The following is a 70,816-nucleotide window of genomic DNA, read 5'->3' as shown; positions in this document are numbered from 1 at the left end:
TGTGATTCCCAGAACCAGGCTGCTCCACAGCCTAACTCTCTTAATTTTAACAGCCCTGTCATCCTTGGATATGGCTGCAATGATCCAGCTTCTGAAAAAGGCACAGATTGCTGTAGCTGTCCACAAAACCAATCCATGCTCATTTACCACACTGAGAAAACACCAGGTTTATACCTGACTGGGCAGTTCCTTAAGCAACAAGAGACCTTCCCTCTATTTCAGAAGCTTCAGGTCACAAATGACCCCTCGACATCACCTTGGACTGAGGCACTGCTGTGGATTTCACCAGAGCTACAAAACACTTTTCCTCCCTAGCATCATTTCAAACCTATTTGCACTACTTCCAAGCTGTCACTTATTTCTCCCAGAGGTTTTACACATGAAAAGGGCCTCTCCCTTCCTACAGAAGGCATGATGATGCTGCACACAGCTCTGAGACCAACCCATCACTGACATCCAACACCACAGGAAAGGCTTCGCTTGTCCACCAAGCCTGGAAACCAGCATGGCCTCTGTAGGTCCTTTTCCTTAAGGCAGAGAGCCATTCTTCATGCCTTTCTGACTAAAATGAAAGGCTGGAGTGATGTCAGCAGGCATCCACGTCTATTTAGAAGTGATAAAGTGCAATTAAAAGGCACTGGGAGATGCTCATGCATAAGAATGCTTATGGAGCAGAGACAACCCTGCAGAAAGAAGCAGGAAAAGGCTCCTCAAAACACACATTTCAGTTTAGTTACTGCTGCATTAGTGTTTGGAAGCTCTGACAGACCTGACCAATGAAAACTGAAATTAACAGCCACTCTGTGGAGGTTTTTTAGCTTGGGGACAGAAGAGGAAAAGAAATAAATGGTGTGGTTAGGGTTGTCTTTTTTTCCTTTGTTTTAAACAAGCATACCACCTGCACCTTATACAACTTAACATTTCTGTTCTCAGTAAAACCATGATGTGATCTCAGCTTCTCAGAAACTGGTCAAAAAACATTTTCCCAAATAACCACAAAAATCCTTCTGGTAAATATTTGCATGTTTACATTAAAGAGTGTCCAAAAATTGTCCATTGCTGTTTCTTATTTCCATATCCAGTATAATGTAAAATTGGTTTTATTTTCCATCAATTAGTAATGCAAACAAAGATTAATTGAAAAAGAAATATGTTAAAAATACGAAGATGTCAAATATGAGATCGTCATCTGTCATTGCAACCAGAAAAAAAACAAGCAAAACCCCTAAAACTCTCTCATTTGGGCATTTCTGTTAGATGTATTGCTTTGACCTTCTGTGTTTTGAGGTCTCCCATGCTACTTTCAAGTTTCCAACACGGAACTTTACAGTGAATCCAGTTGTAAAAATTGAAAGAAAAGTGCTACATTTTCACCAGCAGTCTTTTACTCTGGCACAGAAATATGTCCATCATTGTTTTGAGGAAAGTCAGCACATACATCAGAGTCCATTTTCTAACAAGATTAAGGTATTTCCCTAATTCAATCCTTAAAATTTCCAACTTTCTCTAGAGCTGTACTGATATTTAGAGAAAGAGAAAAGAACTTACTAAAGTAAGTAAGTTGTCCACCATCGTCAGGTCACTAAAGACAAAGTTTTTTGGGGGTAAGGTCTGAGGCTTAAGAGTTGAAGTACAAGTTTGAGTACCTGGGTATCATTAGTAGCTGAGCTGGCTACTTGTGCCTACACTCTCCTAATCTTACATAAATAGATCTTGGCTTGTAATTCACATAGCTGCTCTCTGGAAAGTCAGGAGGATTGACTGCTGCTCTTCTTGCATGTGGAGGTGGGAACTTCGAGGCTCTAGCCTGCAACAGGAAGAAAAACATGTGCCATTGTATTACATTGTAGAATTTTGTGGGACTGTCATTCCTATAGATCCCAAACTAAAAGCAAAGAGCAGAAGAGACCTGGTAGGTAACATTACTGTTGCAAAAGAAATGTGAAGTGATTTCTCTGAGCTCTCTGAGCAAAAGGGTAGAGCACAGAGGGTGAAACATGAACTGGCAGACAGATGCAAGAACAGCCTTCACAAAGCCTCAACAGGACAGCCTCTGAAATTTTTTTCTTTAATATTGTTTTTTTCTTAATGTTGTCTTTTCAAAAACAAATTTTGAAAGTTGGTATCTACAGCAAAATAGATGAAAATGAACAATGATAGCTTCTCCAAAAACAAAACAGACAGACCACAAACAATCCAATTTAGGCGCCTAAAATCACTGGAAGCCTTTGATCTCTGCAACTCCCCCTCTCATCAATGAAATTGTCCTGAATGCCACACAAAAGCATATCAGGAAATGAATCATTTTAACTTCAGAGCACTCTGACTGGTTTGCAACCAACAGGGCACACGACCATTAATTAAATCAGGAGCAGAAAACAAAATAGGAAATAATTGGTCTTTCCACGTGCATTAAGTGAGGCAGAAGCCCTGTGGAAAATCAGCACATTTTCATTTTTGTTATATATATATCACAACACACTGGAATTAGAGAGTGAGTAAAAGTTGTGGTGGCAGATTTATCCCTGGTGTTTCCTGGCTTACAAGTATAAGAACTGCCACATAAAAATAAAAGTTTCATAAAGGCATGTCTAGTTCTATCCAATCTTTAATCAGGCAAGCTTCTTCCATTAAGAATACACATTCTTAAACATCTGAGTAAAGACTACTCTGTGAAGCAGAAATATGAAAATATTACATTTTGGGAGAAATAAAACTCAGCATTGTAAAGGTAACTTATAGACAGGAAATGCACCACACCCCTTCTATCCAGTGCTCAAACAATTGCTCAGATACTCTGATTGTAAATGAAGATAGGGCCATCCAAACAACAGACATTCTCACAGATGATGTGTTCCCCGTCCCCCCCCTCCAAGTGCTCACAGAGGTGTATGGGGGGTTTGTCAGAGCAGACACATTGCAAAGAAATTCCAAGTTTTAGTGAAGAAAACACCAAAACCTGCAAAGCACGCACACACAAAAAGCCCACTTACTGTAGAGTGTTCTGCTGGGCCCTGTGCCCGTTGTCGTAAGCAGTAAGCTGAAAGGAGGATGCCAGGAAGTTAGAGTGGTTTGATGGTGCAGCTATTATAGCTGGGGTTCTTCTCTAGCTGCCCCCAGCTCTTGAAAGACTTTCTTCAAAATACAGTTACTCTCATATGTTAATTTTTTTTTTTACACCCTGCTCTTTAATGCGTTCTTATTTTATTTTCCCCTGCATTGAAACTTTTGGTCATGCTGGGTGCCCTGGTTTCTACTGGAGTAGAGTTGATTTTCTTCTTAGTAGCTGTGTTTTGCATTTAGTATGAGAAATTAAACAAATCAGCTATCTAATATGCCCAATACACAATTATCTGAAAGATATCAAACTATTTGGCCTATTCTTACACTTGCTCAAGGGAAAAATTATCACTGCTCATGGAAACAAAGATAGTTTGTGTTTAGTCATTAGTTTATGAACTGTCATTATTAAATACAGAATTCTGTGCCAGTAAATGCAGAACAAACAAAATTATGCTAAAAACTCAAAGCCTGCCCTATTATCAGAGAGAAGAACCCTTTTCATCCTGAATGAATCTCTGACTGGTCTGTAATGCATTAATACTACAATACCTATGGCTGTTTCAAAACTCCAGACTTATTTTAAATTGCTACCCCTTACTTTATTATGACTCCTCCAAAAGGACAGTGCATATATGAACATTTTCCTCAACCCTTGCCTCCCACCTCAGTCTCAGCAATAAAGTGCATGTCCTTGTTACCTGCACTTGGCCAGCAATGGGATTGTAATATATTTCAGATTCAAAAGACTCACCTCTGCACTTGAAAATCAAGCATAAAGTCAGACCAGTGACAGCAATGGCACCTGCAGCTGCTCCTGCTATCCGGACGTGGAGAAGCATATGGGAGGTGTCTGAGCAATGAGAAAAGAGAGCAGGTTACAGAGCTGGGTGTCAGTATCCATGAGTCTGTGACATAACTGCCTACCTTATCTGGAAGGGAAAGCTAATCCTCTGCTTCCACACAAAGCAGAGAGAAACAGATGAGATGTCTGGATGCCAACCAGCAACAAGAAGCTGCCTCACACTCCCAGTCATTTGTGTGCACAAACACATTTTCATTTTCAACTCATCTGCCTCTACATTCTCATTTTCTTCAAGTACTCCTAGCCCTGAACAACTGAGCAGCCACCCCTGCAAAATGCTCTTATTAATGAATGGTTTATGCTGATTTCTGTTCTTCATGCCTCTACTAGCAGAGATACTTTGGTGATATGAGCACATCTTTAGCTGCTCTTATAAATCCTTACTGCAATAGCCTTCCAACAGGTTCAGCACAGCCAGAGAAGCTGAATTTTGGCCTTTACTACCTTTGGAACACTTGCAAGCCACAGACAGACACTCCAAGGAAATTTTCTCCACGCTATCACTACAGTGGAAAAGCTGGACAAAATGTTGCGAGGAAGTTGCTTTTAAATTCTTTCTTGTTTCTTACTATCCTCCTCTGATTTAAGTGGCAAGAAATTACTTTCTCTCAAGTCTCTTTTGCCTGTAACAGTAATTGGTGAATGATCTCTCCCTGTCTTCACCTTGACCCACGAGCTGGCCATTGTATTTTTCTCCCTGTCTTGTTGAAGAGGAGGAAGCAATAGAGCAGCTTAGAGAGCACCTGGCAGCCAGCCAAGGTGAACCCACTGAAAGCAGAATAAGGAATTCTTGTAAAACAGAACAGGAATTGAAAGAAAAACACACTGCGAGCTTCTCCATAGAGTGCCACAAAGCATTTGGTTTCAAAATCATTAATTTGTCTCTCAGCACGCACTAGGACTTCACCTTTAACCACGCTACCCTAGCTCCAGAGCCCTGGCATTTGGTGAGAACAGCTGCACAAAACAGCAGAGAGGAGCCCAAGACATGATGAAAAGCAATCACCAAACAGCATTATTTACATCTCAGGTCCATGACCACAGTCTGGTTCATGGCTGCGTGGGTGACCAGGCAGGTGACAGAGGGAAATGAGCTGTTGGCCCAGCCAAAGTAGCTCACTCTGGTCACTGTTCCATTGGGGTGATGGAATTCCTCCTCAGAGCTGTGGTTGCTTGCAGGGATCCAGGAGATGTCAGCAGCTGGCTTTCCTGCAGATGCCTGGCACACAGCCACCCTGCTCTTGTCATGGGTCAGAGTCACTGTAGGAGGCACTGCAAAAGAAATTTTTAAGAGCCACAACCATTATTTCTATTCATAGGTTTTATTTCTATTCCATTTTTTAGTATAAAATCACCAGCTAAGAAACTGAAAAACAGGTGGTATTTTTTACATTGTATGACCAATTTGTAAGATTTTAAAATAATTTGAAATATCAGCACATCTTAAAGGAAAAACAATACATCAAAAAGTCCAAGGTGGACACCTCAAAAACTAGCTGGCAGCATCCAAAGTGCTGCTTCTTCCTGTTTGCCAAAAGGTGATGACAGATTAACAGGAGATGGGATGACAGAGAGGGGTGGATTCAACAAAGATTTACAACCTCACTGATGAAAAGGCAAATTGCTGAAGCATCAGGTAGAATATTTAGGAGTTTCAATATGTAGATTCAAAAATCTGATAACAGGGAAATAAAAGAGGAATTGGGCAAAACTGTTCTGCTTGAAGTCCAACAACTCATATTCTGCATTTGGCAAAACAGGGAAAGGCTCACACAACACCTAAACTTTTATCAGAAAGGCAGGATTCTGCAGGGAAGAACCAAAAATACTCCAAAACCCAAATCCAAAACAAATCAATGACCAAAAAATAGCAATTACAGAATTGAAAAATTAATTTTTTATGATTTTAATTATATTGAGATGGCTTAAGTAATATAGCAAGAACAAAAAAAAAAAACTTTCCCTTTTTGTTTTATGGAAACCTAGATATAATTTACCTGACTATATAAAAAAAAGATGATTTGATGTGTTCATTATGCTTCCTAATATTCTTTTGTTCCTGCCTATGTTGCAAATAGACTAATTTAATTTTTATTTTAGTGATGCAGTCTTACCTATCACAATCAGAGAAGAGAGAAAATGAAAATTCCCTTCGGCGCTGGCAAATTCACAGGTGTAAATTCCCTCATCCTCGAGGTCCACAGGGTAAATACGAAGTGCAGGGTCACTGCCAGGTGAATATTTCCATGTGATCCTCTCACTGCAGTTCAGGCTGCTTGTCTTATTGAGATCCATTCTATAGGACAAGCAATTTGTGCAATTCCTCTTCCATGTCACCAGCAAAGGCACCTCGGAGATGTTGGGGCAACTCAGCACAGCTTCACGGCCAATCTCCACACTCACCCAGTTTTGAGCTGTGTAAGATGAAAAAAAAGACATTAAAAAGGTGCTTCAGCCATTGTAAAAGCACAGGAAACCCTTGCCTTCATCACCCTTAAAAATATACTTCCTGACTGTACTGGCAGCTTTGGGGCACTTATTAGTATTCAACTTGCAGATTCACCTTCCTGAAGTTTGGAAGTGCAGCAGAGATGGTGCCTTTTTGCTGTGGACACTGATGCTGACAAGCTGCAAGTCCTCCACCTTTATTTTAGGCAATACATTTCTATCACTTTAATATAGGGTTTGAAAAATTGATGGGGAGGGCAAAATTCATTCTTAAGGGAAAGGAAACTACTTTCAAAAATGTATTGTGCTCCTGAATTAGATGCCTTGCTTCAAGTGCCAGTAAAACTCAGCATAGCTGTGGAACACACACCTGTGGCACCAACATCACTTGGACCAGAAGTTTAGTAAGAAACACGTGGATCCCTTTTATTCCAGAAATCATAGCTCTCCTGCCATTGTCCCAGCTGAACAGGTGTGTCTTGAGATGACCAGTTTTGGATTCCTATCAGATTTATCATTCTGTGCCACTCTGCAAGGCACTCAATTATTTTGCCAGCCAAGGTGACATTGCTCTTTCCATTCCCACAAAACAATAGGCAAAATTTGCTCTGCTGTACTACGAACTTTCAATGTCCTGGAAATACAGAGTACCAAACAGTGCTACATGCAGTTTTGGATCTTTCTCACTTACCTTCAACCAGATTGATTGGCAAGAAAAGGAGCACAGCCAGAACTGCCCATTTCTGAGCCATCTTTAGTAGAAGGAATCAGCACTGCAGAAAAGGAAGGCAAAGAAAATGGCATGTAGTCAAAAATAGTTGTGCTCATCCCTTCAAAGAGAGCATGTAGTAAAACCCATTTCCTTTGAAAGCAGGAGTTCTAAACAAGACCCCATGTCAAGTGTCATTCTTATACTGAAGAAAGTAAGGAGAAACAAGGTTGAAAATTAAAAAAAATTAAAATTAAAATAAAGGAAAAAAAAAAAAAAACAACAACAACAACAACAAAAAAAATCCCAAGCAGATTTTTAAAATCCTGGATCTCTGCTACCACTCAGGATCTAGACTTCATCAACTGTTTGGCAAAGAAATTATAATTATTCCTAGCCTTTGGATGCTATTAATTTCTTGAAGAGTAACTCCCCTTTTGGAGCAGAACAACCAGAACAAGCAGAACAAAAAGAGCAACCCTCCTATTTGCAAGGGATCAAAATCATATGAGTTTGTTTCTTGCTTTCATAGGCAGGGTGAACTGAAGAGGCATCTAGTAACTCCTGCTGTTCTACAACTATCTAAAGCTTCTAACAAACCATGCCTTATAAATGCTGCCATTTCTATCTCTTCAATAATTTACTTTCTGAATCAGGTACCCACAGCTAGCGATGATTGGAAAATTTTGCTCCCACCCCATGGGAAATACTGACACGATGATGTTTTCATTCCCAACTCAAAGATTTCATTTCAAATGTGAAACAAACCACGAGAGGATGCCTGGTGCAGAGGAGAGAAGCCACAAGGCTGCCACATGTGTGGCATAGGAAGAACAAAAGCTGCCACAGGCACGAGCCAGATGCAAGAGATGGTGTTTTCCTTCACAGGGTGATGCAAGTGCATGTTCAAGTCACCGAATCACAGAATGGTTTGGGCTGGGAGGCACCTGAGGGATCTTCCAGTTCCAAACCCCTGCCATGGGCACTTCCACCAGAGCAGGTTGCTCAGAGCCCCATCCAACCTGGCCCTGAACACTTCCAGGGATGGGGCATCCACAGCTTTTCTGGGCAACCTGTTCCAGTGCGCGACCACCCTCAACAGAATTGTTTTCCTCACAGAATTGTTTTGCTCACAACTCTAACAAAGAATTGTCACGCATCTGGATGAAAATCTTTCGCTACCAAGTGGTAAAAAACACCAACACAACCACATTGATCTATATTCTGCTTCTAATGTGTAACAAGCAATAAACATCTCAAATTTCACTTTCATTCACATAAAATCTTTGCCATAAAGGAAATATTTTGTTTTGTTTCATTTTATTCAGCACTGTCAGAAGTTTTGGGATTTTTTTTTTCTTTGCAATTTGGATGCATTATGCATGCAGAAGTTTCTTTCAATCAAAACTGTTTCAATCTTTAAAAACTGATTTTTTTTTAACCAAAAAATATTAAAATATACATTTTGACCAGACTTATGTACTGAACTTGACCCAATTTGCAAAGAATTTCTCGGTCTCTTTCAAAAGGAAAGTAAAAGAAAAAATAACAAACCTTCCACAAATTCTATCAGCAAATTCAGTCTTCACCAATTTTGATGAGTCCATAAATATTCATAACAGAATATTTTCATATTGGAACTTGTCCCAGAGAAGTATCTTTTTTTTTTAAATGCATTGAAATCTCATATATGTGGTTTATTTGCTCAAAAGAACAGGCATTAATGATTAAAAATGGGACCTTACAGAAAGGAGAGAGTATATGACTCTCTTTAAATATTCATGGGTGAAACACAGAATTTAATCTCCAATTTTTAAAATTCACAGCCCTTGAACAGTTGTGCCTCTGAGCGAGAAGGAACTCTCAAAATCCATAAAGGCACAACCAAGCAGAGATGAATCAAACCCATTTAAAAGTAGCAAACGAACACTTGGTGGCTCGCCTTGTGTTATTGCCTTTGATGGATTTAAAATGCCTCAACAGCTGCATTAAAATAAATTAAATTTTTTACCTTAAAAATAAATTAAATTTTTTACTCGGCCTCGGAGGCGGTGGCTGGCACGAGACCGTGCGATACGTGTGCCACTCTTCCTGCTCGGATTCATCCCAAGGAGAGCTGAGGCTGGGGGAGATCCACTCCCTTCAGGGGCTCCAGAGGAGCCCCCCTCACCCCAGGGCCTGGGAGGGGAGCAGCAGCAGCTCCAGCGTGCCCTGGTCTTCCAATTCTCCTCCTGAAGGGAGACTTCAGCACTGGCAGCCGCTCCCACGGGGATCCCGGTCCTGAGGGCTGATTCCAAGGCAGCTCCTGCACACAGGGAACTGCAGGGATGTACCTGGAGCTCCCCTCCCTCTCTGTCCCTTCCAAGAGCCCAAATATAAGTGCAAAGTGGGAACTATCTCAGTTTAGGAGATTCCATCCCTGTGTTCAGCTCTATGGTTCATTAGTTTCTTTTTGTTGCTGCTTCTGAGACTTTCACATGCAGCTGATTTTTCGTACAGACAGATAAAGCTTCCAGCCCTCTCCCCCCTTGAAAGAGATGAGTCAAAAAAACCCTCTGCCCTGAAGAGGATGTGGCAGAGTTAAATTGAGAGAAACAAACTGCTTTGTGACATGGCAAACAAGTCACAACCTTAGCCGTCTGTTGTTACACATCACACACCAGCCACGAGCCTTGAGCTATGAAAGCATCAACCTAAAATCAGGCAAGTACATGCGATGTCCAACATGATTTAAATATTTGCTAACACAGCCTGAAAAGGGAAAAGGTCAGGTATCCATCAGTGCATCAGTTGTCACCACGAGTTTTTAAAGGATAACCATTCTGTCACAGAGCCATTCTCGTGTTTACCTCAGCAAAGTATGGTTTTGTTTTGAAGTGAAAGCACATTTTAAAGGGTATAAAAGACTCTGTCTTAGAAGGCACTCTGTTCTGTGTAAGATGTATGTCTTTGGGAAAGGAAGGGCTGGAAGGGATGGCAAGAAGAGAAAGCAGTGGCACACATCTGCATCAATTCTCTTTATAAGGGTAAAGTAACTGCTCTGCAAATGAAGGCTGTGTTATTTAAAATCCAAATCCACAATTTTGGCAGTCAGAGCAGCATCAGCATCTTCTCTGCAGTATTTGATGTTTCTACCTCATCACCAAGACCACACAGCACCCAACTCAAAAGCCTGCAGCTTTTCTGAAGTGAGAGAAGCTGGTAATGCTGTATTTTCAACATCCCCAGGGCAGCCTCTTCTGCTCCCGTTTCTCCCTACCAACGGTTCCTCTGCTGGGAATTCCTCAAGTCCCTCCACTGAAAATGAAACAACAAAACACAGCAAGACTTAGAATGCCCTGGGTGGAAGACAAAACATATCAAAAGGGGCAGCAGGTAGACACTCCCAAAGCTGAAATGGAAAGCTCTGGGGGGAGAGGAGAAGCTCTGCTCTTTTTCTGTTCTCAGCCATCTGTGGCTGGCCCCTGACAGTGCTGCTGGGTAATGGACCTCTGCCTTGACCTCAGAGCCTCCTGGTATTTTTATTATCTTATACACCCTGACCCTGAAAACTGCCCTCTGTATTCCTGCACTAGCACAGCAGAGCACTGTTAGCTCTGTCAGAACCTCCATGGATCAGAACCTCCATGGTGCATTTTCTTCTCACACTCTCTGTCTCACAGTTGCTGGCATCAGTTGAAACCAGAGATTATTTGAAATTTAGTCCCTCCAGTTTGTGAGCTAGTTTCATTCAGTTCCAAGCTACAAAGCTTTCTCTGCAAAATGGGAAATAGAGGGTGGATGGCTTTCTGAAAGAGAAAATTAGGCTAATAGAATCAGCTCTCAAAATAATCACAAGCAAGTTTCCAAACAACTGTAAAATTACAGTGTTTAGGTAAATATACATAAAGGTAAATAGTTTTGAAATTTCCTCCACAGCAAGACAGAGATTTGTGCCATCTATTGAATTCATCAAGATAGCAGTATTTTGAGTAATATCAGCATTACAAATTGTGGATTTTTCCCCAGGGGAAAAAAATTTGTCATACATAGTAGCTGTAATTCCAGAAAGCAGTTGGGCATCTCCCTTCTTCTAGGATATATTTACCTTTTTATCACTAGTTCATCTGGAAAATAGTTTAGTCCCATGAAGCTATAGCACAAGCCAAGGCATATTCCTCACACCTGCAGCTGCCTTGCAGGCAGTCCCTCAGGGAGTAATCCAGTGTTGGGAAGGGGCAATAGGAGCAAAGGATGAATGTGAACAACATTCTGGTAGCTCATTCTCTTCCTTCCAGAAAGAGAGAAGACATTTGCTTTACATTTTCCATTTTATGCAGGAAAATAAAAAAACAGTTCTTGTACCTAACACCTTGACTTTCCCAGGTACAAACCATCTGTGGCTCTCACCAATGTCAGCAAACAGATGGGGAAAAGCCCTGCTGGTAATGCAGCCTGTAAAACCTGACACTTCCTTGTTAAAATATCCAGAGGCAATTATATCACAATTTGCAGAGATCAGGGAAATGTATTTCTTTTTTAACTGTACCTGACTGCACTGGGCCAGCAGGGCCATGCTCAGCAGCTTCTACTCCTGGCCCTAGAGAATCCCCTTATCACTTGTAGGTCTTCAACCTCAGGAGCTTCTCTCTCAATCCCAGCACTGCAGCAGACAAATCTACCTGCCACACATATGTTCATCATCTTAACTGCTTTAACTCCTGCCCCTTGTGGGCCTGCTGCTTTTTGCTGCTGATTTCCCAGAAAAAAAAAAAAAAAAACAAAAAAAAACCAAAAAAAAACTGGGAATTAGCAACCCGCAAGTGTAATTGCTGCTTTCACGGCTGTGGATAGCCAGAGGAAAAGTCTTCCATACAAGTATTCAGATATGAACAGAGAGGAGATGGATTATACCTTGATGTTTGACTCCTTTAGTAAGCATCAGGATGTATCTCAGACTCCATATAGGAAGGTTTCCTCCCCATCTTTCAGACAGAAGTACTGGCCTCCCACAAATTCCATAATTCCAAACATGGAGTTTGGAATGATGGAATTTGCATGATGGAATTGCACCACACATCCGAACTGCACATAAAGAAGATACAAACCTCAAGTAATTCCTGCTTTAAAAAACCCAGAAATAGCAGAAGACCTGGTGTCCAGCAGAAATTAAACTCCAGGTAGTCCTTCCTCACCTGTCAGTCTGTCCTACCTGTATCATCACTAACCATGGTTTAGAAAGTGCTAAGCAGCGACTTACCCAGCCTCTCTCCTCCAGATCTTCACTGCTCCTTCCCCTTCACACTTCAGGAAACATCATTTTCTCTGAAATCTACAGCTTCCCCATTCCATGGACAGCTGGGAAGATGCTGCAAGAATCCCCAGGAACCCCCATCAGCTGGGAGACAGCCGCTCCAGCCTCAAGGAGCTGCATTCTCCCCCCTCACTGGAGTCATTGCTCAGAAGAAGATATGTATTTTACTTATTTATATAATTAAGGAAGGGAAAAAATTGTCCCCTGTGTTTATAGAGCAGCTGAATCAACACTTACAAATATGAAATACATACTGGTCTTATACGGCAAAGGAGGAATAGTTTTCTTTCATTTTCCTTTCTGTGGGTTTTTTTTTAAGTGAAATAAACTGGTTGTGTAACAAAACATACCTAAAATAGAAACCCACATCTATATTTGAAATAACTACACATCCCACCTCTCAAATACCAAGTAAAGTCATGACACCAGGATCAGGATGCCATTTATCACTGCCTACACTCTTTTGGTGTGGCAAAATATCCCCACAGGGGATGCTTGTCCTTTTTCCTTCCCCACCATATAGGTTTCTTTGCTGTCACAGACTCCCTTTCTCAGAAGCCAGGTAGCTCTGTGTCTCTGGTGCAGAAAAATTCTCCCTGGTGGTTTCTAGTGAAACTTCTCACCTCATTTCTCTTCTGGTTACCAGCACTGCTGGCAGATTTTAAGATCTGTTTGAGGCAGGATGATGCAGGAGAGTGGAGTAGCTGGGAGGAGTCCTACAACATGTCCTTATCCAGGTTTCTGCTAAGGAAACTTCCCCCCATATTTTGTAGTCCAGTGGTCTGCAGGTGAAAAACACAGAATAATTTCAGGTCATGTCCCACAGATTTTAATGCTGTCATGGGACTGTGGGTGGTGCTGATAAAAGATCTTCATTTTCCCATCTTCCCAGAGTGGTTTGAAGTACAGCCCAGAGGGGCAGCTCCTGATGACAGGGTGGCAGAGTTCCTCCAGGCTGGGAGAACATGCACATCATTGTCTCCTGATCGAGGGTCCAAAGAAGCATCAGACAGAGACTCAGAAAGCCTCTAGCTCTCCACCACAAGGACTCTGCTGAATGTAATTCATACCACACACCACAACCTTTTGGCCACCCCTGCCCTCAGGCCTGTACAGGCTATGTACATGCATAGGCTACAGCCATATGGCTGTGTCTGTGCCCAGCTAAGGGCTCACTTAAAATACATGAACAAACATGTCTTAATCTGCTAAAAGTGTCTGTGCTGTGGCTATGTCTATATGCATTTCTACACACATTAATATTTTTTAAAATCCTTATATAGAGGTACTTTATGCACGCACTTGGAGCTGCTGCACTCACAGCCCTCTGACACAGCAGGAAAAGTTAATTGGCTTTTTTGCAAAGTCTCCTCCACTAGAAACCTGAGTTTTGCGCATTGCTTCCACGTGGTTTGTTGTCAGAGCTAGTTTATGGCTTTTGTAATGAAAGTGTCTCTGGAAAAATGTGATTTTAAAAATGCATCCAAAGGGACAAACTAGAGGCAACTTGGAACTATACAGGCTTCCAACAAACCTCTTTGAAGAGGATGATCTTCCCCAAATAAAGTAATTCCTCATGTAAAGAAGAAGACCTGTGGACAACTGGTGGCATTTTACATAGGGGATACCTGCAGCTGAACAATGAAGGGAACAACCTCACTCAAAGTCCAGATTCAGTGAGTCCAGCACCTCTGCTCCATCAGGGTTATGTACCTGTGCTGCAAAACTCCTCCAAAGTAGTTTTAATGTAGTTAACAAGGGCATAAGGAACATATGGGGTGAGGGATCCTGGCTGAATGCATGCCTGGACAGCTGTCTTGAAAGTGCATTTTCACCAAAAAGAAATTTTGATCTGGAAGCTTTGGACTAACAGCCTGTATTTCTTTCCAGGCTCTAGAAACATGTACTGCACAATCTACTCAAAGTTGTCTTTTCCTTGTTTACACAGGGCATTTCTGAGATGGGTAAAGAACTGTCATTCTTTCCTGTGAAACAGAGAGATGGCATTGCCCTGGCATGGGACAAGAAACAGGCACTAGAGATTTCTGAGAAAAGAATTCTGATTTTCCTGAAAGAAAACCCATCTCTGGCTCCACCCTTGTCAAGGACAAGGAGAGGTCATACTGACTTGTGCAAGAGATTTCTATTTGGGAAAATTAGTGTTTTCTTACTACTGAAGGACATTGACAGAACACCTTCCCCACTCTCCTCGGGCTGCATTATGATTTAAATATGTTCATTAAGCCTTGGCCTTGATGAGCTGCATCTAGGCTGAGCTTATCAGAAACAATGTCTGCTCCCAGGAACCATTTCTTTTGGTTTTTAACAAACAGCTTTGAAAACTTATTTTTCTTGTCCAGATAACAATCTGAGTTTAGACCTAAGCCATTGGCCAAGTCCAGGCCTCAGTTTGGCCAGGCAGACATCTCTGAACATTGGGAGGGCTTTCCTTATTCCTTTCTATCCTTATCTTTCCCCATCTTTACCCTTTTGCCTCCCCAGCCTCAGTGTAGATCATTTGTGGTTGATTTTCGTTTGAGATTGATTGATTTTACATTTGAGCATTTTTGTCTGTGCTTTACCCATCTAGTAAGCAGTAGAGTGAGCCAACGCATTTTCTCATACTTTCACTTTAATATTAAACCTGCTTTTGCCAATTCCTTTGATTCTTTGAGCCACCTAAAACACCCTTTTTTGACCAAAAAATTAGCATTTCCTTGTTACTCACATCACAGAATTCCTAGTCTTGATTATGAGTCTTCCATGACAGAATGTGCCTGTATAACAGCTGATGTTCCTAATAGACAGCATGCACAGGTATTTGGAGCTGGGATTTCACTGGGTGTGTTTGTGTCTCCAGTTACCATGGATTTACACTGATGCTCCCTCCCTAAAGTAAATTGCCTCTCTCTGGTGTGTTATTACTCACAAACCTGCTGCAAGCACCTTGTTTTTATGACCTCTCAGCTCAAGGACTCATATTCAGAGTTGTTGCAAAGCAGGATATTTGGAAGCAGCTTCTATGCCTATACACAGCATGGAATACTGAATGCCAAGGAGTTAAAAATCCCCCTGAGCTCGAGAGAACTGCCTCTTTAAAATTCCTACTTCATCTTCCAGTGCCTTGCAAAAACGAGAAAAACCCTCCTTATTCTCTCCACAGCTATTCCTCGTAGCTGCCAGGAGGTGGAAACATAGCTTCACCAACCCAGGGAGAAGCTGATGTGCAGTTGTGCAGCATGCTGCCTGCTGAAGAATGGTGCTAAAAATATCTGCAGTCCAAACTGGCTCCCTGGAGCCCAAAACACAGCATCATGCAGTGCTCCCTGAGCCCCTCCACATCCCCTTTCCATCCTAACAAAGCATCTCTACTGCGTGCTATGGGTGCTCCTAAAGCCAGATGTGGCTTACACATTTATTTCAATATGAATCCAAAATCAGGCTGCCTGTGATTGAAAGGCTCTCGCAGCAGCAGCCATTGCAGCCCTTCAGAACTGATAAACAATCAGACCCCTTGCAAAGTGACAAGGAGATAAATTTTCACTTGGTTTGTGTGTCTGCTTTGACGCGCAAAAACATTACACCCATGTCCAAGTATGAAAAACACGGCAGAGATCAGCAGTGCTCACCAGAGAAGCCTTAGCCACCACAGGAACAGACACAGGTGTAACCTGTGTAACCTGTAACCATCTTTTCCTTGTCATTTGGTACCAAATTTTAAGGCCTGAGAGAGAAATCCTTTCACAAAATGCAAATACTTGGAAAAGGGGAGAGGGACACAGCAGTGTTAAAAGGCTGTACACAAAATAAGCTTTCAAAGTATCACAGAGTTGGGTAAAACATCACAACTTATTTTGGTTTCTGTTTGTACAAGAGGGAGTTTGGCACTCACTTCACTTCTGCTTCCTGTGCATTCCCCACCTTGAGCTCATCCCACTGAGAGTGTTCTCAGCTTTCTCAGAGAAGCTGAAGGGCACAGAGGATGGGCTAGAAATGAGCCAGAAGATATTTCAGAGCAGAGAAAAACACAGGAAATCCTTCTTTGTGCAGAGAGCAGTAGAAGAAAGGAGAAAACCTCCCTGCATGGGAAGCAGGTCCCAGAAAGTACAGCTGGAGAAACAAAATGGGGAAGGGGTGTCAATAAATATATAGACGATTCCAGAAATCCACCCAAGAAATTTGTGATTTTATAAAATCAATCATACACCTTATTTAAAGAAAAAAATATTAAAATATATGTATCTATCTTCTTACTTTTGGCACAGACAGTTATCCAGGATATCATGACCACAGCCCACAATCCACTCTCACAACTTTGGTCCATTCCAGGTAAACCTCTGTACTCTCTGTGGACTTGGCACTGCCACACCTGATATTATAATGACAAACATGCAAATAAAAGCCTGCAGAATTGCATGTTTCCTTGTCTAAAAATTGGTGTCAAAAAGATGACTGAAGGCATAATTCTCGTTTTATTTTTAGTCAAAACATTTTGGAGAAAACTTTAAGAAGGAGAAAGAAAGGTGAATAGAAATCCCTACATTTTCACAAAGCTGGGGAACAGCTTGGAAGGAATGTGAGCTGGTTTCTCAGCCCAACACACATCAGAATCAACCCAGAAAGCTCTGGGAGCTCACCACCTTGGCTGCTTAGGCCAAATGGATATTTCCTTCTGCTGGGGATGTGGAGCTGAAGTCACTGGGCACAAGTAGAGGACAGCACACCATGTAAGGTGTGATGACCAGGTAAGACACTTGAAGAAATGATTGCACAGGGGCACTGCCACTGTGTGTTTCAGCCTCCCCAGCCTTTCTGCACATTATTTTTTTGCTCTTCTAACCAATGAAGCAGGAGAATTAAAAAGGCACCTCAAAAAGAACAAGTAACTCCCAGCAGCGGCTGCCATACCTCAGGTCCCACTCCCCCTAAGCACCAATCCTCCCTGAGTTCTGCTCCCACAAAAATGAATTCCAGGGGTGATAAGGCACACACAAAGGTCTCAATTTAAGAAAACTCATAGATCTCAATTTTAAGTAACATCACTTTGCTGCCAGTGAATGCAGCTGTGGCTACGAACCCAGAACAGATGCTAGGTGAGCTGGGGTAGAGCTGCATCTAACCCAAGACTAACACACATTTTTCCCACCCTGCTTTTTTCACCCAAATTCTTTCAGCTCTGGTAACAGTGCTCAGAGTAGAAATCCCATGGGAAGCTGTTTCCATCAGCTCAGAGAAACGCACAGCCGAGCTAAAACAAATCCCTGACATTTTTCACGTGCCAGCCTTGCATTTAGCATGCACAGATGAAGAGACAGAGGAATCTGAAACTTATTGCACATGTCACAGTGTGGCAGCAATCAATTCCAGTTTCACACCCTAGGAGGAGAGGACACATCTTCATAATCACGGCTTTTATCAGGCAGGAATTTCTGCTTGTCACCTCCCAGCTCCCTGGACAAGCAAGCCCCTTACCTGTTACACTCACCATACCGAAGTGGCCCACAGCAGTTAGGAAAATACTCTTTACTCTGGCTCTGCACTGATAGCAGACACTGTCTGACTGCTTGACTGCCCATATTTCCAGAAGTTTTCAATGAGGACGTGACTTTTGCCATAGGTTCTGAGTTTTGGGAGAGGTGCAAGCTTTCTCTCTCCTTTCCAAACCCAGTCTCTCTGTCCTTATTGGCTCTTTTTTACCCACGAGCCTCAATTTGTGATTCTGCTGGTGCAGCTCCAATCCAGGTCCTTTCCTTCTTCCAGGTATTTTGTGGCAGATATAATGCATAAATGATTTCCAGGATGGTAAAAGGAGGGGCTGTCTTGTGCTTCAGATGTGCACACAGCACCCAGGATAACAGGCAACACAATGAAACTCTACTTTTTCCTTCACATAAAAGGACAGAAAACCTATTTCCTAACAAAATCTTGCAGCCAACAGAATATTCTCTATATGCTTTGCTGTTTTCATAAAAATGGAAAATGAGGAAAGCATCCTCTCTTCAAAAAATAAGCAATTGAAAGCATCAGGGGAGACGGATATTTGGGAGGGCTCTTTGTTCTTATTTCTTCAATTTGAAGGTTTTTTCTTTTATCAAATGTTGAGTTGTTCCATTGAAAGATAATCTAAAAATACTGATTGGCTCAAAATAGTTATCTTTTGGGATCAGGTTTCACCTCCCAGCTCTCTGGGCAAAATTGAGCACAGAGAAAACAAAAGACTGAAATACATCATGCCTCAACAGAAGCTTATTGCAATTGATGTTCTTTCTTTCCCAGAACCCAGGCAGTACCTCCTGGCCACACCAAGTAACTCCCAAATTGGACTGGAAAAAAAAGCCAAAAGCCAGCAAAACTCCTTTCTAATTATTTCTCCTCCTCAAGAGAGCACCTGTATCAAATTATCTGGCTAGCAGAGGTAAGAGTCAGACTCCCACCAATATAAATATATAGAATATGCTACTGTCATCTCTTTTTCAATGATGAAAAAAAGTTCTTATTACTGTAACTTAAAAAATTCTTAATTACTGTACTTTAAGTAGGAGAATTCTGATGTGAGCATCAGGAAAAAAACCCAGAGAAATTCAGAAAGAAAAAAAGAGCAATGCTTACCACAATAGCCTCCTGTTTCAGACCAGTGTTAAGAGGCAGGAGAGCTTCTTGCTTTATTTCAAAATATAGATTTTTCTTTTACCTGGAAAAACAAAGCTGTCTTTTAGAAACATCTTTAAGTGCCAGACCAGCAAGTGGAACTTGGTTACACTGCTGGAAAGGAGAAAACATGAGTGGTTTGCTTGGCCTCCATTTTCCAGATGGGTAGATGGCTTGAGAGGTTCTGTGATTCAACAGAAAACTTATAATCAAAAGAAAGTGTTTGTTTGCTTTGGGATTGATTTTTTTTTCCCCCTCTCACCTTAGCCATGGAAAGATTTCTGGTTGTTCCACATTGCCTGGTCCTTTTGAGCTGTGTGCTTGTGTCCTGTGTGCTGGTGTGAATTAAAACAGTTATTTTGGATATGCCCTGATCTTGTTGGCAGGGCAGGACAGCAAATGGGATTAAAAATTACAAACAAGCATTTATCTGCACTTTTCTATACTGCTATATCCTATAGCAGTATAGAAAAGTGCAGATAAATATAAAACTATACCAACTAGAAATTCCTGTGTAGGCTGTACTTGCAAAAATTTAAATGTCTGGTTGGTTTCTTGTTATTTTAACTATTCTGTGCATTTTTCACTTACCTTTCAGCTCTCTGTTGGTGCTCTGAAAGGGTCCACATTGCACTCTCCAGTGTGAACCTTTCAGTTATGGGTCAGCTACCCAGGACCAGGAGATTCTGCTGGCTTTTATTAATTAAGGCCAGCTTGGCTTAGACTTCCCTGACAGCCCAGTGATTTTCAGACTCTTAAAAGACTCAGAAGATGTTTCAATTTCAGACTGCAGGAAACAAGCATGAGCTCAGCTGCTCTTTTAACAGCTCCAGATGTGCCCAGAGCCCAGTGGTTCATGGAAGGGGAATAATGGGAGCTGCCAGCCATTGAAGCAATCAAACCCTTACTATAGAAGAAAAGCAGTTCAGTGTCTCAGACCTGCTCACTGAAAGTGTAAATACTCTGTGCAGGAAAACATTCACTTCCAGAGCTGCTTCCAAACTTCCTTAGGAAGATACAAAAGGTTGAGACCTCAGACACAAGCAGCATCACTTACAGGGCATGCACAGCTCTGAGAGCAAAGCAAGGTGGTTTTTCCTCTTCTCCTTCCACTTTCTGACATCTCATGGCAATGCCAAGCAATCCCTTCCCCTGCAGAGCCAGCAGTGCACTCTGCAATCCATTCAGCACTGGGTCTCTCAGTGCAGTGTAATCCCAGTTACTCAGCTCCTCAGAGAACCCTCTGGATTCACATTTACCAGCAAACAGCCCTGGGCATGTCTCTGAGGTTTTTCCCTCAAAAACTGAGTAGTGAACAACCTTTTCGTCTGAGAAAAGCCTTGGGAGGCTCGAAGCCAGCACTGTGAGCTGCACACACATTCTCAACCCCACTGGAGCTGAGTAGCACAGGTAGATAATGTGCTGAGGGCTTGAAAGAGGGAAAAATCTACTATTTCAACCACAGAAAAAGAGTAAATATCAAAATAGCAAAGTTTCTCTTGGGTAAATCTAAATATGTGCCCATTTGCTTTCAGGCAAATGAAACGTCCTCAGGCAGCCCAGCTTTGGTAAATCCATCAGATTCAATACAACAGTTAACAAATTTTATTGAAGAACTGCAAAGCAGTCAGGACTAGCAAAAAAATAAATTACAGGATCAGACAGTGTGTTCTGCACTGTCCTCCTGTATCCTGCATGTGTCCTGCTTTAGAAACCCACCTCCTCTTGAAAGAGGAGGGAAAAAATTGTTTGAGTTCTTCTCTGTGTTTATATTAAATCAAAAGATTAAACAATTATAAAATTTAGCTATTGAAATCCTGATTTTTTTTATCCTACTTTGTTTTTAAAAAATGCATCATCATGGGGAAAATGCATCCAAACAACTCAATGATGACAAAAGGCACTTTCTTACCCTCCTGCTTTACCTCAGTTTCAGACATAATTCTCTAGGTTTGCTTTTCTAGAGTACCACTTCATTATTACATATCTTGTACATTGGCTTCTAGAAATGACAAATGGGCTGTCAGTTTTACTTTCTGATATCAAGATAGAAAAATAAAATTTAAAAATTAAAAAATTAACATCAATACCCAAGAGTTCTCTATTGAATTAAAACAGGATACCATTTAGTGAAAAGATACACCACTTTTTTAACCAATATAATAAAATTAATTATGTCAATCAAATAAAAAGTATGCAAACCTTGAGAAATTAAGACTGCAGTGTTAACTAAATTAATTAAATATAGAATTTCACAGTGTTATAGTGGAACAACAGGGTAACACAGTCAAGTGATCAAGCCCTCAAACTAAAATAACAGATTATTGCCACTCACCAAAGAAACCCTAGGAGAGTTTAAAACAATGACAACATCCTTTATTTTCAATTACCTTACTTAATATAAATGCACTTTGAGTGTGCACTAGGTACTTTTTCCTTTTTTTTGCAGGAGGGTTCATACTCTATCATTCTTTTTTTCAAAGGAACACAGTGAGCTTTAAAAAAAATGCGTAATAGTTAAGTCGTGCAACAGCTTAAAATGCAACCATTGTTATGAGAAAATCTGACTCAGTGAGAAGTTGAGGTTTAAGTTTAGGAAATCATTAAAGAACTCTGCTGGGAATCTCTCATGTGCACAGGCAAATGAAAACCAAGGGATAACAGTGTAACTGCCCCCTGCAAAGCAAAAGAAAAAATTAAATTAAAAAATATTTTAATTTTTTTTTTAATTAAAAAAAAAAAAAGACAGGAGGATAAATTATTTACTGCTTACCTTCTTGGGATCTTGTCACTTGCTATAGGGACTCAAATCCTGAATTTACTGCCACACACCGGAGTTTCATTCAGGTTTACGCTGGCTTCCCCAGTGACCCAGATATGTGCAAATTCTTCCTCTGCAGCATGACATGCCAAGGAACCAGCTTCAGTGGTGTCTGTGGATAACAGGATCTTTTGTTTTTTCTTCTTTGGTCTTTGCTTCTTGAAAGGGCATGTGCCACTCACTGCAGCTCTCAATCCAGTTCAGCATTTCAGGATCATTTTTTAGGCCCAGATATCGTCATGTCAGGATGATCAGGGTGATTTTCAAGACTGGCAGAAGGCTGAGATGTAGGTGAGTATTTTCTAGAAAGTTGGTGTCGTCTTCCAGTTAAATCAAGGGCACAAATTCTGCTGTAACTAAAACCAGTTTTACAATCAAACCAACCTTATTTCCAGGTATGCATTTTGCTGAGATTATCCGTCCTTATATTTAGGCATGGCTTCCTGGTAGGATCTCTTGCTTATTTGGAGGGAATTTTAAAAGAATAAATATAAGCTCATACAAATTCTACTGCCTTTTAGACTATATTAAAATAATTTAATCTTATAATATTTTTTTAAATTTATTAATCTTGGGTTCAACTAGGGTCTAGATTTATATCCCTCCCAAAGCTTATAATAATGGTTTTCAATAGTTACACAGGAAAAAGGGCTGCATTCTGCATTTCTGCAGTGCCAAACATAGCAGTAGCCATTTCCTTTTTGTGATAACAGATAACAAGCCTTTCAAAGCCACAAAGTGACAAGAACTAATAAAGACCAGGCATTATCCACCCTCACGTTTCTATTAAAAGTTCTATAAGCATCACAAAAGCCTCATCAGAGCAGAACACAATAGTTCTCCCAACACAAAAGCCAATATACAGCAACCAAGAAGATGGAAACCTGCAGGAAGTTTGTATTTCTCATTGCCTTCAAGGCTACATTCAGATTTTTTTCCTATTATGTTCACTGATCTCAGATAGAAAGGTAAATGAATGCTAGTCCAATTTAAATCCTCTTTGCTGCAAGAGTGAGTGCACCCAATGAGAAATTTGATGCAGAAGTTGGGTCCTGATTAGCTGAGGCTGAAGCACCCAAGCACTCCAAATATCAGCTCAGCCTCATCTTAGGGTAGTGAAATTCCAGAACAGAGCCTTTACTGGCAAAGGGAAACTAAACACTGACTGCTACAGACGGGTTAATGCAGAAATTAGGAGCATTTCCTTGAAGGATTACAGACTTGGGGGTGGAATGGGACAAGACACAGGGAGCAGGAAGAGAAATGGAAGAAGGGAAGAGAAAGAGAAATCGATGCCTTAGGCCTGGATGCTTCCTGTCTCACTGAGCTGTATTTCTGGAGCAAGGGTAGATACTTTCTCTGGTAATTGTATAAGCACCTTTTCATTGTGCTCCTTGAGGAAAATAGGGAATTAGACATGGTTATTATCTCTACATTTCAAAAGCTTAAAAGAAAAGGAACACAGTCTGCTGTCAAATTCGGAAATCTGCCCTCCAAAGGGCAAGAAATGCACATGCAACAGAGAAGGTAAGTAACTTACACTTTTCTTTCATAGGTCAAGAGAAAAAAAAAAACAAAAAAACATTTCATAAGGGTACATACTGTAGTAAAAAGAAAAATCCATGAACTGGATGGGAAAAGCCAGACTTGTAAATCTATGACATTATTCTTTATGTGTCAGCATCCTGCATGTCCAAAGAGCACCAAATGATACAGCAAATGAAAGGCAAAACTGAAGAAACACACATCCAGAAAATGTCCAATGGGATGAGCTGGAATGAAAAGTCTTCTCAAGGTACCAGGGCCTGAAGGAAGAGGAGAATTCCAAAGGCATTTCCATTCAGGCAGCATTAATCTCACCAACATCGGCTCCAGTCAGCCAAGCAGTGCTGCACACAGCCCGATTGCTGCCTGTGAATATATCCATGTGTGTACTGCCATTTACTACAACAAATCCACCAAAAAAGTCCACTTAGCTTGCATAACTCCTCCTTTTAAACACCTTTGAATTTTTGCTGCAACAGAAATTTCTGAGTTTTTAACACTGATTTCAGTCTGACAGGAGGAAAAGGAGGAGCTCATAGTTAACTCAGTAGTAAATTCTGCACCTAAAAGCCCAAATTCATGATCAATACAGAACATTCTAAAAAGAAAGCATTGTTCAGAGTTTATATTCTCCAGCAGATTTTATATTCTCCAGCAAAAAGGGCACCAGGGAAGACAGTTCAATGTTTAAAGCACAAAGAGCAAAGCCTGGGCCGAGAGCACTGCCAATGCCCAAGTTCCTTGCTGACAGGTCCAGAGGACAGAAAACCTCTCTTTGCTGCAAACACAGGGACAGCAAATTAATTTTTTTTCTCTTCTACTTTTTAGGAATATGTTAAGCCCAAAATGCTCAAAGGAGTGTTATTCTGTCCTTCCTCTAGGATCCTGCAAACCAGTAGGATTGCAACATTTGCTTCCCCTCCTTTTTTCCCCTCTTTACCATGTCAGAGGCATGTGGTCACCAGAGGAGAGAGAATTAATTACACTTGGCTTTGTACAGGATGAGTGATGAGTGTTCATTTGGTAGCTCAAATGGACTTTGCTTCATGATCACAGAGGACTTCAGTGAACCAAATATTTCTATTACCAAATCACATGGTGCTTTATACAACAATTGCCAAACTAAAGTGGAAAAACCACCACAGGCAAAAGAAGGGGCAAAGGGAAAGGGCTGCAGTGAAAGGTTTTAAAAGGCTTAAATACAGCAGAAAATAAAGAATGCTTCCAAACATTTGACCCTGAATTTTCATTAACTGCTTTGTTCTGAATGCAAGAAAATGAATTGGCACTGCAAGGAGAGAAATGAGCCTGTGGTCAGCAAGTCTAGAGTAAGCAAAAGGTGGACAAGCACTATCCACAAAGGCTCATCACATCAATTTTTAAGGGAGGTACACATGCTCCCAGGCAAGAAAGTGAGTGACCATAACAATGAAGGAACATTTTTACACCAAAATAGCCACATAAACCTTTTGTCAACAGAACAATGCTGGCAGTGTTACAGATCATTTCAGCACAATTTTATTTTCAGGACCAAACATGTGAAGTACAGTCATTCAAGTTTAGGGCTAGACACCTTGTAAAATGGTGTTAATAACAAAAGGCACCTTTTAGTCAACTGAACTTTGTAAATTTACACTCATGTTAAAGACATTAAAGATATACTTCACCTGTGAATTTACTAATGTCAGAGACCCCAGCAAGTACCAAAATTGAGAACAAAGGTGCTTCCCTCCATTCCCCCAACACACTGAGGAAACAATGTGAACACTTACAACTACCAGAAAACACTTATTTCTGACCATTTTTACTAACACAGGTGAGTTTCACAGAAATTTTTTCTAACTAAACATCAGGAAAGATTTGGCAAAAAGAAATTACAGAAAGTATTTTGTAAATGTTATCCCACAGGATAATACCATGACACTAGAAACAAAGGTTCATGTATTACTAAACCAGGCTACAGTTGGAAAGGGATGTAATTTGGAGAGAGCAGACCCCTAAATCTAGTCCCTGTGCTAGTAGAACCACACCACCTAAGTCACTGTTGCCAACTCCTGCAATATAGGAATATTGTAAATTAAGAGAGTTTTTTCATATTTTACCACTTTTCACAGTGTTAAAAAGTAAGGTATCTTCTCCCTTTTTTTGTTTATTTATTTATTTTTCCTGAAACTGCTTCTTACCAACACTTACAACTTATACTGTTTACCTAAACCATCTTTACATCCAGCAGTCAGATTTACACATCCTCTATGATCACTATACCTTCTCCCTTGACGTATACACAGATATTATTCCCCCATTCCATGCCCTCCCTCCCCCAAATTTCCATAAGAACACTCAATTACTTTGGTCCTACCTGTCAAGGGGATCACTCAGGACAGGACCACGTTGGATTGTTGAGCAACAAGACCACTTGGGATGGGTCAGCATTGCACTCACATGGCTCCTGGTGAGGCTCATTCTCTGTTGGTTCAGATGATTCCTGCTGTACTCCTTCCTGTCCCATACAAGTCAAATAATGGATTCTTTTCTGCCAGGGATAAATCTCCCTGAGGTACACATTTCCACTTTCTCCTGCCCCAGGTGCACCTGGGTTTCTGAGCAAAGACCATCCCACAAATGCACTTTGCTTTTCCCAAGGCAGAGCAGCCCACAGTGCCCTTCCCAGTGCACCCACAGCGTGGCCAGCTTGCCATGCCTCACCATGTGGATATCACAGACACCTCCCTCCACCTGCTCCAGGGAGATTTTACCCACATGGTCACTTGATTGCAGTGCATGTTTCACATGTGTGTCATGGCCTCAACAGTCAGGGCTCACCCCTCAATCACAAACCCATTTTTTTCAATGCATCTGTCCCAGTTATCACCCTTATCCTGAATTCTTCCATCTTTTACATCCTATTTTCTCCCCATGTCCTGTAGGGGAAGGGGCTGAAAGTGGCTCAGTCAAGGTTAACTTGACACAGTCCTTTTTTCTTTTTTCATCCAACAATGGGTATACAGATTTTAACCAGTAACTTCCTAACCTGCAAGCAAATGCTGCTGGCCCTGGTCAGTCCAGCAGCACCCAAACCTGCTCCCTTTGAGGCATTTCTCAGAGCAAAGGTCAGGCTTGCCTCAGATGACCTGCCTGAGTGAGTTTTTGAGTATAATCTCAGTAGGACAAAATGCAAAGCTAATGAGAAATGCATGTGATTAGCACTTTTGCCCACAAGGACAAGACAGCCTATCAAGGTATCACACATTCAGTGAAACTTGGTTAAATAAATCATCTTTTAAATCAACCTTTGCCCAATCAAAGTCCAGCCTTACTTATACGTACAGCCACAGGAGGAGCAGCAAGAGACCTCAAGTGAAGGCTGCTCTACATTGATATACAGGTAAGAAATTCCTTTTTTCCTAATCCCTTGTCCCTTTGAAAACTCCTTTTTGCAAAACAAATAATTTTGCACAGATCAAAAGGTGTCGTATGAAGTGCTTTGTAACCTTCTCTCCACTTCTAAATATGAAGTTATTTTTCACATAGAAGCCTACTGTTTCTCCAGCTCGGTGTAGTACTGGTTTTGCATCCACTGATTCCCAGTGTTTGTCAGGAAAAGCTGCTTTGAATTGTACTTGCAATTGATACAGACTGATGTGTTCTAAACCATGTTCAAATAACAGCAAAGTTCATCCCTTTATGAGTTAATGCCTGTGCAATACACAGAGACCCAAAAATGCTCAAGGCACCTGGCCATGGAGCACAAGTGAATCAGGAACTGCAGGCTGCACATTCTTGCAAGCTGAAATTCCTGAATTCCCCAGCTCCAGTGGCATCTGTGCCAAACTCACCCCACACATCCACGGGGTGCTGGGTGCTGCCCAAGTAACACCAACAGGGCAGCATCAGCTCCCACAGCAAAGAGCCTGCACCATGGGCAGCCACAGCGTGGCTCTGCACTGAGCTGCTCTCTCAGAAGGATTTGACTGCAGGCAGAGCTCAAGAACTGACTTCTGTCAGGGAAAAAAAAAAAAAAAAAAAAAAAAAAAAAAAAAAAAAAAAAAAAAGTCTTTCCAGTAAAATAATAACCAATGTTGCTAATTACCTGGATTTTCCAACTGGAGGAATTTGTCTTCATTTGTGTCATTCCTCTGTCTTCATGGAGCTCTGGCAGGACAATGTCTTGGGAGATGTTTCCCGGTCCCACCTGTTATTTACCATCCATCTGTGCTATTCCTGCATGACAAGCTTCTCCCAAACCAGAGTTTCTTTACATCCCAGAGCATTTTAGGCAGGAAGGGACTTTTAGAAGTTGCCTGGTGCAATGCCCCATAGAAAACAGGGCCAACTTACACCAGGTTGTTCAGGGCCCAATCCAGGTATCTCCAGGGACAAAGATTTCACAGCCTCTAGGACTTCTAGTCCTTTCTGACTGCCCCCAAGAGGAGAAGCTGTCCTTATGGATGTGTGGTCGGAATTTCCCTTGCTGTGCTGCAGCCTGTGTCTGTTCCCTCTCATCCTCCCAATGTTAATTTCCAAGAAGAGTCTGGCTGTGTTCTCCACACAATCCAGTTGGGCAGTGGGAAAACATTAACAAAATAAGATTTTCCCTTTACTTTCTCTTCCCAACACTGAACAAACCCAGCTCTCTCAGCATGCTTAAATAAGTGGTTTGGAACCGAAATTCCCTCTGCAAACTAGCTCAAATATGGCAATTACTTGGGGAGATCAAAAATGGGGACAGTTACCACATAAGGTCCCCCAAGTGTCAAAGGGAACAATTCCTTCACTCCACTTATAATCCCTTTTCCCAATTTATTTTTTCCTCTGTAAGGCTTAATCCTGGTATTACACCCTTTCCACAATCCTTACTATATTTTCACAGGCAGATTTTTCTTATTTAAATTCTGCATTTGGCTTAACTTCATTTGAGATACAGGGACAAAAAAAAAAAAAAGCAAGGAGGGTCAGGGAAACGGGTTTGGTTTCTTCTTGATGGCCTTTTTAACCAAATTGAGCTTTGCACAGCTGGCTTTCCTGGGACCAAAAACCCCCAAAAAAAACAAAACAAACAAAAAAAAAACCCACAACCAAACAAAACCACAAACAAACAAAAAACAACCTCCACACCAAAAAAATCCACCCCAAGAATTTTGAAGCGAACCCTCTCGACATGTAATCAGAGGGAATATACCCCAGGTAAGCTTCCTCTTCATACTCACAGGTGTTCTCTCCATCCTGTCTGGCAGAGATGGCTTCTGCTCTGCAGCCCAGAGAGTGCACAGTGAGCAAGCAGCCCCAGCAGAAGTACGGGTTCTTCCTGCGGGTTGAGCAGGACACGGCAGGACACATCATCCGCAACGTGGAGCGCGGCAGCCCGGCCGACAGCGCCGGCCTGCAGGATGGAGACAGGGTGCTCCGGGTCAACGGCGCCTTCGTGGACAAGCAGGAGCATGCACAGGTACAAACCTGCTCACTCTGGGATCCACACCGTGCCCCAGGCCCACAGCTGCTGTGGGAAGCTGCTTCTGCCAGTTGTTGTCCCCCTGCATCATTCATTACCCACCACGGGCATGGGGTGTCTTTGGGATGCCTCCCTGTGGTGTTTGTGAGGGTCCCCAGGATGAGGAGAGAGGTGAGAATCTGACTCCAAGTTCTCAGAAGGCTGATATATTAAATTATCATATCATATTAAAGAATGCTATACTAAAACTATACTAAAGAAAGAGAAAGGATACATCAGCAGGCTTAACAAGATAATAATGAAAGTTCCTGCCTGACTCCTCAGAGTCCCACACAGCTAGCTGTGATTGGCCATGAAGGAAAAACAATTCACATGGAACCAATCAAACATTCACCCGTTGGTCAACAATATCCAAGCCACATTCCAAAGCAGCAAACACAGGAGCAGCAATCAGATCATTATTGTTTTCATTCCTCTCTGAAGCTTCTCAGCTTCCCAGGAGAAAATCCTGGGCAAAGAGGGTTTTTCAGAAAATATCATGGTGACATCTCCCCAGTGCATGAGCAGGGGGTGAGACGACAAAGGCAGTGACAGTGCAGCTTTTACTGGGGAAAGCTTTAAGCTCCATCACTCCAGTGCCTGCTTCCATTTCCCCTTGTCCATCACAGGTGGTGGAGATGGTCAGGAATAGCGGGAATTCCGTGGTGCTCCTCGTCCTGGATGATGCATCCTATGAAAAGGCACAAAAGGAGGGAGTGAACTTGGAAGGGCTGGGTCAAAAGGCATCCACAGGCCAACAGCAGGAGCAGCAGTGCCCACCATCCACGGCCACTGCAGCTCCACAGCCCCGGCTCTGCTACCTGGTGAAGGAGGAGACAGGCTACGGCTTCTCCCTGAAAAGCACAGAAGGTGAGAGCCTGCAGAGAACCAACTAGAGATCCATATAAATATAAATATTATAAAAATAAATATAGTTTATATCTATAAATATAGTTTATATCTATAACTATAAATATGTGTATATTTGGCTGCAGGGACAGAGGCAGCCACAGTTAACACATGGGGGCTGATGGGGAGACACAAACTGCTCTTGCTAACAGAAAGAAGTAGCAGGATGAGCTCAGATCCATCTCCAGAACATTTCTATACAGCATATACAGTGCAAGGTTTTCTGAGGACCATGCTTCTCATGGAGTGGAAAACAGATGGAAAAAAAAAAAAAGAGAGAGAAAAATAATAAGCTATTTTCTGCTTGTTACTTAAGCCCACTTAACAAAACCAAATTTACGGTCCCTGCTCCAACACTAGATACACACTCAATGTGCTATGTTAAGTCCTGTTCCATTCCTCAAAATCACCTCAGGAATTAGAACATGAAGTTCTAGACAGCTGTAATAAATACTTTCCCTGATTTCTCAGTTAATTCATTTAGAAAGAAAAGGATTTGAACCTTTTCCATATATGCCTTTTTTTCCAAGGCCAGTCAACGGAAGAGGGAGGTCTTCTGGAAAGCACCACCTCTAAAGAGCCCTCTAAAGGGTATTTTGGAACACAATATAATTGAAGGACCAAACATAGAAGGCTTCCAAACACAGGAAATTATTAAATGTATAAAATAACATAAAAGCAGCTTCTCTCTTCAAAATGATGGGGGGAGAGGAGGGTGGGGGGGAATAGGAATCAAATCCCTTTCAGCTATGTTAATCAGCCACTTTGCAATCCTGGTAGAGAAATTACCACCATTTTGAGCTGCAGATAGTGAACAAACATCTCCCTCCACCGCCAAAGGGATTTTCCAGGCCAGAGTAAGAGACAGAGGAGAGTCTGTGTGGAAGGTTTGTGGTGCTCCTGTATTCTGCATGCAAGCAGGGGCCAAGAATCTCTGAGGACATCAGTGCTGAGTTTCCTTAACTGCTACATTCAGGCCTGTTGCAGTGACTTACCCTGTGTAATGAGTTTTCATTTATTTTAGGACAGAAGGGGCTGTTCATAGTAGAGCTTTCATCACAAGGAGCAGCTGCAAAGGCTGGTGTCCAAAATAACGATCGCCTGATTGAAATCAATGGGAAAAATGTGGAAAATGACACCCACGAGGAAGTGGTGGAAAAGGTATTGATTTATCCTCTGTTCTGGCCTACTTTCACAGCAACCTATCAGGGTTACTGAGGAGGCCAGGCTGGCTGATTTAAGCACTTGACAGTAAATCTTGGGAGCTGCTGTTCATGTGGCATGTCAGCGTAGCCCTCTGTGCTGGCTCTGGTATCCAGCAGCCTCTTGAGCTGCCTCTCAATGAGCACTGCCATCAAGACAGGCCAAAGGATTCTCAATAACACAAGTACACCGCTGCCAGGAACCCTATTCAATAAATCCATTTCCTGGAAGTCCTGGAAATGCTGCTAATGGCAGGAGAGCAAGTCACCAAATGTGGTTTCCAGGGCAGGAAGAAGGAAGCCTCTGATGATACAGGGAAGATCCCATGATTTTACACAGTAGTCCCCTTTCTCCTGTGAAGAGAAACTCATGAAAGTCCAAAACTCATGAAATTTACTGTGCAAGTAATTTCACTAATTGGCTGCACAGAACAATGCTAATGAGGCTTCCAGCTTTCCGCTGCTGGCACTGCTGAAACACAGCTGGGGCTGAAGAGATTTCAGAGAGCCATGAGACTCCAGCATTCCAGCAGCATTCAGGGCACACTGCTAACTATGGAATCGTGCAACACCTGGGCTTCTCTGAGCTAAAGAACCAGCAGCACAGTGACACTGGTTAGGAGGAGTAAAAAGAGCACCCATTAGAGTAGAAAGGACTAAGAGAAAGGCTTGGAGAGGTTGGACAGGAAAAAAACTCACCTCAGAATCAGTAATATCAGTAATACAGGGAGACAGGAGAGGATTAAGAGTGACAGAAACTTGACTTGTGTCACTGTAATCTAAAATAGTGGTATAGATGGCACAGTAAGTCGATATTAGAGAGTTCCACACCTAGAATAGCCAAACAATATCTACTCAGGCTCCCTGGATTCTACCGTATGCCCTGTATGCCACCCCCATGGCCCTCCACAGCTAATTCCCTACAGGTCAGGAACACAGTATGAAATATGGAAAATTTCCCCATTCATTACATGCCCTTGATTTTGTCATGGTCTGGATTTCTGACTGTAAGGGGGGAAAAGAAAAATCAGTGTATAGCCTGGACTAACAGCACCCAGACTCTGCTGTGTACCAGTTACCAAATATCCCCAATTCCCACGTGCTGTTGAAGGGGTGACATCTGAGACCGTGCATGTGCTGTCACAGGTAAAGAAGTCTGAAAATCATGTTATGTTTCTACTTTCAAATGAAGAAACAGACCGCTATTTCACAAGCCAGAGGATGGCACTGAGCAAAGAGAGCGCCAGCCTAAGGTTGCTTCCCCTCAAACCACGACTTATTGAGATCCAGAAGGGAAAAAGCGGTTACGGATTTTATCTACGGCTGGAACAAAACACTGGTGGTAAGATCCAAGATAACACACAGGCCATGGCATTTGCTATACCATTTCTTCCTATATCATGTTTGCAGCCCTCATTCTCTTTGGCTTTTGCTGGCCATCTAAGAGAAATCCTCAGGGAAAACATCCTCAACCCAAAGTGCAATTCATTTACGTTTGCCACGCTTTTTTATGTCTTTAAAACTCACCCAGCTCTGCCTTCACAGCAATCTTTCTCCCCTTCTTATCTCAGACCACGTAATCAAAGATGTTAGTTCTGACAGCCCAGCAGCCATGGCAGGTCTGAAGGACAATGACATCCTAGTGGCTGTCAATGGCGAGCGAGTGGACGGGCTGGATCACGAAAGCGTGGTGGGAAAAATAAAGCAGTCTGAGCAAAGAACCTCCCTGCTGGTGGTGGATAAGGAAACTGACAGCATGTACAAACTGGTAAGAAAACACAAACCACTGCTAGGAATTGGTAATTTATCACAATGAAACAGCCAAAATCTGCTCAGACATTTTTTCAACTTGCAGGAAATGTCTAAGAAAAACCTGTATGCCAGCAACTCCACTTACACTGGTACAGCAAGTCACTTAACACCCAAATCTTTGGCCTCTTCCTGATTTTTATAGATGCTATTGCAAAAATTCTACATTCAAACACATCCCAAGAAAAGGTTTGCTGTTAAGACATCCAATTCAGAGCTACATGACTGTGTAACTATTTATAAATAACAGGTTTCCCTTCTCACATAGATCAACACTGTAGTTATCCAATCAGAAGAGGGAAGAATTCTTCACTGCAGCTAAAGTCTGAGTCATTAACAAAATTTCAAGCAAAATATGTTGAGCATGAGAGTCTGAAACAGATTTCACAACAGAAATTCTTATTTTAATGTAATTTTGTCACTTTTTTCAGGCTCAGATTTCCCCTTTCTCATACTACTACAAAGCACAGGCTTCAACCCTGGCTAAAATGGAGGAAAGAGTGGAGTTGCACACTGAGCAGAAAGTGAACCACAAGCCAAGGATCTGCAAGATGGTGAAAGGACCTAATGGATTTGGCTTCAGTTTAAATATGATCAAGAACAAACCTGGATTGTTCATCACTGAGGTACTAACGAAGAAGGAGCAAGGAGAAGCTCAAGCAGTGTGTTGGGCAGCTTCCTCCCCTCCATCCTGCAAACAAATGCAAGAAAAGCCACAAAAGTCTCTTTCCCAATGTCCTCTGAGTTAGAATTGTTTAAGTCAGACTAACATTGTTGGCCTAAGATAAAAAATGAGCACCAGGAAACATTCCTTCTTATTGTTAGACATCTACAGGGAAGGAGAGTTATGCTTTTGCATAATTTCTGCTTTCATTCATGAGTCTGGCACACTAAAATTAGTATTTTAGACAGAATTGGTTTCCACTGTAGAACAGCTTCATTACAGAAGAGATGCCTTTGCCCCAATTCTACCCACCTCGCCTGAAATCCACAGCTGGTAAAAACCAAACTCCTTCTGTCCCAAATTACACCTGTAATTTAAGCTTTCTTGAGAGGAGGGGTTCCACTCATTACTAAGGGACTTGTGAATGTTTGAAGTCATTGAACAGAGACCTCCAAATAGTTAGAAAACAGTTTTTCATGGTTCTACCATGCCACATTCCTATAATGTAAGTTGATCAAGAAACATCTTATAAATCTCAACCTGATGGGCTCCATGTTTATCATGTCTGGGCCCATCGCCCATCCCAAATCTCTCCATCCCCATGCCTATTTCAGCATGCTCTGTGGAAAACAGTAACTCACCTGCTCATGCACCTTTCCAAGCTTCCTGCCAGACCCTGCTTTGCACTCCCCTCTGCAGGTACAAAGCCAGGGAGCAGCTGGCAGAGCAGGCGTGGAAAACAACGATTTCCTGGTGGAAGTGAACGGAGTGAATGTGACCAAGGAATCCTATGACAAGGTGGTGGCAAGGATCCAGAGCACTGGGGACAGACTGACACTGCTGGTGTGCAGCAGAGATGCTTACAGGTACTTCCAAGGCCAAAACATTCCCATCACAGCCTCCATGGCAGAGTCAGACACTCCTGAGCCTCCTGCTCACACAGAAAACCATCCAGCAGAGCCAGAGAGGAACTCACCTGAGCCAAGGGAAAGGGTGAGTAATCCTGCATTAGGCAGATGCTGAGGGATCACACAGGGGATAGAAAAAACACTTTTTTTTTCAGGTAGTAAGTTTTCCAGACCTAGAATTGTTAACTTGAGCCTGAATTTTTGCAAGTTATTAAAAGGAACGCTGTTAATTATCACAACAAGTCTTCTTTTCCCACAAGTAATCCAGGTGAGTATCTTTAATGCAAGATTAAATCACACAAACAGCACATATACAAGAGATTTTATGGAACAAGATAATCCAAATACAGAAAACCCAATGATGGGGAACAGGACATACAATTGTGGAAGTGGACGGGAAAGTGCTTAAATAAAACAGAAACAGTGCTTAAACAGAAAACATAACGTTTGTGAAAACCACATGAAATCTTTCAAAATGGATCCCTTTGGAGAAGCAGCAGCAAGTGACAGGTTATGACATTTTCTAGGCAATGTGCTGATTTGAAGTTATTTTACACTAGAAAGAATCCAAAGCATGACTAAAGTCAGAAAAGTGAGGTGTGACTTCTTGAAACAGTTTAAACCCTCTCTGGTCAGCCTTAAATATTAAAATGTTTATTATCTGATCATGCAAGACAGACAGACCAGGTAAGACCAACAGTGCTTCCTATTTATTTTTCATGAGCCTTGCCTGCAAGTTTTTTCAAGAATGTCTTAGTACCCAAGATGCATTTTGCAGAAGTCAGCACTACTTTTGTGTTCAAATTGTGCAGATATGGGAATTCAACAATAAAAACCCTCTATTGAACAAAATTATCTGAAAATGTACTTAAACAAAAAAACCCTTCAACAATAAAAACGCTATTTGTTGGTTCATTCTGTCATCTAAACAAGTGTGTGATTAGTGCAGATGAAAACAGGAGTCTGCAACAGTGCAGACTATCAAACATGTTTACAAACTGAAAATAATCACAACATCTTTGTTACTCCTCTGCAGGCAGACTCATCCTCCTCCTCCTCCCAATCAGCAGCCTCCACAAGAGCTGACAGCGACAACAGTGATGACACAAAGTTGTGAAGAGACAAAACTATGCCAAGAACAACAAAAAAGAAACCTGCCAAATCTTTTCTTCAGTTCTTCTTTGCTATTCCACCTCTCAGAACTTGGCTGTTCCAAGGAGTACCAGAACCATGAAAGACTGCAAAGCCTGGCTGCAATCAACACTTCAGTGTAACCTGCACCCATTTAACACCCTGCAGTTGTGCTCCACTGGCACAATTTCTGCCTTGTGGAATGGGCACTCACTCACTTCTGAAAAGGCCTAAAGAACTGCAACTTTATAATTAATGTCCTGCAGCAGGAGCTGGAAATGTTTTATAGATTTGTAAGCATCTTAGGCTGTTATGGATAAGCTCTTAATAAAGAGCAATTGATTTCTGCCCATTTCCCAGGAAAAGGAGCTCTCCAAGGCCATCACCTCAATCTCTGTGGCATCTCTGCTTACAGCAGTACAGCTGCTCTGAAAGGGCATTATGATCCTTTTTCCTGCTAACATTGCAGAAACTTCCTACAAACATTAAGCTAACTTTGTAATTCACAACTCAAGATGTTTAATCACTATTTAGTCTCCTCTACATACAGTTGTGGATGTAATTCAGTCATGCACATTTGTCTAACCCCCAGTCACCACCATGTTGTCCTGAATGTGACACAAATGGTTCTGTAATGCTGCTGCTGTGCACTTTGCTTCCTTGCTGTACACCAAAGACAATACAAAAATAAATTGTTTAGAGTGGTTATTTTCTCCCCTCCAAACCTTACTCTTATCACCTACAATTTATGTTCCATAACAATTACAAAACAAAGCCTGAGAAAGTGGCAATGAGAACCTAAAAGTTTAAGTCACAAGAATAAAATTCCTAACATACAATGTAAACAAGGCATGGCAGTGGTCTTCAACTCAACACTGAACTCTACCAAAGAGGAACCCAAAACCTCAGTTCCACTTTTGCAGAGAGAGAAAAGAAAGCTGACACTCAGTAAGACAAAGCAAATCTCCAGTTCCTAAGGACAGTAGGTAATAGTGATACACACAGTATCATTTCTGCATACAGAAATGGAGTTCACTCCACTCCTGCTGGAACTGCAAATCCCAACCACCTTCTGGCTCAAATCCAGCCAAATCTTTGGGACTGACAAAAAACAACTGTGATACTCACATATTACAAAAGCTTATTTAATTCCACAGACTCAAACATTCAATTCCAGAACTGCTGTCCTCCAAATCCCAATTATAAGTTGATTTTCAAAACAAAAATCACATTTCTTGGTGCCTTCTGTGAAGATGATGTTCCAACAGCAGGAGGAGTTTCCTCAGCCAGCCTACCACACAAGCTCTGATGCCCCTGGACAGTGGTGTATCCAGCATTGCTTTTATTGCCTGGCAATTACCTGTTTCAAGTTTAACACACACACCCCCATCCCTTCCAGCTGTGGCACTGAACAAAACGAGCCACAGAGCTTGGTGATGACACGTGTGGAGGTTCAAGGAGCCAGAACACACAGAGCAGTCCTGTCTCTCCAAGTTGCGCAACCCACAGGAGCTGCAGCAGCGCAGCTGACGGGACAGAGAGCAGTGCATGGCTGCAGTTGTGCCTCAGAGGGCCATATGCTTTTCTGGGGCTTGTTTGTGTGCTAAATAGAGGAAGAGGATGCTGGAGAGGGCACTGACTAGGAATATCACATCGAACCAGCGGTGGTAGAAGTTGAACTGGAGCTCTCCCAGCACCTCCGTGATGATGGTGCGGTATTCGGGCGGCATGCTCATGCGGATCAGCAGCACTGAGGACACAAAGTACATCCCCTGCAAGCCAAAGCAGGCACAGCAGTCACTGCCTTGGGCTCTGGGGCTCACAGGGCAGCACACAGAGATGCTGCCATGTGTTTGAGCACACACATGAGGTGTGCATGCAGAAGTGCACATGGGTGTGCCCACTGTTCTCCATACTCACCATTATCTGTGCCAACAGCAGAACAATAACGTTGGAGGACTTGCTGCTGGAAATGGCATAGAAGAACTAGGGAAAAAACCCAAAAACATTGGAAATAAGCAGTCAGGTAAGTCTGATGTGCCTTAGGACAGAGTGAAAGGTACACATTGTTCAGTACCTTTTCATCTCAAAATACCCCATCAAAACCATACATTCTAGAGGGCTACCTGTAAACTACTCTCATAAACCTCAAATTTTCATAAACCCTAGTCTGCATCAATCTTCCCCAGCCAGCAGCACCTTGTGTTAAAAATCACAGAACAATACAGAGAAGTCTAAGCATGGGTACCAAAGGCCAGGTCAAGTCCTTTCAGTCCTACCAGCAGCTTAAATTAAGTAATGCAAATGCTTTTCATCACCATCTCATCAACCTTACTAATAAGCCTTTTGAGCCCTTGCTTACATTTAACATCTTATTTAACATCTAGATCCCCTGCTGACAGAGACTGGGGAAGTATCCTGCAAAAGGTATTCTTCCTACCTTCCTCTCTCTGTAAGAATTTATATTCAGATATTTAAACACAAATACATACTGAAATATGTATTTATACAGTACTTGTTCCATCAAAAGGTAAAGATCTGATAATGAATTTCTCTGTGTAAAACCACTTAAGAGTTCTGGTTCTTACCTTTGTAAGTGTGATTAACAACCCCCTAATAGAGGTAACAATGATTATTCCAACAAGAATAAAGGAAATGTGCTGAGACCAGAATTTTACCTGTATCAATGAAAAGAACACAGTCAAAACTTTAACACTAACTTCATTTACACCACCTAGTATAGCTGCCAATTTTTCAGGGTCTTTGTCTCTCCTAATTGTACAGATATCTATTGTAGACAAGGTTTATATAACAGACATTTTCACAAATGTATTAGCAACTGTTTACTCCAAACACAAGAGAAGGAGATTTAGTTTATACCACTCACAAAGAACCCCATTTTCATAGATTGTGTAAATGACAGAACAACTATTTGCATTAAAAAATCAAAATTACTCTGGAGCTGAATGTATTAATCTAAGCAGATTGTCTAAAGTGCTTCTATTTCTCCAAAACAAAAAAACCCACTGCCTCCCTGACAAGACCACAACCCCATCTCAGCATAAAATCAGTGTGAAAGCAACATCCATGGTGCATTTTCCTTTTCTCCTCAATAAGTCAAAAGGAAAGCCACATTCTCAGGGTCTATCACTTTCTCCCTAGCAGCAGGATGATTTCATTTAGATAAGATATGAATTGCTGAAAAGGCTGCAAGAATTAATAAAGACTCACATCAAACTGGATTCCCAGGTAATTTACAGTGATCTCAATTCCTCTTGTGACTGGATCAGTCTTCCCCACACGGTCAAATACAATATTGATGGTTGCCTGCAAGAGAGATGGATTTACATTCAAAGCAAAAAGGCAAAAGCATTTCTCACTCTCACAGGTGAGGCTCATTGTAGCACCAAGAAAAGGCAGGGGGTGGTCAGATTGCCAAAAGCAGCACAAAACACATCCATGTAAGAATTACTGGTGCAATGCTGTACAGAAAAAGCCAGATCCAGAGCTTTATTTCAATCAAGGGCCAGTTTCTTTCAAAATTTCTGGATTTTAAAAAAACTAGAGCATTACTTAAAGAACTGCATGCATAGCATAATCTATGCAGGGTATATTTGCATGCAGCCATGAAAAAAATGAAATCAAACATTTACATACCATGAAGATTTTCCAGACACAATAGATGGAGAAAAAATAACCCAAAAAGTTAAAGTATTTTCCCTGGAAAGTTTTGGAATACTCTATTCTCTCCTGGAAATACAAAATAAGGGAGAAGGAGCAGAACATTAAAAAATATGTCATTTTCACAATCACCCACAACATAAAATTGTAGTGGAACACCAACTGTAGCAAACACAGCCCTATCTCTCTACATATTTCAATTCATATTTTCTGAACTCCTAAATGTTAATTCATAAACTTGTAAATAGTTGTAGGGCCATGGGGCAGACTCAAGGATGGATCTGAACTGTCATCTAGCCCCAAAATTAAAGCAAAAGATCCTCACTCCAGTGCATTACAACATTTCACCATTTGGGCCACAGTTATAGCACCAAATAACACCACAGTTATTTGCTGTGTACCTTTGTTGCATGCAAGTCAGCAGTTTCCAGGAAAAGCTGCCGACTCAATTCTTCCAGGGCATCCACTTCTTGCTGGATAAGAGACAGATCTGGCAAACCAACATAGTCAAGGCTAGAACACATCATGAATTCTTAACTGAGAAAATATCCCCACCTTCAGCTCAAGGGCCACATCTAATGGTTTGGTCTCTTCTTACACCCAGATCAGCTTTGTAATTCAGACTTCATGGTCCTCATTAAAACAGCAAGAAAGAAATCTCAAGGATGAACCTGATGCACACTTTTGCTGGCCAGTTTAAGGAGGTAGGCAGGTCACAGTATTTAGGCAGTTGTGCAATAAACTCTCTTTCTTTGCCTGGGAAACTCATCACAGATTAGAACCAGAGCTCTGAAAAACTCTGGTTCTGCTGCTCCACTTTGACCAGTGTCCCTTGCCACTGAAGTGCATCCCACAATATGTCATCTCACATCATCTTCATGAACAAAACTGCTGAGTAACTGCTGCAAGAGATTAGTGATTACTATGAATAGTCTGTCAAAGAGCCAAATTCTGATTTTAGCAGCTAGTGTGAAAGGAGAGGAAGAAGAGTCCTCAGCCTCAAATATGCAAAAATGCACTTCAAGTGGTTTGACAGAAATCATTGGTAAGCAACTCTGTTAGAGAAGTACAGCCCCTTGTCATTCCCAAGAGATTCCTTCTACAGGGAACTGGATGATCTTAGGGTCCCTTCTAACCCAAACCATTCTATGAATCTCTGCTAAGTGTGCACATCTTACTTAGACAATCTGCTGTACACCTCACCCATGGTGATGCAACAGAACATTTATAGAGCAGGGCAGAAACATAAAACTTCTGCCTGTGTCACAGTAAAACTGTGCCCCAGGCCTGGGCAAAAGGTCACAGTGCTGAAGAACAAACTTCCCAGGAGACATCAGGCTTGAAATGTGTTGAAACACAAATGCTTTGTGACTGTCCCAGCTAACATCCTACCTCTCAAAACAAAGAAAGCTGGATGCACCTCCCAAGGCAGGTGCCAGCATGCAGATGAAGGATACTTTCACTGCCAGGAACAGATGTTGTAACACTTTTTATCATTCCCCAGAAGCCAGTGGGTCTGTTATTCACTTCTCCTCTCTGGAACATTGTCCTGTGAGCCACTGCTATCCTGAAAGAGTAAAAAATACAAGTCCTTAGGAATATAATATTTTCATGAAAAATCAAAACAAGAAAAAAAGGAAAAAAAAAATCCACCAGTTTCTTAGAAGATGCTGTTAAACTAAATTCACCAAAAAATAGATGACCCTTTTTTCTTCCCTTAAACACCAATCCTGCTACATAAAATTACCCTGATTAGCTCTGGAGTAGAGCCCAGATCTAATCAAGTGAGATTCAATGAGCCACTTCCCAAGGCTTCCATTCAGGATCCTGTTTCAACCCTAAAGGATTTAAACCCAGTTAAACATTCAGAATTCAAATGGATCTCTCAGTCATATGATTAGCTGCTTTTCTTTCCTCAAACACATGACTGTTATCTCAAGCTCAGGAATCAGAAGACTTCTCATGCTCCTGCCTCCCCTTGGACACCTTTATCAGGACACATCACCTTTTCCATGGAGCCATGAGCTGTGGATGGTGTGCAGAGCACTCTCTGCATGCTGTCACTCACTGCTGGGCTGCATGACAAGCTGCTGTGAAGCACAAACACACCAATCCATTCTTGGACTGAAGCACTGGATGCTGCAGGCCATCTGAGCGTGACTCCTGAAGTTAATTCCAACACTCCAGCAGCAGCTGCTGGGTATCATCCCTCACACTTCCATGTGCACCACAGCATAATCCCCACCAGCACTGCTGCCTTCTGCTCTCCTTCCCTCACATTTCTCCCCACTGAAATTTGTGAGCAAGCTATCCATTCCTAAGCTAAAACTATTCACAGGATTCTCAGGATGATCCATGATTCTGTGGTGTTTAGTTCCTTTCTTCTCCTTCTTCCTTCCAGCATTGCTACATTTGGCACTGAGCCCTCTTCAAGGATGTTGATAAGCAGTGTAATAAAAAAAAAAAATTAAAAATCATTCCATCATTCCTTTGACATCAGCAAAAGAAACACCCTTAGGGCATCCTACATACAGATAAAAGCACATATGGCCACAGACTACAAATAACAGAGATATTAGAATCCTGACAGCTGCCAAATGTAAGAAATGCCAATTAAAAGAAATTTTTAATCCTTGCTTTCTTCACAGTACACAGATTCACATGGTCCATCCCAAATGATCCACAGCATTGCAGCAAAAATGCAGCAATACCCAGGTGAAACATAAAGACAAATCCTTTCTTTTATGAGGTGGCAGGGATCTCTGTATCCACACAGGAGTTCTGGAGACCTCACAGAAAGGATGCACAGGCAAACCCCACACACTCTGTGTGTGTAGACTGGTAATGACAGTGTATTTGTGTGTCACATCAGCTGATCTGGCTCTAACATGACACAAATGAAGCAATGCCATCAGAATGCTGCATTTCAAACCTGAGGATTAGTTATGTCACACCTGCAAGAACAAGTATAAAGAATGTGACAGCCTTAGAGGTGAGTTTCCATAAGGCTTTACCTGATGGTGCTCAGGAAGGAGAGAAAAGTGATTCCTGTGCAAAAACCATCAGGACAAACAACTTTCACAGCTATCTCCTCCTGACTAGAAAGCCAGCATGAATAAGGGTTGGCATGAGAAGAAATGTCAGTATCAGCAAAGAAAACAAAATCTTTATGTTCTATTGCCTCACAACTCTTGGTGCTCACTGATAAGTTCTGAACTATCAGTAGTACTGAGAAGGTGGCCAGCACACCACTGACAATTTATGGAACTGCAGCATTACCCTAAGCTGGAAAATATTGCTATTCCCACTTGTTCTGCCAATTACTTGGTTGCATTTGGACTGATACATATCTAACCTTTTAAATTTGGCTTTACATGAGCAAATATTCCAATCATGCAAGCCCACAGCTCTCTGCCAAAGCAAAAAAGAGAACAAGAATCTACAGAACTCAAGCTTCTGCTATTTCTTGCACAGTTCTGAGACCACTTAATTTTGCACATTGTTTTGTGGTTTTTGTTGAGTTTTTTTTTTAAACATATCCATGAGTTTCATTATAATTCCTGAGTGATTAATACAGGGCTCTTCATAATGGTTGGGAAGTTGCCATATTCAGAAGATTTCCTGGCCTTAGAGGCATGAATGTGCTAGTTAGTTACAAGCCTCTGGCATCCTGACTTTTACCCCAACACCACTCTCCCTGGACCAAAGATCCAACAACACTGCACAGAACAAAAGAGCAGAGTCAGAAACAGCACTACACAGTATGTTTTAACTGTGGCATTCTTTGAGAGTGCTTCCAGTCAATTAAATCAATTAAACCTCAGTAATTAAATTCTCTCACTACTTACCATCTCACACATGACCACCAATCCAGAGGTAACAGTTGTTCACCACTTAACATTTTCAGAGGGGGAGGGGGTTATGCTTTAACTACACTTCCATGAGCTAATACTCATCAGCAGATCTATACATGGTGATAAATTTGGCAAAGTTAGGCTACCTAAAAGCTGCCCTGCACATGTTAAAAGGTTCTATTGAAACATTAAGGCACCAAAAGTAAAATTGGGAGACTGTTGTGTCAGTCAAACTTTTGAAGTAACTCCAGTAACTGGAGTTATTCTGCACTACTAGCAAGACATGAAACATGTAATACTGATGTGAAATATGCAGACAAAAATCTTTCTAGTGTAAATGAAATTATATTGTTTCTGAAAGTAGGTTCTTTTTTAGCTTGGGGGACATGGAATAAGCTAAACCAGTGCCAGCAGAGTTCTGATGTACTACAGGATATCCACATTAGCAATGTTTTAAAATTCTGCAAAACTTAACCAGCATGAACTTTGCTGTTTGCAAGAACATAGCTGTGTCCACACCAGCTCACTACCCTGCTGCAGCTTTGACCAGGATCCACCACATGTACAAACCACTTTCTGCCCTGAAACCACGAGTCAGAGGAGCTGCAGAGGCCTGAGGGTCCCTGACTCAGCAGGAGAGAAAGGTGCCCATGCTACAGCTCAGTTATGCTGCCAGCAGAGAGTTACAAATGGTCTTGGAAGCCTAATCTGTGCCACTGCAGCCACACTTGGTGTTAAAACAGTCATGTATCAGGCCAGAACAAAACTGCACACAGCTCAACACAACGCAGATTTCAAGAACCATCTCATACCACAATGATTGCAAATCCTTGAGATAAATAATTTCGTGCTACCGTTGTCCTCTCACCTTTTTTTCTTGCTAACAATCATGTCCATGGTCTGAAGGAGTCGTCGCTCCAGAGCCAGAATATCTGCATCTGTCACATTCCTGCAAAATAGAGACCCCAGTTAGGCCAGCCACCCCATTCCAGAGATGTGTACATAGCTATGAGGCAAAGAAAAGCCTGTGTAAGGGGAATGTGCAGCAGCAGTGGAAATGGTTCTAGCATGCAGACATGACAACAGCTAGATTCAGAAAAAAAATATCAAAAAAAACTTGAAACAATGTCACAGGTAAAGCAAAAAATAATCTCAAAAAGCTAGACAAGTATTTCACAGGGCTGAAGTTACCTGAGAAAGTAGGACATGTAAGTGTATGGACAGTTGACAGCCCCAAATCCTGACAGCAAAGCCATGAGTGTCACCCCAATCACACCAACACGGCTGATGAGCTGTTCTATAGACAGGATTCCTGAGGGAGGGAAAAACATGGCATCAGCAACCTTGCTCTCTTCACTCTGCTCCACACTTGGTGCCTTCCTAACATAACACAGAGCTGCTTAATTAATCTGACTGCCTTCCCACTGCAATGACCCCAGGTAACAGGAAGGACAGACAGGGACTAGGAGAAAGGGGTAGGAAGTCTCCCTCAGAAATCACATTACCAAGCTTAGAAACAGGGATGGGCAACTCCAGCTATGAAGAAACTTAAGACAGCTATATGGATATGTGGAGAGGACTAAATATCAATATTTTGGTTCCAACCTAATAAAATATGTTTGCCATTTGCTGAGGTGGGAACCCAAATCTTCCACCAGGCACTTATAAAGGAGTGGCTTCCAGAAAGGCACTTCTGCCATTATCACCAAACCAGCTGGTCCTGGCAAAATGGCCTAAAAGCATCTGAACCCCCAATCCCATTAGAAGCACCCCTCCAGATCAGACACAAGCTGAGCTGGTAGGACAGTGGGCTTGGGAAGCTTAAGCTGCTCCTGGCTGTTCAGTGTTCATCTGGCTGACACAAACACGTTGTTGAGGTGACCACCACCAAGATCTTCTACCTGAGCACCAAGTGGACTCTAAAACATGAACATCAAGCCTGTGCTGTAACCATCACCAAGCACTGCATTTATTCTTATAGACCTCAACCTGCCTTCCCAGGACACAGTGCCACGTGTAGTAAACACCACTCACTTTTTAGGGAGCTGGTTATAGAGCAGCTGCCACACACAGCACATTTAGAGCTTACACGATTGCAAAGCTGAGATGGCTGAGCGCCAAACCACATTTCATGCTTCAGAGAAGTGGAATGAATGATGAAAACAAGGCAAAAAGACTTCACAAAGGGAAACTGAGACACCCAGTCATGTGCAGCTGCACAGAGATTTACAGGAGCTACAGAATGTGCTACAATACACTGGCCTTTTGCCCCACACACTGTCAGACTGCAGCACTTAGAACAGAGGTGCCTTCAGAATGACATGACATCCCACTGGTTGGAGCAATGCTTCCCCATGAAGCTCACACATAAAGTGAATGAATGTTCCATCAACTCAGACAGAGGCAGGAGCTTTATTAAAATATTGGTGTGTCATTAAGCACAACCTTCCTTCTACAAGCTCCCAAAGTCAGGTTTGTTAGATAAGTTACAGTGAAATGGAGCCCTTGCTCAATGGTGCACCTCTCAGCTGCAGGACACTGCCATCCCCATCCCCACCTGCCTGAACTGGGTCACCACTCCCTGATGAAACCCACAGCAGCACCCCAACAATACAGCAGGGAACAAACACGTGGGATCCTCTGCTCTAACCCCATGTCCACACCTGGTATGATAAGGCACTGTAGAACTCTTAAGTGGAGGCATCACACCCTGTAAAGTACAATTAAAAACAGAAAACACCCCACTACCCATTCTGGAAACCTGCAGGTGTTACACAGCCTCCCAGAACCTTGTGGTGACCTAAAGAGGATTTCCCAAACCCCATGGCTAAGTTTCCACTGGATTGTTACATTCTCAACTCAAGCACCTTCTGCAGCTCTCAATGGATACAAGCTTTTCTTGGCAATGGGACACTGGGCAGAGGCATCTGTGCTGGATTTCAGAGGCAAAGGACACAATTACAAAAGACAGACACACATGTTCTCTTAGGAAACTTTTAGGATCACAGATGAAAGAGTGAACAGACCCTACACCAGTTGGTATCCCTCAACTTCTCATGTGAATACAGAGTCAAGCAGCTTCCCACAGAACAGAAGGACTAAGCTGAGAATTTTGTATGCAGACAGACACATTCACCAATTTCCATGAAATGGACTGAATTTCACCTGTTGGGAACAATATCCAAACAATTTTCCAGTGCAGGGGAAATAGAAGGGCAGTGTAGTTACACAGGTAACACCAGTGACAAGCAGTCTGGTTCTAACAGTGTTACAATCCTTCAGCACAGCCAGGCACATGCCAGCTCTGCTGGACCCAAACTAGCCCAAGAGCACACAGCATCTCACCCTGAAAATACTCATGGCCACAACAGAGACACCCAAGCTAATTCTGTACACAACAGCTCTGGGTCCAGCAGCACTTACCAAGCCACACTCCAGTGCCATGCAACTGCACAGCCTCTGGGCCCAGGCACAGCAGGAACCTGTACCAAAGGCAGCACAATGCCAGGCTCCTTGCTGGCCACAGTCTGGAGTTTAGGCACACTGCTGTGTTCTGGACACTCATGCTAAACTCATCTGATTTCAGCCACAAGAAAGAAAAACCTGACTGAAAAAATGCCAGATTAAGGATTGGTTGATGAGCTACTCCTTAAATAAACTAGCTTTAGTCTTTACAATAGAAAGAAGTAGGTGAATAAAAATTGTGATCAGTTTTTTGTGGAGATAAAGTTTCCGTGTCTGCAACAGTACACCACATCCTTACATAGTCTAGGTTCAGTTAGGACTTAATTCCTGCAAGTTTTCCTGTGGTACTGAAGGAAAACTAATGAAATTAATCCAGATGTATCCCCCCATTTCTATCACAACCTTCACATTGCAGATTTCAAAGCAGAGCAGACCCTCAGTTCCAGGAACTACCTTCTGCAACTTTCTTTCTAGTCCCAACTGCAGAGCTGAGATAATAACAACTCCAAAATAAAAGTGAAATAACAAAGCCTATTTGCAAGAGGGAAGAAATCAGCAATAAAATGAAACTCACCATGTTTTGGGCTGAGGATAGGAAATGGATCTCCCAGCTTCCAGAAGAAATACATGAATGTCAGCCACACAACACAGGCAAAAAGCAGTTTCTGTCTGTGCACTAATGGAGAGGAGAATGGGAGTGTTTAAAATAGGCTCTTCCTTTAGGGCTTTTTATAGCTTGCAACATTTCTACATTGATCTAAATGCTACTTTGAGAACTGGTGGCCAAAGCAGGTGTCACCTGACAGAGCTACAGCTTGCAGTGTGCACCTCACACAAGGCTCTGCTGTCCACATGGGACCATTTCACTGCTCCTTCCTTGTGTGATCTGGAAAATTCATCTTAAATATTCCATCTTCATGGCAAAACTACATATTTAATATTCCCAACCTTTGTGCCTAAGCTTCACACAAAACAGTGATGTGTATCAACTCAAGGGTTAAGTGTCCATTAGCCCATGGAAGAGGCCTCATCCAGACAGCAGAAAAAAAACCAGCAAAAGTAATTTACTGAGCTTTTCTGCTTCAGAGTGATTTATTGAGCTTCTCTGCCTCATTTCTTTTGCCCCCTAGCAGAAAAACACAGCCCTGCCAAGGGTTGCAGAGTTTGGCTGCAAGCTTAAAACTGCAAAGGAACAAATCCCAGTAATATCACTCCTAAGTGCTCAGTTTTCTGTTGAAACCCATGAAGAAAAGCAGCATTTTCTGGGGTCATGTGAAGCATTTCCTGGCTGTTTAATAAGTGGTTCATGATAAAGCATGAAGGTCCAAAGAGAAGGTATTTAGCCAGAATAAAATCAGGGCAAGGAGGGAGGTTCAAGGACAGCAACCAAAATTATTTCTCATTTGTATTTCTGGTCTCAAATCAGCAGCTCCCCTGCCACAAACCAAGTACTCACATAATCTGATATTGCTCACAACAAAGTAACCAATGTAGAAGGGCACCATGAAGATTAGGATGAGCAAAATGACACACAGGTTCAGCTTCCAATGAAAATATCGGGAGCTGAAATAAAGCCAAAACACCAATTAGCACAAAGTCATAATACAACAAATTTCTCAAAGAAAATTGCATGTCAGTGAAATATTTTCAACTACATCAAGCAATGAATCATTTTGGCTTAGCATACAGAATAATCTGGGTTTTTATTTTTATTAGGGTAGAAGAGAGGGAGTTGTTTGGTTTGGGGTTTTGTATGGTTTTATTTTTAAATAAAAGAGGTCAAGGATGTGTATTTAAAACTAAATAACTATCCAGAAAACCACACTGGGTCTTTTATCAAATACTGTATTTTCTATGGTGACTAATGCCAGTTGCAGCATGATTCATGTGACTGACTGCTCATCTAGTTCAACAGTAAATCAAAACTAAGTATAAGCAGTAATTAATTTTCTAATGAACAGCTGAGTCAAAAAAAAACCTAATTCATATTGAAAAGACTAAAATATTTCCTGTTGATAAGTCAGCATGTTTCATTTCAGAGTGAATTGTCTCATCTGCAAGACTTTGCAAAGTAAGGTTTTATAAATATATATATATAGACCAACATGATGAATACTCCTCTGACCAAATTAGAGTACTCAAATGCAGGTGAGATTCATCTAGGCTGAACTGAACTTCCACTTTACTTGAACAGAAAAATAAAACATGTCCCCATTCCCAACATTAACTCTTATCCTCAGGGAAGAAGAAATGACAAGGACCCTTGTCACTTTTTCCTAACTAATTGAGAAGCAAACATTTTCATCTACACTGAAGTCTGGCCCTTTATTGAAGCTCACAAAAGCATTCTCCTCAGTGATCTCTCTGGCTACCAGCCCCATGTATTAATAACATACAGAACTAACATTACCTTTCATCAGTCCTGTACTTCTTGCCTTTCAACCCCTTTGACTGCTCTCTTATATTTGTATGATGAGACAGAATAAGAAGAAACCCAACTTAGTCTCTACATGTTATTGTTCTATCTTCTCTTTCCTACTGACTTCCAAAGATGACAGTTTTTAACATCCCCTTTATGTAAAACTCCTCATCCTATTGCCAAGGGAGGATTCACCTTTGATTCACAAATCCTGTATTGTTAGACTAGCTTTCACTCCACCATTAGCTTCACATCTTATTCACACCCCTGACCACCAAAGAAAAACCAGTGCTTAAACATTCTGTAGTCTTTAGCATCTGAAAAGTGCTCTTAGCATGATCTGAAGAGTTACAATACTTCCATAAAAGAAATCAGTTCTTTTAACTTCACAAATGGAGAACGTCAAAGGCAAAAGCCCTGCCCTAAGGACCCAGACCAATTGTTAATAGCAATTGCATGGAAAATTGGAAGCTTATGGCTACTATTTATTTGACATGTTCTGTCAAATAAATAAATGTTGCTGCACAAACATTTTCATTGAGCTGCTGACAGTTTTCTCCATGATTTCCCCAATCCAAGACTAATCCATTAATTCAGAAGTTACACTGAAGATGCTGCAGAGCACAAGGCAGGCCAGTCCCCAGTGGGCTCCCAGACTCACCTGCTGTTCAGCACTCCCAAAATCTCAAAGATGATGAGCTCAAACATGGTACAAGAGAAGGCAAAAGTCACAGAGAAGATCACCTGGACCACATACTGTCGCACCTGCAAAGAAGAGAACAACCCAGAGACATCAGGCACTTGCACTCCTGGAATGGCATCCTGATATCCTGAGATAACAAAACAAATCACAAAGTGTGATGGCCCACAGCTGGGTCTCTGGCTTAAAGGCCCCAAGCCCTTTATCTGCCAAAAGCCTCTTGGAAAACAGAGGGCAAACTCATACACTAAGAGAGCTCTTTGATACTAACCTTAAGATTTTAAAATAAAATCCACAACAGAAAAACTGTCAGGATCTGAATTTGGCTTGCATTTAAACCATGTCTGACCTAGACTACAATCTGATACTCCACTATGGATAAGAGAATGACATTTTTATCACAACCAATTCAGCTGCAATTAACACATCTCACTGAGTTTAAAGTTAATCACTGGATTTGATTTTGTCTCAAAAATTTCACCTTCCATAAGGTGGGTTTACCCACCTTTAAAAGGCAAAACAGTTCCCTCTGTTTCCTTTTACCCCTGCATCTCCTGCAGATTTCTTTTTATTTAACAGTAGCCAGTATGGAAACTTGCAGTGGCCACAGAAGAACTGATTTTCTCAGATATCCAGTCTTTCCAACAGAACCACAAGAGGAAATTAAAAAGAAAGTAACTGCAGATGAAATTAAAGGGATTAAAGAGAGGAATAAGGCTAAATGCAGTTTTTAAAAATTTCTATAATAAGGAGTATTTAAGATACTCTTTTTTTAAGATACAGACTTGTAACAAAAGGCTCCTCCTCACCTCATAATCCTTGAAGAGCTTTCTCATGAAGAAGAGCCACCCAAATCCAAAGAACAGCACCTGCAGAAGAGACAAAGCATCAACATTTGCATCCTGCAACTTGCCAAACTCAAACCCACTGCACTGCTGACTGCAAATTAAACAAATGGAAGGAAAAGAGCTCACCCAAAGCACCCAAGATCCACAAAAGATTAAAACTTGCCATGGTACCATGGAAAAAATAATGTTTTAAATATCTAAGTGTAGCAGAAACAAAATGGTATGGCCTTAAGGAAGATCTAATCAAGACAACAGATTTTGGTGTTCCTAAATTCTCAGAATTCCTCAGTTCCTGGCCTGCCAGAATCCTTTGCACCCTTGATTCTTGTTACCCACAGAATCAAAGCCTATGGGTTTTTTTTACAGGAAATACAGAAATGGAGGCAAAGCAAACACTTGAGTACACATCTTCTAGGGATGAGTAAATTTGATAAAAACATCTGCTGTTTCTTGTAGACTACAAGTGCATGTGAATTTTTGTAGAGGTCTTTACAGTACATCTGGTTAGACACTAACACAGTTTCTGACAGGGGAGAAAGATGCTACAAGGATCTCTGAGGTGGGCAAAAGGCAGTGCTGAATGCCTCAAACCACAACCTGGAGCTGCAGGAAGCCACATGGACAAGGCAGGAGAAGCAGAAAAAGCCAATTACACTTGGCATTTCAGTGGTCATTAAAGCACATTACAAAATTAAAAGTTTCTTTACACTCCAGAAGGGACCAACTTAATATCAGCTATTTTGCAGGTGACTTAAATGAAGTAAATACAAACTGAACAAGGTGGCCAAAATTGCAATTACCTGTCTTCAGAGAGTGAAAGGGGACTGTGTTGTCAGGCCTCCCTGGGTAGTCCCATCTATTCCTCATCAGACTGAAAGGAGTGCAATGATTTAAAAGAACCCAGGCAAAAAGAGAATTCAGGAAATACTCAGTATTTTTTACAGAAGTAGCTTTGTCCAAGGCAAAGACAAAATTCAGTATATGTCAGATATCATGGAATAAAGTCAGTGCATCTCCTCAGAGCACAAGGGAAAGGCCAGAGCTTTCTGCCCACCCTGCCACGATGATGAGAAACATTCCAAGGCAAAAACAAAGGAATTGTTGTGCATTACCTCCCTGCACATCAGGAGTAGCCACAGTGGCAGAGGTAACACACCAACATGATTTACAGACAAGGAATACCTGGAATGCTGGGCAAGAAGATCACACAGAGCTGCCTTGAAAGAACAACTGAAATATAGGAATGAGGTCGAAGGAGTGATTTGTAACAGCTGGCAAAACTTGTTTGAGGAGGACTTCAGACTTTAAAGCAGCTGCTAGCAAAAAGGAAAGATATTCCATAAGCCTCCTATCTAGGGGTCATAAGCTAAGTAAGTATGATAAGCAAATGAGATCTGCATCAAGTAATTCCACATTTAACAGTGGGAAGAAGGAAAAAGGTAGAGACAAACTTTTAAAAATAAGTAAAAGATGAAGAGATAAGTAGGTACAATAATAACCAAGAACTAAACAAGATTAGACTCTCCTTTGTTAGGGACTGTACAAAAGCAAAGAAAGACATTTTGGTAAAAGTTCACACTCTAAGACACTGCAGGTGAATGTGACATGCAAACTCAGCAAAATTTGGAGCACTTATCAATTACATGTAGCAACTTGAACATCTAACTTTTGGTACTGTTGAAGGTAATGAGAGATTTTAAAGCTGCCATCAGAAATGAAAGAAAAGCTGTCAGATAAGTTAGAGCTCAGAACTCAAAGCAAAAAAAAAGTGGAAGTTTTTGTTCTGGATGAACTGTTAACAATACCAAAGCTATCCTCTAATGCTAACCCAAACCCTTCAAGACACCAAGAGTGAAAAAGCACGTTGTAAGTAAAAAAATCAAAGTATTATCAAATGAGAGGGCATTATTCTTCTAAGAAACAGCCAAAAGCTGTCCTGAAAATTGTCAGGAATGAGGGTTGTGCACTGAAGTCCATCAAAGACAACCACCTGCTGCTGAGAAGGTTCCTTTTCCTCAGCTCATCCCTCATCACCACAGAACCAAACTTTCACACCAGCTCAGCAGCTTCAACCAGATCCCTCTGCGATCCCTTGAACGCATTTTCATCTGGTCCAACCGCCCGGGATCAGCCTCGGTGAAAAGCACCAGAAACAAACCGAGCACTCGGCACAGACCAGCAAGGTGAACTTCCCTGTCTGCCCTAACTGGAGAAATTTAAATTTAAGCTTAAGCGGAGCTCGGGTCTCCCGCTAAAGTTTAAATTTAAATTTAACTTTTAGCAGGGCTAAAGTTTAAATTTAACAGGACTGGGTCGGGCCCGGCCGCCCCTGAGGGTCCGCGCGCCTCCCGCGCGGGGCGCTGCGCACGCGCGCCCCCAGGCGCCGCCCTCGCGCCTCTCCAGGCACGGACCGGGCGCAGGGAGAGCGAAGCCCGGTGACGGCGGCACTTCCCCGCTCCCTCGCCCTTCTGCCGGCCGGAGGCGCCGCGCCGCAGCAGCGACGGGCAAGGGGTGGCTACCTGCGAGGTGAACATGATGCTGGAGTCGATGAGGAAGCTCATGGCGGCGCCCAACGCTGCCCGCTCCGCCCCGCTCCGCCCGCCGCGCTTCCGGCTCCGGTGGCGGCCGTGCGCAGGCGCCCCGCCCTCCTCGCGGCGGGGGCGGGGCAATGGGGCGGGGCCACGGCGGGGAGGCTCCGCCCCGTGGCGGGCCCGGGGAGCGGGGGGAAGATGGCGGTGTCGCCGTGAGGGCATGGAGCGGGGACCTGAGTCCTTCTGCTGCCCCTGCGAAACTCAGCCGCCCTCAAAGCCGCGGGAAGGGCACCCGCTGCTGGGCTGGGGGCAGAAGGAGGCGTGCGAGGCACAGAAATAAGGGCAGGGTGAACACCGAGCTCTGAGGGGGACAGGGACCTGTTGGAGCGCGTCCAGAGGGAGCCACCGAGTTAATTGTCACTGCTGTGACAAAAGGCTGAGGGAATTGGGATTGTTCAGCCTGCAAAGAGATGGCTTAGGGGTGACCTAACTGCGGCCTTGAAGGGAGCCTGCAAGAAGGATGAAAAGGGGTTTTGTACAGGAGCGTGGAATGACAGGACAAGGGGGAATGGATTCAGACTGTTAAACATTACAAATATATTCTTTACGGTGAGGATAATGAGGCACTGGAACAGGTTTCCCTAGACATGGGTACCTCATCCCTGGAAGTGTTTAAGGCCAGGTTGGGTGAAGCTCTGAACAACCTGGTCTAGTGGGTGATGTCCCTGTCCCTGACACTGGATGATCTTTAAGGTCTCTTAAAGACCCAAACAATTCTGTGATTCTGCCATTTTACCACCACTGTGACTCCTCTGCAGGGCAGCAGAGACACCACAACTGCTCCTGGCCCATCTTCCCCCCAAGGGGAGATTGATCTGGAGCCCTCTCCATCCTCCCTCTGCACTGAGAACTGGGCTGTGGATGCCTTCAGGACTTGCAATTACAATATATCAAGGAATGGGGCCAGAAGGGAAGCAAAAGTGCAGACAGGGAATTTCCTGATGGCTATCAGTGTGAAATCCAATCCTTCATGTCACAGTCGTGTTCCCACTTGACCTTCATGGCGTCTGAATCTTTTTCTTTTTTCCTCTTAAATACACACCTTGAGGAAATGGCCTCAAGTGGCACCATTGGGGACATTTAGATTTGACATTGGCGGGGGGAAAAAATCACAGAAAAGATTGTAAATCATTGGAACAGACTGCACAGGGAAGTGGTGGAGTCACCATCCCTGGAAATGTTTGAAAAACATGGATATGGTGCTTGAGGACATGGTTTGAGGGTGGTGCTGGATTGGCAATTGGACTTGATGATCTTGGAGGCCTTTTCTGACTTTAATTATTCTGATTCTGTGATTCTAACCATTGCCACTCATGACTTTCTGTATTCAGAATAATAAACAGGAAGAGGAGAATCAAGTTATGAGTTTAACAAAGCACAGAGCCCCTGCTGACTGAAAATCAGGAAACTTTATTCATTACAACTCATTTCACTAAGAAAACAAATCTATGTTTGGTTGTGACGAGACACCAGATTAGTCCCACAGTCTCTGATTGTTTGGCTTTCTGTCCTGCTCTCAGACTTCTTGGTTTGAAATTTGTCTCCTTGTCTGCAGTATTGCAAAGAGAAGAACACATTCAGTTTTCATGGAGAAATGAACTGAGGCAGCAGGTTATTGTATCTGATCTGAGACCTCTTGTTTTACACCTTCTGGTATCACTGCCAGTTAATGCAGAGCTGAGATCAGGCCTTGCCTGTTCTTTCTTCCTGTAACTGCTGCTTAAAAACTCTTGTTTCCTAAAGTGATGATATTCCTGAGTTTGGAGGGATTTGTGGTTGTTTTGTTCTGTGTTGGTAGGTTGTGGGGCAAGGTTAGCTGTTGGTTGCCTTTTAGAGAGCAAGGTCAACAGGAAATCCTTTAAAAATAACTTATAGAGAGCCAAATTCTGATCTTTTTTATGCCTTGGCAACTCAACTTCCACACAGGGGTAAAAAACAAGGCAGAGTTTGGTCATAGGTCTTAAACTTTCTTCTTCGCATGTGTTTGGAAACAGGCTTGAAACTGCTTAGCTGTGAATTACTGATCCCTGGGCCTTGGGAGAAACACACAGGGAACAAGATAATTCCTACAGGGAAAACCCAGCCCTACACCCACCTCTCAGCCCCAGGGCTTCTCCTTCAGGGAAGACAAAAAGTGTGAAAAGAAAATGGGAAATTAATTTTGTGCTGTTCCTCCTCACACAGTCACTGATGTGCATGTGTGGGGAGAAGGGTCCGTGGCCCTCCACAGGTACAAAGGACTCTTCTCAGTTGTAGTTATTCTTCCACATATTATAGTGAATGAGGCTATTTTGTGTTCAGTTTGTAGAGAGAACCAAAATCAAGCCTTTTAAGTAATGCAGGAAGGTGCAGAATGCTGAATTAAATCATGGGGTTTGGCCAAGAGTATATTTAGAAAACACACAGGTTTCCAGAAGGTGCTACAGGGCATATTTATGACAAATAGCCTCAGCTGGCAGCCAGCCACCCATTTCCTTTTTTCTTCTCTCCTGAGGTTTTCATAAACAAGAACTCTGAAGCTGGAAGCATTCCCACATCGTTCTGATTTCTGCATTTCCTTTGAGTTTATTTGTGATGAGTTCAGGTGATGATGCTCACTGGCAATTCATGGATTCCTTTACGGGGTTGTCTGTGACTTTTTTGTGAACTAACATGTGTGTATTGAAAAACTTACCTGAGCATTTTTGTATATAGCTTTTCCACCTTGGAAGCCAATAAATGCCTGGTTTGCTTTCACTGTACCAAGCTGGATCTAGCAAGGCAGAGGCCAACACTCTTTGTTTTTTTCAAAATGTTCTGTCAGTAGCTCTGTAATCACCATTTCTATTCAGTGCTGCTTCATCCCAGATCAGCAAGCTTTAAAACACACAGGTTTTTGTTGACAGAATGCTAAAATGCAGTCCTCTGCACTTTCAGATGGATTTAAAGGCACACTTGATGCTGAAATTAAAATATGGACAGACCTAAGCCGCTATGTTTCCATGATTTTATCTGTTGAAAAGCATACTCTCTTTTTTCTTTTTTTTTTTTTTTACTTTTATTTATAATGCTTTTTCCAAACCAGTTACACAACACGATTCTGGCCTCAAGCAGCTTTTGTAGCTACCAAACATCATTTCACAGAATCACAGAATCCTAAGAATAGTTTGGGTTGGAAGGGACCTTGAAGATCATCCAGTTCCAAACCCCTCCCATGGGCAGAGACACTTTCCATCAGACCAGGCTGCTCAGAGCCCCATCCAGCCAGGCCTTGAGCACTTCACCAGCTGATTCTGTGTGTGCATCAGGCACACACCTCTGCTGGTGCCTGGGGACAGCCCAAACCAGCTCTACTGCAGCACCCCTGCAGTGTCACTCCACCATGCAGTGGCTTCCAGCATGGGATATCCCATGGGATAGACAGTTCAGGCTGGGAGGCATCACCTGGCCCAACCTCCAGCTCAAAACAGTCAGATTTGGATGCTCAGTGCTTTCCCCAGCCAAGCTTCATTCCCCAAGGATGAAGATCCCACCATGACCACTGGACACCTGCTTTAGTGCTGAACCACTCTCCATCTCAACAATTTTTTTCCTTGTCAGAGTTTCTTTTAGGCAAAATTTTCCTTGGCTGCTCATTGTCATTGTTGCCTCTGATCTTTTGCTGTGCACATCTATCAAGAGTCTGCCTCCATCTTCCCTGGAATTCCTCTCCCTTAGGAACCTGAAGAAAGCACTTAGGGCTCCCAATGCCCTCAGCCCCTTCCTCCCCAGGCTGAACAAACCTCCTGTGTCTCTTTGTGCAGCAGGCTGCTGAGAGGAAAGCTTGAATTGCTGACAGATAGATAAGTCCTGCCTCTTCTACTGAAATAGGCTGGTGCCAAGCTAGTGGCAAGGAAAGGATTGTGTGCCAGGCTATGTCTTGGCAAAGCTGACACATATTCACTTGCCATGGTTACTGCTCAGCTGTGTGAGCGCATTTGGTGTTGGCAAAAAGCCTTTCCTGAGCCATGTTAAAAGGTACAGCACACACAGAGCCCAAGCAATGGCAATGTCATTCTCTTGGGGTGAAAAACCATTCCAATACTTGGACAAGTCCCCTGATTTTGGTACATTTATCCAGCCCTGGCCCTCAGGAAATCTGGCACCATGTACTGTTTTATCACAGCTGCCTTGGGCTTACAGGAAGGCTTTAGTGTAGTACTCATGGATGTTCCTGTCTTTACTAAACAAAACTAAGCCTAGGCTAGGATTACTTTTGGTTGTCAGCCTGAAAAGCCATTTTCTATACAAAACAGCAAACTGCCACCTTTTTTTTTTCAGCACTGTGTGACACAGCTGCTCTTTAAATGTAAAACTGCACAGTCAGTGAGTTACTGAGCAGCAGGAGGGATAGGGCTTCCCCCAGCATTAAGTAGATTTGATGCCCACACAGACCTAGAGAGCAGAGATCGCCCAAATCTCTCCTCTCCTGCAGGAGGAGGAACCTGCACCTCACTGTTTCAGCACTGAGAGGCTGTGGGTGTCAGTCTCTGTTGCTCTGAGTGGTTTAAAACAGAAGCCCAGCAATATTCTGTATGATCCAACCCTCTCCCACATGCCTTGCAAGCACCTCAAAAGTGTCAGAGCTCCACCAACCCGAACCAAGTGCTCCAGGAGCTGCCTTATTTCAGCACAAATGCTGCCCCAGAGTGGATGCTGGGGATGGAGAAGAGGGGTCCACATCACCACAGCTTCACACATGGCCTTGGCTAAGGTGGGACACAGGGGTGAGGGAATCAATAAAGTCTTTTTTACCCACATCCATGTTAATGTTGTCAGTGCAGTGCAGTGTTCACATTTCCAAACTACCGCCCTTCTGGTTGAGGAGTCATATATTACCCAAGTTAGCAGTTCTGCCAAGAAATAACAAGGATACCATGCATTTCAGCAGTGCTTTTCATCAGATCATTCCTACTTACTTTACAAACAGAGTTAAGGAAGCCTCACAACATCCCTGTGAGGTAGGTGGAAATTCTTACACCCATTTTACAGGTGGAGAAAAAGGCACTGAGAGGTCAAGTGATTATCACAGCAAGTCAGAAGCAGAGCTGGAAATAAATCTAAGATTATTATCCTAGGTCCACTGCTCTAGACACTAGAGAACACCAACCCCCACATGCTATTGTAAGCTAAGAGACTACCTTGCTCTTCTACTTTCACTTCCTTTGGTGATTTTGACACTTGCATCTTATGCTCCTTGCAGAGAGCCACGTGATCAGTTAGGAATTTATTTGCACAGGGAGCCAAGGGGGTAAACACACCTTTAAATTATTCAGGCTCTGATTGTCCAGTGATTTCCCCCTTCTCAAGGAAAAAATATTCCTCATTCATCATATATATCTTGATGTTCTGCTAAGTTATTTTTTGAGTAGAATCATACACTGCATCCACAGCTCTGAGGCTGTTATGCAACTTCACTAGGAATTTTTTTAATAAACTATTAAGTTTGTCTCATTGAGAGGGAATAAAGCACATTTATGTGCTATCATATCCATAAATAGCAACAATCCTTTGCTCATCTGTAGGGCTTTCCATCCAGGACCTCCCTTTCCATAACTAGCACAACATGTCAGGCCTCACATCATGATTGTCAGGTAGGAAATGATTCCCAGTTGCACAAGTAGGAAGAATGACTTGCTGACAGTCCCACAGAGATTTCCTTGCAGAGATGAGGCTGAGTGCCAGAAGACCAGACTGTTCCTGCCCCCTTTGCTGAGCAGCACTGTCCTGATGCCATGGCCCGTGCTTGGTGGCTACAGATTCACTGCTAGCCAGGTAGAATACTTGAAAACTGACTTTTAAAATAAAAACATCAAGAAGCAGTTGAGTGGATGCAGGAGGAAAATGCCAGCTTCTTCTTGTGCTGTTGGGACCCAGAGGAAGAAAGGAGCATTCCTGTGGCAGCTGGGAGAGAACTACAGTGTCCATGGAGCACACTGCACATGGTGCATTTTACTCCTTCTCCAGTGGAAAAGGACATCATTAAGATGTGGTAATTAAAGACTGCCCTGCCTGATAGCCACATTATGAGCCATGTACTCCTGATGAACAAGCACTCATCTTTAAGTAGCCCTGTAGTCTAATGAATGTATAATGTCAGAGATCAGCAGTGGAATTGTCAAGTAACTACAAGTCAGCAGGGGTGGGTGTGATTGAACCGGTCCAGTACCTTGGTATCTGGAAGGGTCAGATGCTCTGATGCAGATACCTCACATAAACTGTAACAAGGTTGTGGTTTCTACCTGCAGGAAAGTGTTTCCAACCCCTGTCAACAAGTGGGCTGGTTGATGCTTAGAATCATTCAAACTCTGGTCTCAGATTTCTATGGAGAAAATAAAATAGATCCCATCTAGTGTAAGTGTAGTGATTGTGTTTCTCATCTAAATCTTAGCCCTTTCTTTAGTTCTAGTATCTTGAACTGGGCACAGTGGACTCTTCCTGCTAAAAAACATTCTCTTCCCTCAATTGTGATAACAGTTCTCCTATTTCTGTATTAAGAGAGTGGATAAATGGCAGCCTCCAGGCTCTCTCTCTCTCTGCATGTATTGCTTCATCACATTCCTTCCCAAAACTGAGGAGGAACCTTCCAGTCTTCCTTCACAAGGAAGGACACCCAGCAGCCTTTGTTTAAGGAAAAAAAAGATTTTGACCTCAGGCTGCAAACCTTGGGAAAATACACAGACCCAAGAGGAGCAAAAGGATGAATAGTGTTAAATAAAAAGAAAAAAGGAAAAAACAATACACGGCACCTTTGTGGCACTGAAGAATCCCAATGCACCCTACAAACTTTCTACATATGTACAGCTTCTCGTCACTCTGCAGTGAAGTCCGGCCAGGCAGGGAACTCCACCAGAGGGGTGGGATCAGGGCTGACTGTTCTGGGGCTGGGACAGGGCCCAAGCCTGCCCAGGGCTCTCACAGACTCCCATTTGCCTCTCCTGGGCTTTGAGTCAGGCCTGCCACAATGGGAGGCCGCAGGGGGGCTTTTCTAGCTGATGGCGGGATGAGTTTGATGCATTGTGCCAAAGACCTTTTTTTCCCTGACCTGGATTAGAGCCTGCCCTGGGAACAATGGGATGGGCTGCAGCCCAGCAGAAAGAATTTGCTGAGATGGCAGGGTCTGAGGTTTGCAGAGCAGAGTGCATACCTGCACTTTTTTGGCATGGGGCTCAGTTTTGGGGGGACATAGCTGTTAACCTGAAGCTTTTGAACGCATTGCTGCACTGTCCCAGCCAAGAGTTGCTGCTGTAGTCCTAAAATTAGAAATCTATATTAGACATCTAAACATTTGCAAGCACATCATTTTCTGCCTTCTGTAAAAAAAGATTTTTCTGAGTCTCTCAGAGTTCTGTACAGACCTGTTGGCACAAAAGGTCTAAGTCATCTTATGAAAGGCATTGTCTTACTTGACTGAGATTTTGGCATTTTAGGGAGCAGCAGCCCACTGAATGGCTCCTGTCTGTCAAATTAAAAACAAAGGCTGTCAAAAGACTTCTACCATATCAGTCTTTTCAAACTTGACCAACCAGTTTTGTATTTAGAAGTTTAAAAAGTCACATAGTTACCCAGACCCCTGGTTTAGGTTCACAGGTGCCTTCAGGACTCTGTACCTGAGATTTGCTGAGTGCCTGGGAGCCTGGAAGCTCCAGGAACTGAACACTTGTCAGGATCATTCCTGAAGGCTTGTATTTGGTTTCATGCTCTGGGGGCTATAGCTGTCCCCTCCTTTCTCAGAAGATTTTTTTTTCCCTCTTGCTTGGCTAAATCTAGTTTCAAATCTTTAAGTCACAAGGCTACAAGTAAAAAATATCACTTGAATTTATTCTTTCCAGTGTTCTGAACTAGTCTCAGGGCTGGATGACCCTATTGGGAGCAAATAATCCATCTCTGGGCATGTGCTAAGTCCCAGTAAAGACCTACTGTTAACCTTGCCCACTGTCAATATCACTTGCAGGGCAGAAATATTTTTGACCAGGGGAAATATATTTACCTAACTCAGATATGCATTCACAGAGAAATTTGGAACATTTTTGCCTTTATTTTCTGAATAAAGAAGGGAAGTTGGGCTTAGTATTTTAGTGTGTTGATGCCAAGCATAGAATTCACTCAGTGAATTAAATAACTGCAATTCCATGCCAGCAGCAAAGGGGAGATCTGCTCGGTGAGCCAAAGGAGGAAACAGAAAGAGAAAGACTAGATGCAGTTGTTGATGAGTCTTTCCCCTCACTGGCTGAAAGACAGATCCGCCCCACATTCCTAGAGAAATGTGGAACACAAGGCTTTCAGTAAATGTGATCACAGTGGCAACATGTGGGTATCACTGCCGTGTTAGGCTTTAAAATACATCAGTTATGTGTACAGTGTAGATATTACTGTAAGGAGTGAGCTGGCATGTGGAAACAGGGAAATACAGGGACATATGGGGCAAATAAGGCACTGTTACCATGGTAGTACCTTTCCAGTTGAGAATCATAAAGGAAATAATATTCAAGTGGCCATTTTAGCACTTTGCTTAAAAATATCTTTTGATTCTTTCTCTATCTCTCCTTTTCTCTTCAACCTTTTCCTTTTCATGTGCTCCCCGCATCCTGCACCTTCATACAGTCAAATCATCTGACCTGGCCCGGCTGCTGGCTTTACTTAGCCTGCTCAGGGGTCTCATATCAGCGGCAAGCTCAGCAGGTGCTGAAGGCCCTTCCACTTCATCTCTCCCCGCCTCTTCTTCTGCTTTCTTCACCCCTGGCTCCTCCTGAGGCCCTGGATGCTCCTCCACTCCTTCCTCCTCCTCTGCTCGTACCTTCTCCTCTTCTGGTTCCTTCGCTTGCGCGTACGACGGTAACCTCTCATCGAATGCCCTGGAGAGATCTTCCAGTGGTCCCATCCCAATCTTCTCCTCAAACTCGTTGTAGGCTGATGGAAGGGGGCTGGGCTCAACCCCTACTTCCGTGAGAGGGAAATAGTGGGACACTGGCTTCTCTTCTTCCAGCAGCTTGTAGCCTTTGGCCTTTGGGATGGAGGGGACTGCGATGGCGTGGAGGGGCTTCTCGGGGACCTCTCCAAGCTGCTCCTCTGCCGGCCTCCTCAGAGCCCTCCGGATCCTTTTCATGATCAAATGACTGATTTCCACCAGGTTGAGGAAGAGGGACACGGAAGCCACCACCAGCATGAACATAATGAAGATGGTCTTCTCCGTGGGCCTGGAGACAAAACAGTCCACAAGATTGGGACAGGGCCACCGCCCGCAGCGGTAAAGGGGGAGAATTCGGAAGCCATACAGGAAGTACTGACCTACTATGAATCCCACCTCAAAGAGGGTTTTGAAAATGATGTGGAAGATGTAGGTTCTCAGGAGAGTACCTTCCAGGCGAAACTTCTTGGTTCCATCGGGGTTGTTGCCTTTGTTTTGGTTTGGAGCCAGGGGCAGCTTCTCTTCATCCACCTCAGCTTGCTGGCGCCTCTCAGCTTCCTCCCTCTCTTTCCTCTTCTCCTCCATGCGGACGTGGTGCACGGCATGCCCGAAGTACATCAGCGAAGGGGTGGACACAAAGATGATCTGCAGGACCCAGAGGCGGATGTGGGAGATGGGGAAGGCCTCATCATAGCAGACGTTCTCACAACCAGGTTGCTGGGTGTTGCACACAAAGTCTGACTGCTCGTCCCCCCACACGAGCTCGGCGGCCGTGCCCAGGATCAGGATGCGGAAAATGAAGAGCACTGTGAGCCAAACTCTCCCGATGACAGTGGACTGCTCGTTCACCTGCTCTAAAATGTTCCCCAAGAAACTCCAGTCACCCATTTCTTACAGTCTAAGGGAAGAAAAAACAAAGAGAAAGACCACAAATTATGCTAAATTTTAAAGACTTCAGGTTTTCCCGCTGATGTCTTTTGTTGCTTTGAGAACAGAAAGGCAGGAGGTTGCTTGCTTGCTGATTTGCCTGTTCACAATGATTTATTAGCAGAAGAAGGGCTGGGAAGCCTGAGCAACCTGCCTGCTAAATTCCTCCTTCCATGGCTCTAAATGGGCAATTACTTTTCAGCCAGGGAGTATATTTATCTCCTTTTGCAGGTGAGAGTCTTCTGTACACTCAGTTCTGCGAGTCTGCTTAGATTTTGTACACGTACAAACACTCACCAGCAATACAGTGGAACAGATTTATCAGCAGGCAGCTGCAGTGGTTAGAAGAGAGGGTGAAGCTTTCAAGCACACAAATACTTCTGCACCAGAACCCTTCTCAGGTCAAACAAATCTCAAATCTGCACCCAAATTGCACCTAAACAAACCTAAATTCTCTCTAGGTTGCAAATGCCAATTCTACTTTAGCAATCACTGTAGAAGTAAGGTAAGAACAGCAATTACAACACTGTTACTGTGGTAGTAATGCTGTATAAGCTTAACAACTACTATATTGATTAGTTTCGCTGTATAGAATATGTTATGTGCAATATAATTTTTTGGTGCTATTCTTTGCATCTCCTTCTGAAGTCAGCTACCACATTGACAGTGGAACCAACCTGGGGAAAACACCAAGGTCTCTAACTGGGACCTAAAATGCTATTTGCTGTCTCTAAAATATCAGTGCCACTATCTCAGGCTAACACAGAGCTGGAAGCCAGCTGCAGATATACTATTGGAAAGCTAAGGCAGTCATCCATTTTCAAGTAATGCAAGTCAAACAATACATCTGTCATTACTTTTGCATGATAAGAAATTATTTCTAGGTCAGGGCTTCATTCTGCATGTCCTGAACTTCCTACTATATAATTTCAGGCAAGGGAAAATTTATGAATGAGGAAAATAGAGATGAAAGTTGTTTTGTATGGGTTGATTTAACACATCACAGTAGTCTGAAGTCTCTGAGGAATGTGGAATATTACAGTGGCCCAGAAAGACCAACTCGTAGAGCATGACAAGTGAAACAGGGAACATTATTCATAAAATAGCTGTTCACAGGAATCTAGAATTTCATCTCTTAGATACTACCTCCATCTATAGTTCCCTAAATGCAGACACATACACAAGCACTTGGAAAAGGAAGGTACAGTCAACAGCATGAAAATCTGAGTATCTAAACTTCCCTCCTCCTTCAGATACCACTGGTACAATTTGTGATGCCATATGTTATGACACACCAACGCATAGCAGCCTGTTTCAACTACTCTGTGTACGTAGTCACACACAGACAAACACGCAAAGTATTGAGAATTCTATGGCTCGGGGGAATTTCACAAATTTTCAATTAAAAAAAAACTCCATCAAAAAAAGCCCCACAAACTTATGATGGCACTTTTCTAAAGCAAGATGGACTCATATTCCTTGCCTTCAAACTTCACAATATTTTTACCCTGGACATCCACGTTAGAAAACAAAGAACAGAACACAGTTCCTTCAGCTTGCACAAACACCTCGCATACATAAGTGGCAAACATATAATTTAATCACCAAGGAAAATTGCTACTTTCTCAGTCATTAAAGTCGTGTAAAGAAGCGTGTTAATGTCAGCGCTTACATTAACAAGTCTAGCAGAAGATTATGCTGTTTACATACATTATCTAAACTGATTTAAACATCCTCTTTCTGCACATTCACAGAGCAAAGTACACCCCACAGTTACCAATCACGTGCAACTCTGTGAAAAACATGACTACACACAGTACAAGCTTCATTGTCCCCCAGGCACCTCAGTTACCTCCATCCCCTTCTCTCCCTGTGAGTCACACTGATATCTACGCTACCATTTGAGCATTTCCACTGCAGCCCTCAAGAGCGACATTCTAGGTGTGATAGACCTCATCACAATGAAAAATCACTGAGCAAGAGAAGAGAAAATAGAGAAAATGCTTCCTGTCTAACTCCATCACACGTCTTGCTAGCAGTTTGCTGTGTTTGGCTAAGCCCTCCCCGAGATCCCTTCCAACTGGGCACGTTCTTCACAACTCTGCCATGCCCATCCCCTCTGGTTTCTGCAAGTGAAGTGGTTTGAGGTTGCTCACTCAGTTCAACTGTGAGCAACAATATTGGGTGGAGGGGGATGAGGAGCAGCACAACCAGTTTGAATATCTGGGGTTCCACCTGCAAGCACTCAGTCCCTCCAGCCTCAAAACCAAAAAAAGGGGTAAGCGAGGCATTTAGGTAGCCACTCTCCCCTGCAATTCCTGTCACGGGGAAAGAGCAGGACTCTGCCTGAGCCCACTCAGAGCCAGCAGATGGGAGTTCTGGGCTCTCCCAGGCTGGCTGCAGACCCCCACCCTGCTCCCAGCCATCACCACCTGCGCACAGCACCGGCCACAGAGGCCCAGCAGGGTAAGGATGTTGAGCAAGCAACTTGCCGCTGTCAGAGGCTCCACCGAAGAAACGTGTCCCCCTCCTCTCTTGGCACTCTGCAGGGAAGAGTGAACTTTTGTCTCTCTTCTTCCCTACCCTAAAAGCCCCAATCTTGTCGCACGACTGAGCAGATATGACTGAATTGGCTCTGATGGTGGGTTTTAGTTGCCCTGCAATATTTAAGCTCCGAGCCAGACGGCTTTATGAAGTGAGTGACAGTCAGTGACGTGGGGAACAATAGGGAGAAAAAAAATAGAGAGAGAGAGGCAGAGACACAGAGAGGAGAGTCCACTGAACATGAAAAAGCAGAGGGGGGAGAGGAACAGGCAGCAGGCAGTGAAAACCTAATACATGCATAAATGGGAGTTTGCTCAGTTAAGCGGGGACCAAAGCATCTCTGCAGTTCCACTGTGGTTCAGCACAGCTCTGTGTGTGTCCACACTTGCTGGTCTTTAGGTGTTGTGATGTGGCAGGTGAAAATCTGCCACTTTCTCTGATAGTAGCAGCATTAATTGAATTAATTTGTTACCCTACACCCAAATCCGACAGACAACTTTCATTGCTGATTTTTAGGCAGATACCGAAGTATTTGGTTTATATTTGGCATTGTCAGATACTTTGGTCTGCTGTTTAACATCTTTTACCTTTAAATGTTTTCCCATTTAGCAGAATGGGAAAACAAGATTATCAGTCAATAGTAATCAAAGCTGAGAAAGACCAATTTTTCAGCCTCACCTCTCAGTGTCTCAGCTCTGCTTAGTTTTTCCTCCAAATGCATCTTGCATGTGCACATGCATAAAGAATGTCTAAACCAAACTGTTTTGTTAAGGACCATAGCTGAATTCCAGCAGCCCAGCACACAGGAATGTTACCCCAGGCACACTTGCCTGCCACAGCCACCTGCAAAAATGCTGGAGAGGCTGGAGAGGAGAGGAACCACAGGCTCAGTAATGCATCCACAAGTACAACTAAATGCCCTGAGAGTTTTAATTACAAGTCAAAGGCTATAACCTTACTCTGAGGTATGGTTCTTGTAGTCTTTCAGGAGGCATTGCTCAGGATGTGCACTTGGTGCTCAGCTCTGAAGACAAAGAGGATTACTGGAAGCAAGATTTGATAAGCAGTGATACAGATGCCAGGCTCATAAAGTGATGAAGCAGCAAGCACCTCTCCTCTCTCTTTATGCAAACTCAACACTGAATTTAATTTCCCAGAATGGCACTGGGAGACACTCTGTCTCCAAAAATGCTGTCATTTGAATAAGATATTAAAACACAAGGGGACACAAAATTTTGTACCTTCAAACCAACAGTTTCAGGCCACTCTTCTGTGTTTCTGGGCATTTGTGTCCATGAAAGTTCAGAGCTTCATCTCAGGAGTTGTCTTCCCACACAGCTTTTAAGCTGATTTGCAGAGCCCCAAGGTCCAAAGCACAACTGGAGGCAGAGATGATGATTTTCAAAGTGGATTTCAAAAGAGCTAAGGCATAAGTAAGAGATGGAAGAGTGTCATATTTTGCAAGAGGAACCAGTCTGGAGACACAAAAGAAAAATCCCCCTCAATGCACATAGTTGGACTGAAAGTCATATTCTGAACACCTTAAGAAATCACTCTCCTAAACAGAGAAGTAGTATTAGAACATTTTTTAGCCCAGTGCTAAAAATGCTGTTAATAAAGCACGGGAACTGCCTTCCTGGAGAGAGGACACACAGTGGAGAACTCACAAGTCCCAAGAACACAAAGTGAATAAGAAAGGGCATGGTTGGATAAATGAGAGGAGCAAGGACAGTGAGGAGGAGGAAAGAACACCTTTGTTGTTTTGTTTTGCTATATACTATTGAGATAAACTACCATCAGTGCATGATGAGTGGTCATCACTGCCACCCTCAACCCCTCTCTGGGAAGCAGTAGAAAGGGAGGACTAAGCAATACCATCAGCATCCAGCATTTTGGAGAGTGTCTGCAGGCTGGTGCATCACAGAGGACAGGTGGTTCAGATGTTAAACTGCCCATTCCTTTTCAAACCAAAACTGTCTTTTTGGAAAGCTCAGCTCTAGCTGAATGTGCACATCCCTTTCTAGGCCTTTTTCTCTCTAATATAACCAGCCAAACCCCAAATCTGGTGTGCAACTAATGGCTGTAGTTATCTCTAAATTACATCCAGCTACTATCAGAGACCTTTCCCATTAACCTTCTCTCTGCCTTTTGCTAACACTATCCAAATATCAAACATTGTCTGACAATTGCAGAACAGCTTGCAATATGCAACTGATGCAGAAATTATACTCAAGCCTCTGATTATTTGGTCTGTGTTACCTTCATCCAAATGATCAGAGCTGACTTTCTTTGGTGTCACAGAGTGCAGAGCCTTTAGGATGGGGCACACGCAGTTTTGCAGGACATTTCTGGTTTGTGGAAAACCACAGAGTCTCTTCATCTAGAGGCTTCTTATGAAAGCACCATTGAGCTCTGGGTCAGGTTCTCCAGCTCACCAGGGCCTCCTCCCTCTGAAGAAAAGGGTCTAAATGAAAATGAAGGTGGGCAGTGAGGAATTAATGTTGTACTGGGGCTATGCAGAGAAGTTGTTTGAGATGGGCATGAAGAGGAGAAGGCAGAGCATAAGAAGAGCAAGAAGGAGACTGGATTCTCTTAGGCACCAGGGTAATGCTGGAAGTCAGAGCTACCTTTGTAGCATGGAAGCAGTGGCTGTGGGAGAAAGGAGTAGAGCCCATAAAAGCAAAGGTTGAAAAGACTGAACCTCACATGCAGCATGCGACAATCACTGAGTCTGCAAAAGAACTGCAGCACTGACAGTGCCACACTGAGAAGGGCAAACACTTCCAACCTGTGTACCTTGGTATTTATGTTCTCATTAGGCAACTTGTAGATGTGCTGAGTACTTTCATCCCCAAAAACTAGTGCTAAAAATAGTACCAGCTAGTGAAAGCAACACTGTTAACTCACAGTGGCTTTTCCTTGCCTTTGGGACTTCTCTTGCCTTCAAAGAATCATGGGCATCTCCTGCACTTTTCAAATACTATTTTCTTTTGGAAAGAAGTTTGCTTCATTGCTGACTTCTCAACCTGTATCTGCTTTGAGGCTGGTGACTGAGCTTCTGTCCCTGGCACCACTGAGTCTGTGAAGTCTCCACTGCAACTCAGCCTTTTGCTCAGAGACTACGAGGTCACTTGGGGAATGTGGGGTTTTTCATTCCAAACGGATTTCCAACACAGACATGATGTCAGGACAAGGCAGGGCCATGCTATTGAACAGCTCTGTTCATGCATGATAGCAGATTGTGCAATTATATAGAGCACAACCCTGGCTAACGATACCCCTCCCTCAAACAAAGTTATCTTCTGGGGATCTGCTTAGCTAGGAAGTGGCACACGCTTCCTGTTCTTCTGCTGAGCTCACAAACCTCTCACTCAGGGCTGAGGCTGGGCACCGGGCACATTCAGCCTCCCTACAAGAAGCTGGGACCCCCATCCAGTGCCCTTCTCTGCCAGACACCCACCCAGCTCTCCAGTAATGTGTCCTTGTCCATCCCAGAGCCAGCGATCCATCCTCTCAGCACCGGGAGCAGTCTCCCACATTTTATCATCTCTCTGCCACCTACTGGTCTCAGAAATCACGGAGAGCATAGACAGCCCTGGACAAATCTTTAAGCAGACCTTACCATGTCCCTGCAAGCCTGGCAAATGTCATTTTTAGGGCCAGCCTCCCAGATTTTTCCAGCACCAGGTGGATGTGAATTGCTGGGGAATATATTTTGCTAGGGAGGTGCAAGCAAAGCATAAAGAAAAGAGAGGGAGGAAGATATAAAGCATCAAGGAGCAAGAAAATTGGGGAAGTATGTTACAGAAGGGCAGGAACACAAGAGAGGTGAAGATAGGGCTGGGTTGTGCTGAGCCTCTGGTGGAGGATGAATACTTATGGGAAACATGTTTTTAATTTAAGGGATGGAACCAAGCTAGACAATTAATAAAGATAAGCAGGGCAAGAGTGAAATGCCTTTCAGTATCTGTTAAATGCAGTTCTTCTCTGCATTTATTACTGTTCTAGGAGGACCTGGGGAATTACAGGCCAGCCAGCCTAGCTGTGATACCTAGAGAGATATGGAACCAATTATGAAACAATCAATTTATAAGCAGCTAAAGAACAATAAGCTGATAAGAAACAACCAGCAGGGAATTCTGAAGAACAAATCATGTCAAACCAAGCTAATTTCCTTCTTTGACTAACAGGCCTGGTAGATGAGGAGGAAAGGGTAGGTATAAAATACTTTGATTTCAGTGAACATTTATAAAATATCTAGATTACAGGCTCCCAGGGCAGCAAGCAGAGTCACCATGCAGAAGTTCCACAGGTTGAAGTGCCATAATCAAGGGTAATTACCAGGGCTTCACTTTTCCAGCTGGGAGAACCGTGTCCCTGAAGTTCTGCCTCCAGGGCTGTTCGGAATTTGCTTGAGTGTCTTGGACAACAGATGGAGGACAAAAGGAAGAGGATGACAGCTGGGCTGGGGGTCAGCAGTCCCTCCTGAAGGCAGGAGGCTGAAGTGACTGGAATTTGAGAGGAATGTGAGACACTGGGGAGAAGCGACTGCACCAAGATGCAGCTCAGGAAAGGTGCACAAACACCAGGTGTGCTGCTCCAAACTCATTTATGACCAACCCAGCAGAGAGCTGGGGTGGGACCCAATGTGTGCCTGTCAAGTGAGAGCCCCACAGAAGAGGACAAATCTCATTCTGAGGTGTTTTAGTGCAGGTTTTGCGTATAAGGCAACGGAAGCAATTATTTTGTGCATTTACTTGATACTGCTGAGCTCCCAGCAGGAACAGTGTGTCCACTCCCAGGCACTACATTTCACAGGAGATGCAGACAAGTTGGAGAAAGTCCAAAACAGAGCAGCAAAATGATAAGAGAGGTGGAAAAAAACCCCCCATGACTTGTAAGGAATGGATAAAATAATTGAGTTTGTTTTCTCTAGGAAAAGAACAACGGGGAGGGGAGGCATGATAACACTCTTCCAGCACATAAACATTTGTTATAATGGGTGGAGAGACTAAACAGTTGTCCCTTACATTCACCAAAAGTAGAAGAGGAAATAATCAGCTTAATTTGCAATAAAAATGATATAGCTAAACATTAGAGAAACACTTTGCAATGGCAAGAATAGCAAAGCACAGCAGCACACTGCTTGGGGAGGCTGTAGAATCACAGGAGGCTTTTATGAAGAGGTAAACAAACATCTGTTAAGGATGAGCTTACCTCATAAGCAGAAAAACAAGCAGGGGGAGAGGGAGGCTTTCTGCGGCTCTATGGTTTTGGGTAGGACCTGAAGAAACCTCAGAGAAATATTTTCAGTTGAAAAACACACACAAAAAAGAAAAAAAAAAATAGGATGCAGTTGTG

At 42.8% G+C, this 70,816-nt stretch overlaps 4 protein-coding genes across 5 annotated transcripts in view; 1 reads left to right on the top strand and 3 right to left on the bottom strand.

The window, feature by feature from the left end:
- Positions 1 to 13,147, bottom strand: part of LOC131080689 (cell surface glycoprotein CD200 receptor 1-B-like) — a 16,143-nt gene extending 2,996 nt beyond the window's left edge. Inside the window, exons 1-8 of the mRNA XM_058019163.1 lie at positions 12,999 to 13,147; positions 12,322 to 12,430; positions 7,065 to 7,146; positions 6,040 to 6,339; positions 4,949 to 5,197; positions 3,815 to 3,913; positions 2,994 to 3,040; positions 1 to 1,807 (exon numbers count right to left, since the gene is read on the bottom strand). The exon at positions 1 to 1,807 is cut by the window's left edge and continues 2,996 nt beyond it. Coding sequence (XP_057875146.1) covers positions 1,673 to 1,807; positions 2,994 to 3,040; positions 3,815 to 3,913; positions 4,949 to 5,197; positions 6,040 to 6,339; positions 7,065 to 7,125 — 891 coding nt within the window. The 5' untranslated portion in view covers positions 7,126 to 7,146; positions 12,322 to 12,430; positions 12,999 to 13,147 and the 3' untranslated portion in view covers positions 1 to 1,672. The remainder of the gene's footprint in view (positions 1,808 to 2,993; positions 3,041 to 3,814; positions 3,914 to 4,948; positions 5,198 to 6,039; positions 6,340 to 7,064; positions 7,147 to 12,321; positions 12,431 to 12,998) is intronic.
- Positions 13,148 to 28,625: 15,478 nt separating this feature from the next.
- Positions 28,626 to 35,486, top strand: PDZK1 (PDZ domain containing 1). The gene is made up of 8 exons (XM_058045156.1): positions 28,626 to 28,835; positions 29,507 to 29,747; positions 30,811 to 30,947; positions 32,135 to 32,330; positions 32,560 to 32,756; positions 33,229 to 33,423; positions 34,161 to 34,454; positions 35,406 to 35,486. The coding sequence occupies exons 1-8, from the start codon at positions 28,626 to 28,628 to the stop codon at positions 35,484 to 35,486; spliced, it is 1,551 nt and encodes a 516-aa protein (XP_057901139.1).
- Positions 34,630 to 53,054, bottom strand: GPR89B (G protein-coupled receptor 89B). Of its 2 annotated transcripts, none has more exons than XM_058045157.1 (14): positions 52,987 to 53,054; positions 50,429 to 50,488; positions 49,581 to 49,684; positions 47,957 to 48,063; positions 47,075 to 47,176; positions 44,227 to 44,347; positions 43,904 to 43,984; positions 40,639 to 40,748; positions 39,583 to 39,671; positions 39,158 to 39,250; positions 38,732 to 38,827; positions 38,089 to 38,178; positions 37,421 to 37,486; positions 34,630 to 37,272 (listed from the first exon to the last, which is right to left on the bottom strand). In XM_058045157.1, the coding sequence occupies exons 1-14, from the start codon at positions 53,026 to 53,028 to the stop codon at positions 37,066 to 37,068; spliced, it is 1,368 nt and encodes a 455-aa protein (XP_057901140.1). In that variant the 5' UTR covers positions 53,029 to 53,054; the 3' UTR covers positions 34,630 to 37,065. The 2 variants fall into 2 exon arrangements, with proteins under 2 accessions (XP_057901140.1, XP_057901141.1); XM_058045158.1 differs by having other exon boundaries at positions 37,162 to 37,250.
- An 8,454-nt stretch (positions 53,055 to 61,508) lies between these two features.
- On the bottom strand, positions 61,509 to 66,823 carry GJA8 (gap junction protein alpha 8). The gene is made up of 2 exons (XM_058045792.1): positions 66,697 to 66,823; positions 61,509 to 62,882 (listed from the first exon to the last, which is right to left on the bottom strand). Exon 2 carries the CDS (start codon positions 62,870 to 62,872, stop codon positions 61,673 to 61,675), a length of 1,200 nt encoding a protein of 399 aa, XP_057901775.1. The 5' UTR covers positions 62,873 to 62,882; positions 66,697 to 66,823; the 3' UTR covers positions 61,509 to 61,672.
- Between the last annotated feature and the right edge of the window lie 3,993 nt (positions 66,824 to 70,816).

The sequence above is a fragment of the Melospiza georgiana genome, chromosome 2, assembly GCF_028018845.1.
Source record: "Melospiza georgiana isolate bMelGeo1 chromosome 2, bMelGeo1.pri, whole genome shotgun sequence".
Classification (NCBI taxonomy): Eukaryota; Metazoa; Chordata; class Aves; order Passeriformes; family Passerellidae; genus Melospiza; species Melospiza georgiana.
The sequence above is the reverse complement of the archived record's forward strand: the minus strand, read 5'-3'. Positions and strand labels throughout refer to the sequence as shown.

What these genes read in the sequence shown, in the direction of transcription:
- PDZK1 (XM_058045156.1), top strand. Translation starts at nt 28,626, where the DNA reads ATGGCTTCTGCTCTGCAGCCCAGAGAGTGCACAGTGAGCAAGCAGCCC. An exon ending in ACAAGCAGGAGCATGCACAG is followed by an intron (nt 28,836 to 29,506) that starts GTACAAACCTGC and finishes TGTCCATCACAG; the next exon opens with GTGGTGGAGATGGTCAGGAA. An exon ending in GCTGGAACAAAACACTGGTG is followed by an intron (nt 32,331 to 32,559) that starts GTAAGATCCAAG and finishes TTCTTATCTCAG; the next exon opens with ACCACGTAATCAAAGATGTT.
- GPR89B (XM_058045157.1), bottom strand. Translation starts at nt 53,028, where the DNA reads ATGAGCTTCCTCATCGACTCCAGCATCATGTTCACCTCGCAG. An exon ending in ATTGTTAGCAAGAAAAAAAG is followed by an intron (nt 40,749 to 43,903) that starts GTGAGAGGACAA and finishes TTACTCTTTCAG; the next exon opens with GATAGCAGTGGCTCACAGGA. An exon ending in ATCTGTTCCTGGCAGTGAAA is followed by an intron (nt 39,672 to 40,638) that starts GTATCCTTCATC and finishes TTGGTTTGCCAG; the next exon opens with ATCTGTCTCTTATCCAGCAA.
- GJA8 (XM_058045792.1), bottom strand. Translation starts at nt 62,872, where the DNA reads ATGGGTGACTGGAGTTTCTTGGGGAACATTTTAGAGCAGGTGAACGAG.